General features: G+C 37.4%; 4 protein-coding genes across 4 annotated transcripts in view; 3 read left to right on the forward strand and 1 right to left on the reverse strand.

Annotated features, from left to right (window-relative positions):
* The first annotated feature begins 1,761 nt into the window (after window positions 1–1,761).
* On the forward strand, window positions 1,762–19,198 carry ncaldb (neurocalcin delta b). Its single transcript, XM_084130767.1, has 4 exons — window positions 1,762–1,928; window positions 13,765–14,161; window positions 15,933–16,038; window positions 16,905–19,198. The coding sequence occupies exons 2-4, from the start codon at window positions 13,784–13,786 to the stop codon at window positions 16,997–16,999; spliced, it is 579 nt and encodes a 192-aa protein (XP_083986893.1). The 5' UTR covers window positions 1,762–1,928; window positions 13,765–13,783; the 3' UTR covers window positions 17,000–19,198.
* A 143-nt stretch (window positions 19,199–19,341) lies between these two features.
* Window positions 19,342–37,032, reverse strand: grhl2b (grainyhead-like transcription factor 2b). The gene is made up of 16 exons (XM_084130765.1): window positions 36,706–37,032; window positions 34,673–34,859; window positions 32,868–32,935; window positions 32,126–32,477; window positions 31,974–32,032; window positions 31,716–31,872; window positions 30,872–30,983; window positions 27,048–27,142; window positions 24,639–24,797; window positions 23,653–23,710; window positions 23,190–23,329; window positions 22,729–22,766; window positions 21,689–21,780; window positions 21,088–21,173; window positions 20,648–20,712; window positions 19,342–20,535 (listed from the first exon to the last, which is right to left on the reverse strand). The coding sequence occupies exons 1-16, from the start codon at window positions 36,723–36,725 to the stop codon at window positions 20,421–20,423; spliced, it is 1,803 nt and encodes a 600-aa protein (XP_083986891.1). The 5' UTR covers window positions 36,726–37,032; the 3' UTR covers window positions 19,342–20,420.
* An 8,641-nt stretch (window positions 37,033–45,673) lies between these two features.
* Window positions 45,674–51,422, forward strand: znf706 (zinc finger protein 706). The gene is made up of 3 exons (XM_084130425.1): window positions 45,674–45,792; window positions 46,653–46,788; window positions 50,586–51,422. The coding sequence occupies exons 2-3, from the start codon at window positions 46,654–46,656 to the stop codon at window positions 50,679–50,681; spliced, it is 231 nt and encodes a 76-aa protein (XP_083986551.1). The 5' UTR covers window positions 45,674–45,792; window position 46,653; the 3' UTR covers window positions 50,682–51,422.
* Window positions 51,423–52,332: 910 nt separating this feature from the next.
* ywhaz (tyrosine 3-monooxygenase/tryptophan 5-monooxygenase activation protein, zeta polypeptide) overlaps window positions 52,333–72,089 on the forward strand; it is a 21,210-nt gene continuing 1,453 nt past the window's right edge. Inside the window, exons 1-6 of the mRNA XM_084130424.1 lie at window positions 52,333–52,764; window positions 55,061–55,299; window positions 58,720–59,022; window positions 62,353–62,476; window positions 70,016–70,179; window positions 70,301–70,396. Of these exons, the coding sequence (XP_083986550.1) occupies window positions 58,732–59,022; window positions 62,353–62,476; window positions 70,016–70,179; window positions 70,301–70,396 (675 nt within the window). The 5' untranslated portion in view covers window positions 52,333–52,764; window positions 55,061–55,299; window positions 58,720–58,731. The remainder of the gene's footprint in view (window positions 52,765–55,060; window positions 55,300–58,719; window positions 59,023–62,352; window positions 62,477–70,015; window positions 70,180–70,300; window positions 70,397–72,089) is intronic.

Raw genomic sequence — 72,089 nt, forward strand, 5'->3', positions numbered from 1 at the left:
AGACGTCTAGGCTGTGTTTGGACGGCTATTAAACGTCTTTTACACACAAAATTGCTTGCTTCTCTGTTTTTACTCCTGAAAAAAGACCTCTATAATTTAACATGTTTTCATTCGAGATCTCAACAATGTCTCAAATGGGGCTCAGATTTGTCAAGACACCAAAGTCTGCAATGATGTGCAATCAAATTTCAGAGATCTCAATTTGAACAATATGTATATAAATATTTCTCGTCAATTTCTTCTAAGACCTAAAGAGTTGTTAAACACATATAAAAGCAAAAATCACAAATGCGTTCTCTATATCTCAGTTGTTTCTCCTAGACAGCAATGAGATGCAATGGAAATCAAATAGAGACATACAGTAAGCCTCTGCTTCTCTGATTTTTCTTCAGAGAAAGTGACTCTCTCCTCTCTTCTAGAGTTTCATAGAGATATCAACAATGTCTCAAACTGTGCTCAGACATTCCAAGAAAGTTTGCCATGCATAGAGATTTCAATATTAACTCATCAACATTTGACATCAAAGTTGATACTTAAATGAAACAAAACAGAACTCAATTAAGTCTCCTGAGCTATGTGACAGAGCAACCTCTAAGCAATATCAACACCAAGGTTCACCGTGATTTTCTAAGTCAGACGTGTTCCTGGATCAACATATTTTGATTCCCCATACCCCATATACTCCATAAACCTAACCCTTACCCATATCTAAAATCAGAAGGAAATGATGAAGTAGAAGCACCTAACCCTGGTTGTAAGCCTAAACTTGACATAAACTGTAAACTTCAAATCTAATTGGTTGATTGGAATGTTGTTCCAGGATCAACAATGACGTTGATCCAGGGACATGTTGTATTTGTTCTTGGTGAAATCAAGTTCACCCAACATTAAGACATGATCATGCAGATGAAGGTAAATACATCAGCAGCACTGGTTATAATAGTATTATGACATATTATGTTTCACGGATTGCGAATGCAAATCACACTGTGGATGTCTGCGTGAGATGCCATCGCCTGTATTTTGCATGTGCATCCGTGTTTTGTTGTCATGCATTCTGGGTTTGATTTGAGTGCCCGTGCAGACAGCAGCCCTGCAGATGACTGACTCAGCATGTATAGCCTTAAAATGTGTTTGTTCGTTAAGGCTAATGAAGGAGACTTTGACTTCCCTTTAATCTGCTTAAGTAAAGCATGGCCTCCAATGTGAGGGACGTCTGCTCTTAACGCTAACGCTCTCCACCTGTCCTGTGCTTCTCAATGTGATCATAACAACAAAGTCAGTGCAGAGCAAAGACTGTTTATTTCATGAAGAAAAAAACACACAAAACATCATATTGCAACAAGTGATGAGAAAGCTTTAAATTATTGTGTGCGTGCGTGCGTGCGTGTGTGTGTGTGTGTGTGTGTGTGTGTGTGTGTGTGTTTATTGTAACAATTATAGTCTACAAACGATTGTCTATGATTTTGAAATTTTCCACCACTAAATGTTACAATTAAATAGGCAAAATGTTCTGTAACTTTTAATAGAAAGACTGTAAGATTGAATGTATTTATATTTTATTTAACTAAGTTTGAAAAGTAATAGCTGTTTTTTCTGACATTAAGAAAAAATCAAGAAGTGACAAGGAGCAAGAGTCAATGCTGAGTTCCTGTTGCCAGGGCAACGGTGGCTCTCATAGGCTTTTCAGGCAGGTCATGTGACCAGCAGCTTTGACGTCACTGGGGGAGGCAGTTTGGTGCTCTGAACTAAGCTGCGGGTGAGTCTTGTGGAGTTTTTCGTTGGAGCTGCTGGTTGCATCAAAGCTTGTTCCTGATACCTGTAGCTGCATATCACCACTGAGGCCACACAACGCCTCTTCCCTGCAGAGGTCCCCGGGTTATGGCAATCTAAAATCTCACGGCACAGCAACAGAACAACCACCTGAGGTGAGTTCTGTCCTTTTTCTCCATGCTTTGCTCTTTTTCTTGCAGGTGAAGTCTCAGTGCAGTTATATGGTGGCCATGCACTGATGCACAAGAGGATGAGAACATGAAATTGAAAAGAGACAGCTGAGATGTATCAGTATCTCATGAGGTTTGGATGACTGGAAGCAAACTGTTTGATACAACAGTTTGAACTATTAGGATGAGGACATCTCTATCTGGAGAATGAAGGTCACCTGATCTCTCCTTCTTCCACTGAGAAACCTGGAACTGACAACATGCTGGAAGGCGACCGACCTGAGTGAATGTCAGATCATTTGGCTTTGGATAAATCCTGGAACATAAGGCTTAGAGGAGGGAACACTGCATGACGCTATATCTAAGCTATGCATTTTGAAGTGCCATGTAGATACTAGAGTTTTTTGAATATCCGTATATGTCTGAACAACATGCTGGGTTAATTTATATATACATGTATAAAGGAAAGTCTAACTGGTCACCAAGTTCTTCACAATTTTGAATAACCCTTCAGCTTTTATACGCATGTATGAATTTAAAAAAATGCAAATAGTCCATGTAATTAATACGAGCCCATAAATTGTCATTTAAAAAGTCAGACTATGTCTGTGCAAACATTTTTAAAGCATATGCAAAGGTTTTTAAGTTACAATGCAGTTATAACAGCTCACCTATTGATTCAGTCACATGTATCATGTGACAGAGGAAATAAGCCTTTTGCTCCAAATGACTAATAACTCTCATTATTGAGTGGTTGATCACAAGTACACTGAAAAATAGAGAAATATTATATAGTCATTTGTGAAGTATCACTGGGAACTCTGGTTAAGTGACAAACATGTTCTGAGAACACTTAACAAAACATCTCAGGTTGCAGGAAGTATTTGAGACGCTCTTTTTTTCCCTTTTGTATTGTTGAGGCATTTTGCTTGTTTTTTATCTGACTGGCTGTTCAGAAAGCATTCTGCTCAGACAGAGTTTTAACCCACAATCTGCCTAAAAAGACGCAAGTGGGCGCTTGGAAAAATGTGACGGTCTGTAGGGATGTGGAAACAGAGACGCACGGCTTTGTGGGAGAGTTTAGTAAAGCCCCAGAGAGCCGAGAGAGAGAGGGGGAGAAAAATAAAGAGACAAGGAAATTTAGAAAAGGAGAGGGGAGTGTGTGTTTAAAGAGCTTCCTGTGAAGAGCTGCCGACTCAGAGATGGTATAGAAAGGGAAGAAAGGAGGAAAGAAAGCTGGCGACATCGTAGGTCCAACAGGTGGAACTGAAATCGCATCATTTACATCAAGGTGAACCATTCTGGGTTCCTCAAAGAACAATTAAGTGAACTTAAGAACCATTTTCCACTTTAAAAACCTTTTATGCAATGGAAAGGCTCCATGGATGTTAAAGTTTCTTCATGGAATTATAGATGCCATTAAAGAACAGCTGTGTAACAGCAGTGTCCTGTTGTTTGACTTGCTTTAAAACTATTTTAAACAAAACGTTGCAAATTCTAGTAGAATTATTTCAAATATTAACTGAGCTTATATTAAATGAGTGACTACACAGAATACTTGTATTGTAAAACATAAATAAATATTGAAGTGAACAGCGAAAAGAGTCTTTAAAAATGCTGAAAAACAAAGGACATATTATTTGTGTGTAAGATGTGTAGTATACGCTTGAAGGCAAACATGGATAATAAAAGTTTAATCTCTAGCATATAGACTGACTGTATAGATTAACATGGTATCAGAGCATTATGACCAGTGCTGTGCATTAATGTCTTCTGTTTAGTTGTGCACTTTATGGCAGTGCAAATATAGACCTGGTGGCTACAGAGTCCATCTTCTCTGAGTTTCAGCTTCAGTATAATCATGGTAAAAGCACTGTGACTTGTCTCTCTTATAAAGTGCTTCATCTCCTTAACATCTCTAAGAGCTTTTGAGTCGCAGTGGACTGTGATGCCCAGTGCAATGTGTTGCCCATGGTGTTTAGATTGACTCGTGAGATTTGTGTGTATTTTTAATGAGGCTGAGGCTAGTTATTATTGTTATGTAAGTGACAGCAGCTGAGAATAGTAATAGCACATTGTAATGAGAAGTGGAGTTGAGCCATAGTGATTTCACACTTGAGTTAATCTACATTCAATTTGTAAGCACTGAGGCTGTGATATAAAAGCATTTCCAGTTTGTTGACATGTCCTGTCACAATTGCTGTAATGGACCATGATTTAAAACTGCAAATGGTATGAAAAAAATGTTTCCAAAAATAGGCACTTTGCAAATATTTACGTTAAGAGCATGTGCTGGAATTGTCGAGCATGTCTCACGATGGCGGTAAGGGCCGTTCTCACAGATGGATGGAGGATTGTGTCGAGGTCAAGCAAGGATAGTTTACAAGCAGTTAAAACTTTTAGATTGATTGTTGAACGTTTACATTTGAAATGGACAAACATGCTTAACGTCAAAAGTCTGGATATTAATCTAAATTTGCTGTGTCTTCTGACAGGAAATATGGACCTTAACGACCTCGGCACTGGTATAAAAAAAAATGTCAGCCTAGGGTGTGTGATATTTATAACTACTTTCAAGTACATTCACTGAATTTTTCTCAGGCAAGCGAGACATTTAGATGGTAATTTTACTCTAGCTTTCAACTGCTTGTACTTTTATACGCAACCATTATTGGAATGGAATGGTTTATACGCAACCATTATTCCAAATGCCACACTCTTATTTCATAGTGTTTTAAAACCAATTTGTGAAGGCAAAGATCTCAGCAGAGGTCACGACTTGATAGAGAAAGTCACCATTTTTAACCTATCCCTGCAAATCCTCATATTACGGTCACTGACTTTCTACATCCATGCAGAATCCCATCTTATTTTAGAAAGTTTTACTCATTGAATTGTGATGGATTTATTTCATATTGAATATTTTATTTCATATTTAATATTGGGCGATCCTGAGGTTGCAGATTAATGCAGATTCAGCAGTGAAAAATGTCTTGATGTATGCATGACTCAAAATTTGATTTTGACTTAGAAAAGCACATTGTTGTGTTTTACGCATTACCAGTGGATTCCATAACGTATACATGCTGTGGTATAAGATATTTAGTGGTCCTTACATAAGACTCACAGACATGAGTCTATATTTATATCCTACGGCTTCAGATTAGCCCAACAGAACCTTGAGTTAATCCTTCAGGTACAAGGAGAGAGAGAGAGAGAGAGAGAGAGAGAGAGAGAGAGAGAGAGAGAGAGAGAGAGAGAGAGAGAGAGAGAGAGAGAGAGAGAGAGAGAGATTTTGAAGCAGATTTGTTGGCTAGTTAGCTGAAGAAAATTAAACTATGTGTAGTTAAAGGAAAGTGTTTGATGTGTGTTCTTTGCAGTCAATGCAAAGACTCCTGCTAGCGAATTTCACATTTAATATCTCCAGAAACCCAATATTAGTATTTATAGACTGCATCACTTAATAATATGGCCAGATCTTGCTAAGTAATTCAAGTGACTGTTATTAGGAATGGGTCATTGAATCTTTCACTCAACCGATTTATTCAAAAATATGGATTCATTCAGAAATGAAACCACATTCTGCAATAATCGTATCTAACTTAACTTTAAAAACTAAAAACATATTTTTCTTGCTAATTCTATTTCTTTATACATTTTTTGTTTTATTTAACCTTTTTAACTATTCATCTTTATCATCTGGACCTAAATGTTACAGAATACTGGAACTTAAAGAAGTGAAAATGGAGACTGCCTCCATCAATGTAGCTTCGATGGGGAGCTCTAACAGACCCAACGAGGTCATGATTCAAGGAGGAAGGAACTTAGAGGAGTACGTGGAGAAGCCACCTCGCCGTCTGCAACAGCATCACTCTCATGGAGAGGTTTTGGATCAGACTCGATGACAAGATCCAGCTGGTGATGCCACGAGGAAACTCCTGCTGGGCGCTTCGCCCTGTGGGTCGACGGATCTTCTTTTGATGTAGGCGAAGAGAAAGAGGACTCCGTGGCCAGCGTCCAGCCACACTTTAGTCCGTCCCGGATGCAAAGACAGAGGTCCTGGCTGACCAGGTGTGTGAGCCTGCCACAACATGGAATATTGGTGGTGATGGATGAGGAAGAAGGGCTGGTCGACTGGAAGACTGAGGTAGTGTTTCCCACCCTGCCCACCCACAAAACTTCTCTGTCACTAGTCCTTTCCTACACTAATGTGTCTTCATCGCTGCTGGTCCTGTCCAGTCCAAATTCTTCATCTCCACCAATCTCAGTCGTCATAGTGTTCTTTGTCACCACCATCCCTGTCCATTACAGAGCCTTCATCCACACCCAATCTTCTCCTACACGCTCCACCGAAGCCAGCAATTCCCTTGGCTCCACTGGCTCCCTTCAGCCCCTCAGCTCCACCATCAGCCCGGCCACGCACCCCTGATCTGCCTTGTGGCTTCCGGTCCTCATCTCTGCCCTGGCATGAGGAGTCCTGGGCTCTGCCTCATCCCTCTGAGCCCTCAGTTCCACCTCGGCCTATCAACCAACCGGCTTAGCCTTGGCTCCTCACCCCCTCGGCTCCACTAGGAACGTTTACCTTCCGGCTCTACCGGGCTCCCTTGTCCCACTTGCTCTGACCTGGTTCAGCTTCCAGGCTTCCAGGCTGTCTGCCACAAGCCTCCGGCAACCTGGCTCGTCACCGGGACTCCGCCTTGGCCTCCCAGTCTCACCGGGTCTCTTGGTCCCACGGACTCAGCCTGGACCTCTATATCCTACCACCAACTACAACCTTGGCTCCTCCCTCCATCACTGCCGCCGTGGATCGCCTCATGGCCATCTCCTGGGTCGTTCTGAGGCCATCCATTCCTCCCTGGATCCTACCACCATCCACTCCTCCATGGGCCCTTCCACCGTCATCTCTTCCATGGCTCCTCCAACCATCAACTCCTCCATGGCTACTCTCTTTCTCTGCTCCACCCTGTTTCCTCCGATCTTCTCCCCTATTGGTTACCGGCACCTTGCTGGTCCCTCGTCCACCTCCAGAACCTCCACCCTTATTCCCTTGATCTATCCATGCGTTCTGTCATGCGTTCTTGATCTGGTGTTCTGTCACGATCTGTGTGTTTAGTTTCATTTTCATGGACATTTTATATGCCTCAGTTACCTGTTTCCTGTGTTTCCTTTTTTCCTAGTTTCCCGCCAGTAATTAGTTGTCATGGACACTCATTCAATAATCATACCTGTTTGTTATTTTGTCATCATCACTGTGTATTTATGTTCCTCTTTTTGCTCTATTTAGTGGTCCGTTATTGTTGTGTTCTACATGCTGTCACATTGCCTTTCTTCGTGTGGATTACTTGTTTGTTTTATTGAACCTTTTGGACTGTTCATCATCTTCTTCTGGACCAAAAACTTTACAATTAACAGCAAACATTATTTAATTTTTATTAAATTGAATGAATCAAACACGGCATTAGCATTTGACATGTTTTTCAGTAAAAATGCATATACACCATTTAAAAAAAGATTAAAAGCAACAAAAAAAAAAAGATATTTTGAGCTGATAGGCTGACATGTAAAGACTGTTTTAAAATTTAATTTTATATATTTGTTATTTATTATTTTGTGAATTATTTCCAAATTTATTCTTAAGTTTACATTTTGAAATCTCTAATACATATCCTAACATGAGGAAACACAGGTGAAACCTGGGCTAAATGGTTATAAATGAGACAAACTGAAACTGATGTGGCATGAATTTGGTTATAAAATGGCACAGATGTAAAGTGCAGATTGAGGAGCCACAGAAACCAACAGTCTTGCAAGGGTTTGGCATAAAATTAATAACTATATGTGAGATACATGAGATCCGTGAATAAAACATTAATCGATCCAGATACATTTTCATATTGAGCATGCTGGCTATCATTATGTTAATGCTCACTTGATTTTTCCCATGATTTTAATTTGAGCATACACCGAACCTAGCCATGTAAATGCAGCACTGTAGATGACTGCTGATATGTGAAGGAAATTTCCACATTGACTAATGTCACTAGATGTACCCATGATAACTCATAAACAGAAATGCTGTAAATACAGTTAACACAGTGGTGTATTTTGGTGAGCATGGGAAAGAACAAGGAAACTATGAGAGCATTTGATGAATTCATTTCATAGAACCCTCACAAAGATGAATAGTGCTGACATTTTCCACAGTCATACTTCAGTTTCGGAGCTTGTGATTTTATTCGGTCTCTGTGGTTTTGAGGGGTGGAGGGGAAATAGCAACTTTTCTATCAAACAACACACACCTTCCTGTATCTTGTTCTGTCATTGAATGCCCACTGTTGAGAGAATGTTCATTTCTATCTCTTTGATAGCTCATGCTTTTGTAAGGCTGTCAACACAAGTCAGATGTCACAAATCAGTTTGGTTTGAACGTCAAACTGGATGTTCTACGTGTTTCTCTGGTGATCAAAGATGAGAAGGAAAATAGTTGAATTAAATGTTTGGCTCTGAGTTCATTCATATATTCTTTCTTTCTTTCATTCATTCATTTATTGATTCACACACACACACACACACACCGCTGCCCTTTGAATGAATGAATGAATGAATGAATCAGTACTTTTGTCTAGTAAAATATCTAAATATCTTTAAAAGTATTTATTTAAAACTAGGATACTATGTTCTGTAAAATGTGAAAAGCTTTGAATAAAATATATATACGTAAAAAGAAACTAGGATACTATATTATAGGGTAGGCCTATATATACATGAAATAAGTTTTTATCCCAATGGCAAACACTGTTATTTTAGTATTATTTCAGTTTGAGTCATTTTGTTTTTGTCATTTTCATTTGTTTTTTTATATTTCTACTTTAGTTTTAATGTATTTTTATTTCCATTTTAGTTAGTTATTTTAGTACTTAAATTTAAATTTATTTCAGTTAGATGCCAATGCAACATTTCTTTACGTTTTTTATCTAATATTAATATTCTCTTTAACAATGATTTTTAAGTTTTAGTTTTAGTACACAATATTCATATATAGGCTATATATGTGTATATATGTATGCATATAAACTGCATATATTTAGTTTGGTGGGTGTGACATGTTCTTGAGTAACTAGACACCTGTCCTCAGGTCATTGAAGGGACATCTGTGCCTTGTGTCCACCTGTAGCACCACATGGCCAAGCTGTCTGTGGACCTGCGTTATGTAAGCGTGACGTCACCAAAGTGCTATTGGAGGCTCTAAGAGTCTTAGGGTTAATTTGAGACAGAGATCTTTGAGCTGTTGGCCAAGAACATCAGTGATCCCACGAGCCATTCGGGCTAAGCTCAGGTTCTCAAGAACATGGCTTGTCCTGAGAGGTGATGTCATCAATGATCGAAAAGGCCAAGAGATACCAGACAATAATAGACATGCTATTCTATCTATGTTTCAGAGAATCTAGTTTACTTACATTCTATTGTTTTATTTATCCATAAATACCATTGTTGAATACGGGCACATTTTTGATACAAAGCCAAATGTTGTGTTTCACTAACAGTAAGATTAGACTGTCTGTTACCATGACAACGGGTGGAATGTAATATAAATGCCGCATATCCATTAAGCAATTACACTTTGATTGATCACAATGCTTTTATCCATCTGCTCCATCCACAGAAGCGGCATGAAAGTCTGTTGTGGACAAATGGGTCTGTTGAGCTTTGTGTGCTCAGACTGGATGGGTGGAGGTAGTATGTGTGTGTGGTTGAAGGCTGTGGTTTGTAGAGAGAGGTGAGGATGGAGTGTTCAGTTTGGTCAGGCCTTTGAAGATCATGGGAGAATACAGAAATTGTTCAGAAAACAGTTATAGATGTCCGTAAATGGTCTAATGGTACAGTCATGTGTAAGCAGACAAAAAAAAAATGTAGATGGTGAACACATAAGTCAAAGTTGATTTTCCAAATTGTCAACTTTGATGAAAAAAAAACTTTGACAACGCAATACTATTTTCCTCTAGGTTTCCATGGGCACATAATTCAAAGTTAAAATAAAAATAAAATAACCATTTAAAAGTTTGGGGTCAGTAAGATTTTTGGTTTCACTTTATTTTGATGGTCCCTTTAACACATTCTGTTGACTATAAGTAGCGTCGCACCTACACGTCTACTAACTCTCATTAGAGTGTTAGTAGAGTATTAGTAGACTGGTAGGGTTAGGGTTAGAATAAGTTGACATGTAGTTGCAAAGTTACTTATAGTCAGTAGAATGTCTGTTGGATAGTTAGTAGATATTAAGCAGACACTCTACTAATACTCTAATGAAAGTTAGTTGACATGTAGTTGCAAAGCTACTTATAGTCAACAGAATGTTCAAAAGGGACCATCAAAATAAAGTGTTACCAGATTTTTTTAATGCTCACTAAGGCTGCATTTGATCAAAAAATGCTGTAAAAAGAACAGTAATACTGTAAAATATTATTACAATTTAAAATATAACTGTTTTCTATTTTAATATATCTTAAAATGTAATGTATTCCTGTGATGGCAAAGCTGAATTTTCAGCATAATTTCCCAGTCTTCAGTGCCAAGTGATCCTTCAGAAATCATTTTCATAGATTTGCTGTCCAAGAAACAGTTTTAATTATTTTCAATGTTGAAAACAGTTGTGCTGCTTCATATTTTTGTAGAAACTGTGATCATTTTTGTTATCCAGGATTCTTTGATGAATAGAAAGTTCAAAAGACCAGCATTTCTTTGAAATAGAAATCTTTTGTAACATTATGAATGTATTTACTGTCACTTTTGATCAATTCAGTATTTCTTTCCTGAATTAGAAGCATTAATTTCTTCAAAAACAAAAATCTTACTTACACCACACATTTGAACAGTAGTGTATTATAAGGGGCCAAGGAAAATGATATGAAAATGATAAAAATGATATGAAAAATGAAAATGAAAATGAAAAATAATGATATGCTAATATCATTATTTTTTCACAGAAATGACCAAAACTGAAAAGAAAACTTTTTGACTGGTATGATTAATATCTTTAAAACTATTTCTTGACATTCATTTGACTAATTCATTTCAACTTCAAAGATATTTCACCATTTATGACTGACAGTTTCCCACAAGCACATACTGTAAGCGAGAGAGAAACAGATGTGGGACAGATAAATGTGCACTAAAGTTCAAAGAGTACATTTTTATATTTTTCATTATTTTTTCTCTCACTTTTTTCATATCATTTTGTTAAATAAAAGATAAATAAACACTATATATAGTGTCGGGCAGGACGGTTACATGCGCTACGTGAGGAGCAGTGAAAGGCAAACTGATGGACTGCTTCCTGTTTACAAGAGGAGTTTCAGTTTCTCAATCTTATAATCTCCCTAGTGTTATTTTTTGTCCCCCATCACTCTCCATCCACTCTCATCTCAGTGGACGTTGATGAGAATAAAGAGTCATTGTACATGCCTGACATAAATATTATGCATATAAAAATGACTTTTATTGTGATTACTTAATGCATTGTTAATAGACATTATTTTAATGTTTTTTTTCCTTACATCATTAGGATTAGGATGCTTGCAGCTTCTCCTTGCTGTATTAAAATGAACCAGGAAAAAGCAGTGATTTCATAGAATTACCCTGATATGTGCTCTCGAGATCATATGTATGTAAGATGGCAGGCACGTGGGTTTTTATAAGAGATTTGCATCAGGAAATGATTTTGGTGCAGCTGCACACACACATAGACACACACTGCAGAAGGTGAAAGCATGCACTGCGGTCTACCAGTGGAAAGTTCAGTTGACGGATGGGAAAAGGAAGAGAAATTTTCGATATGTGACAGATATGTGTGCTTTGCATACATACTAGTACAATTACAACAAGGGGCTCGTACCGGCAGGGTTTAGGCAATGCAACATTGCTGTTTTCTGCTGTGTATGTTTATTGCAGAGCTCATGAGACTAAAACTGAGAATCTTATATTTGTCTCTAAAAAAGGAGAAATAGACACTTATGAGAAAATTGTTAAGCTATATGCGAATAGAAAGTCAAATCAGTGATCTGGAAAAATGATAAAAATCTGAGATACTGCTGATGTAAGAAAAATTTGTTTAGGTAAGCCTTTCTCTGCAAGCATGTCAAAAACTAAGCCAATCAGATTTCGCTCCCCTTCTGATGTAGGAAGGGGATATTATTATAATATTACCACCCCTTGATCTGCACGTTTCCACCCAAGACGCCGCCATTTTGGTTTTCGCAAGCGACAACAGTGTAACCATAGCAAAAGTTCAAGCAAAGCATGCAGACTGTTCTGTCGTTGGCTGCACAAACGAGCACAGAACACTATTTGACCAAAAAATATCACAGCTGTCTTAAAGACCTCAGGGAACTGTCAACATGTGTAAAAGTTAAACATACAAGTCATGAGATGTGCAAAACAAGTGCCTTTTTACAAATGGCAAGAAATCTCCACAACAACTACCCTACATAAATGTATCCACTAACTATTCAGAAAAGTCCAGGTGCTGTCTAAAGGTTGCAACTTCTTCCTGAATCTTCTCTTTGTATGGCTGCACTACACTGGTTATATTTCTGAGATTTTAGATGAGTGAGATTATTCGCGTGTTTTGTTATTGTATCCGAAGCTCGTGTAAAGGATCGGCCATCTTCTAAACAGAGGCGGGGAGCAGCAGCACATTTGCATTTAAAGGGACACACCCAAAAAGTGTCCGTTTTAGCATGCTATAAAAAATGATCTGTGGGGTAATATTTTTTTAGCTGAAATTTCAGAGACACATTCTGGGGACACCATAGATTTATATTATATCTTGTGAAAAGGGGCATGATATGTCACCTTTAAGATAAGACAAAACAATTATTAAAGGGTTAGTTCACCCAAAAAATGTAATTCTGTCAGTAATTACTAGCTAAGTTTCCATCCACTTGTCAATCGAATTATCTGAAGTTCGGTAAAAAAAACTCATGCGAATAAAGCTGGTGAAAGTGTGTTTCCATCCAACGGCTTTAAAGCGAATAAAAACCTGTGCGTAATGACGTCACATGCTGTTTTGCGATCAAATTGGTATATCAAATTGATTTGAGACATTTTAAGGTGTTCCCATTCATTTTCGCACTGAATCGCACAACATTCAAGCAAACATTTGCGAACAATGTTTTGCTAGACAAAATGGATTTATACAAATAACGTTTCCATCAGCGTTTATCACATAAGCCGTATATCGATCAAGATAAAATCCGATGAGACCGAACGTATTTCATTTGAGTCGATATTCATGAAATTCAATCGAATTTTACTCTTTCCATAAGGCATTTTTCATTCGATATCACTTAATTCGGATAAAAACGTGTGGATGGAAACATAGCTACTCACCATCATGTTGTCCAACTCCGTAAGACTTTCGTTCATCTTCGAAACACAAATTAAGATATTTTGATCTGAAGATAAATCTGAGAGCTGGCTCACTCCTTCATAGGCTGCTAGGTAATCGATATCTGCCATCCCAGAAAAGTTAGTAAAGACATAAATAGTCCAAGTGACTACAGTGGCTCAACCTTAAGTTTATCAAGCGACGAGAATACTTTTTGTGTGCAAAAAAACCCCCAAAATAACTATTTTTTAACTATATAAATAAAACTATTCATTTTCTTCTGTGTGGGCCTCTGAGTGAGTTCACGCAGTGTAACAGTGCGGCGCTTCTGGGTTGTAGCCTATGTCAGAATGTAGGCTGAGATAAGCATATTTACTTTAGAGTAACTTACTGTTAGACATTTAAAAAACAGTTATTCTCTTTTTTCTCTTCTAGTTGAAACCAGACTATCAACATGGGAAAGCAGAACAGCAAACTCCGTCCCGAGGTGATACAGGACCTGCTGGATAACACAGACTTCACCGAGCATGAGATCCAGGAGTGGTACAAGGGCTTCCTGCGGGACTGCCCCAGTGGTGCGCTCAGCATGGAAGAATTTAAGAAGATCTACGGCAACTTTTTCCCCTACGGAGATGCGTCAAAGTTTGCGGAGCACGTCTTCAGAACCTTCGACGCCAACGGAGATGGAACAATAGATTTCAGAGAGTTTATCATTGCCCTGAGCGTCACGTCACGCGGCCGTTTGGATCAGAAGCTAAAGTGGGCCTTCAGTATGTACGATCTGGATGGCAATGGATACATAAGCAAGGCGGAAATGCTCGAGATTGTACAGGTGTGTGTGAGTTTATGAGTGTGATTCTGTATCACTCTCGGTTGAAACATTACAGACATCTCCTGACAAAGTGAGAAAACCCATTTCCTCCATGTTAAGGTACTTTCTTACTAAAAAAAAAAAAAAAAAAACTAGCTAAAACCAGCATATGGTTGGCTGGTCTTCCAGCTGTTCAGCTGGTTTAGCAGGCTCATTTAATAGGACTTCTTAAGATGGTCAGGCTGGTTTTAGCTGGGAGACCAGCTTGACCAGTTTAAACCAGCTAAGACCAGCCAACCAGCTTGAGCTGGTTTTAGCTGTTTTTTTGTTTTGTTTTTTCAGCAGGGAAACAAAAAAGAAAAGACATTTATTTTTACGTTTAGGCTATCATTTGTGGAGATATAAGTGACTGTTTATGGTAACACTTTATTTTGATGGTCCCTTTTAAACATTCTGTTGACTATAAGTAACTTTACAACTACATATCAACTAACTCTAGATAGAGTATTAGTAGACTGTCTGCTTAATATCTGCTAACACTTTATTGTGATGCTCCTCCAACAGACAATTTACTAACTATATGTAACTTTGCAGCTACATGTCAGCTTATTCTAGCCCTAACCTTACGTTTACCAATCCTCTACTAACACTCTAATGAAAGTTAGTAGACATGTAGGTGCAACGTTACTTGTAGTCAACAGAATGTGTTAAAAGAACCATCCAAATAAAGTGAAACCGAAATGATTAGTAGTGACCATTTAGAGTGTTTGTCTGAGTTTTTGTCCAAACTATATAGACCCAAGGCAAGTTGATTGTCACTCCACTTACAATAAAATCTGATTGGTTTAAAATTCAACTCTCTGATTGGATCAAAACTTTACACTGAAAACTAGCACTTTATGCCTGGTTAGGGCACATTTCAGAAACTGTAGTGTGTCTTTTGAACATAAATGTAGATTGTGCTGGTTTCAATTAATTAGCTGTCAATTTAGCCTCTTTTTTATCACAAACTTATTAAAGTAGTGCCTATATTATGAGAAGCTTCCATTACATTATCAATCAACCATTGTGTACAAAAACACGTTTCCTTTGGTTTTTAATACTTACAGAAGATATATTTTCTAACCTTATTGTGTATATTAATTTATATTTCAGCTATTCCCATTCAGTGAATAAACATAGCAAATGGATTTGGCTTGTGCCTTATTACTTTGTTTTTTATATCACAAAAAGTAGGTTACTTCATATAGCAATATTCATTTGTGCATGATGTTTTGCTCAGATAGGGAGAGTTGAGTGCAGCAGGCAATTATTTTTGCCCGTATTTAGGTAAATTTCACGCCATTGTAGCAGTTGGTGAGATGTGTCAACTTCCTAAGTGCACTCCCTGAATCCGACAGCTGAGTGCACACAAATGGCTGTAATTTCCTTTTCAATTCATTCAATTACCTGAGAAAAACAGTCGCTATGGTTACTTTGAAATAGTTACGAAGTGATGGCTCCAATTCCAAATCATACCCAGAGATCTCTAATTTTCTCTAATAAGATTTACAAAAGGCACCTTTTAGTGCCTGCTTCGCCTGTAACAGCATCATAGGTGCACTCCTAAACCAAAAGCTAGCAAATCCTAACGCAGCATTGCATGTCTCTTTCCCAGATAAGACAATCCCATTATGCATTGCATTGCAATCCCATAATGCATCACAATGCATTGCAACGGGTTCAGAATCTTAATATAGATATGCTTGTTAGAGTGCTTAGCTAACTGAAATCCTTTGTGTGTCTTCTTCAGGCCATCTATAGGATGGTATCTGCAGTGATGAAGATGCCAGAGGACGAGTCCACGCCTGAGAAACGCACAGAGAAGATCTTCCGCCAGATGGACACAAATCGTGATGGTGAGCTTTCTATCCCCTTGTAAACCAATCGTATTAATGAAATAAAAGGCAACATACTGTAAGTGTACTTTCATGACTGTTTCTTAACACACTGAAGTACACTTAGAATTAAAAAGTGCACTTAGTAATAATGCCAGATTAAAATTTTACTTTAAAGTAGATTTTCATTGAAGATGGATTTCATTCACATGAAGTACAAATCATTGTTTTAATAATATTTTGTCATGATTTAACAAAGTACACTTGTTTTGATGTGACTAACATGTTTTACTGCACATGTAAAGTACTTAATTTAAACTATATTGTTCAATATAACATTTAAAGTTAACATATTCTGAAAAAATATATATACTGCGTGTGTGTGTGTGTGTGTGTGTGTAGAGAGAGATAGATAGATAGATAGATAGATAGATAGATAGATAGATAGATAGATAGATAGATAGATAGATAGATAGATAGATAGATAGATAGATAGATATTACTCATTTGAAACTTCATAACAAATGTGTAATTACAAATACACCATAGTATATATTATGTATATTATTATGTAGGCCTATATTATGTATATTATTATATTTTGTATATAATTATAGTATATTATTATGTATAAATAGTATACTCATTATAGTATAGTCATAAATTCTTGTCAGTACATTTGAAAGTACACTAACCATATTTCAAAGTAATTATGAAAACATCACATTTAAAGTGGTACTTAAGTCTGGTATTTTTGAGATTCAGATCTTGTTCAAAAAAATAAATAGCTTTGTCTAAATACATAAGTGCTTTCGAATGGCTAAATTAATCATGCTAACCAGGCAAACACTGGTTATTTTTAACCTTTGACCTTTGTCCTCCCTCAGGTAAGCTGTCACTCGAAGAGTTTGTAGAGGGAGCAAAGAGCGACCCATCCATCGTGCGACTGTTGCAGTGCGATCCCAGCAGTGCCGGCCAGTGAATCAACAGCGTCTCGCTACTGTCATGACCTCTCTTACACAAGTCTTTTTGTTCGGTCAGAGCCTGGACTCCAAAACTACACCCCTATCTGAGTGTCTGTGGGTTTCCCACTGAACACCAAGCATGGAAACATGCAACTATTTTTTTCCCCACAGACACACATCAGGTAACGTTCAGAAACTCATATACAGAGGCCATGCACACTAAGAAGCTGGTGTACATGTGTCTCTCTGTGAATTCCTCACATAAGGCTTTTTAGGCAGTGATGCAAGTGACATCGCATCCTGTTGTAAAATTTTGGTACTGAAATAAACCCCCTCAAAAGAGCTTTAAAAATTAACAGAGGTTTGAGAGGGAGCTGAAGCAACATTTTCTAAGCATGGGATAATATGACACTTCGTCAAAAATCCCAGATTGCATATGCTTTCTAAACACCAAACTATAGTTTTTTTAATAATTATTTTTAAGAATTTACTCAATTAAATCATTTCACACACACACAATAACTATTGTCATTCCTAGTGTTCCTAGTACTTCAATTCCATTCAGCACACACTGTACATCTATTTATGAGAGGCGCTTGGGGCGACAGAGTTTTTTTACTTGAAGTTTTTTTTTTTTTTTTTTCAACATTATGATGACAGAGCCTGTGATAGAAATTCTTAAAAGGGATGGTTGGGATCTAATTTTGTCATGATGGTGCTCCTTTTATGAGCACCAGTATAATGTATAAAAATAAAAATAAAAAAATAATAATTATTACAAATATTTTTTAAACATTAATACTTGATGCATAGGACTGTCAATAATAGTTGGAAAAATTAATTTTACAAAGTAATATTTTCATAGGGACGACAATAATATTGATTTTGCTGCTTCAAAAGAGGAAACATGAAAAAGTATTAGACAAAGAAATTGTAGATATGCAGTAATTTATGGTTTAACTTGGTGGGTGATAAAAATGTATCGCACCACGGAAAATCCTTTTCATTCTGAAACTGCTATTATTGAAATATGACATTTTCTTCTGTTTCAAATAATCATTTGTACAGTAAAAGCATATCTATGTATGACTGTGACAATGAGCAGTGAAGACCACACATTACTATGCACATACACAGCAGACCATGAACCCCTGCAGCATTTATAGCCAGCTAACAGATTCACATCAGCTTTCTAGCACACTTTCTGCTCTATCCAGACCTTGATTCAGTCAATGTTCTGCCCACACCATCAACAAAATACTACATGTTAGCATTAGCAACATGCTAACGCCAATTCAAACTTGACTGAATCTTGGCCATAGTATTTTATTTTTATATCCTGGGTAAAATAACAGCTCAAATCATTTTGCACATAATACATGTGGGTCAAACTGAATGTATTCTCTGCATTTTCATTCTGTACATTTTAAGATGAATATGTGCGTATGTGGTATGTATGTATGTGGTGCTTTTTGAGTACTCGTGTGTTTATCTAGTGTTTGTCTATGCATACATTTCGGTCAGGACTTGTGAGCATTCTGTCGGTGACATGACTATGGAGAGACAATTGGAGCGTATTGGACAGAATATTAATGTGTATGAATATGTCTGCACATCCTCAGGGTTAGAAGTGACTGTGTTTTAAAATTCAAGGGACTGTGTAAATGGATATGCTTTTTGTGTGATGCAAATCTACCGTCCATCTATAAATACACAAACACTCGCTCACAAGCAAACCACATCTTATTTGAGGCCATGTGTATGACGGATAGCCATCAGAAACTCTCTGTGGTTTCCACTGAATTTGCTTGAAGTCAAGGTTGTAATGATCAAAAGTTCTTCAGCCGCATGCTGATCAGAACGATTCGTGAAGGAGCTTGAATTTAAAATGAATAACAAAAGGAAAAAAATGTTGTTGTTTTTTCATGTTTGTAGATTCTCCTTCATTAAAAAAAAATGTATTTAGCATCTGGCATTCTAAACCGCACAAGACAGCAACATGTGGTCAAGTGCCAAACACAGATATATATATATATGGCAAAACAAACAGTGTTCTATCACTTTATGCTGTACAACTGTTATCTGTCAAACTAAATGTTTGTCATTATCATTTTGTAGATTTTATATGGTAACCTGTACATTGTGTGAGTGTAGATATTATAAACACAGGCGTCTGTTTTGGTTATATCATAAATAAAAATATTAAAGAAAGAAAATGTTTCGGTGTCTTGCATGAACATCACTTTTAAACCCTAGTTTAACAAACTTCTAGTGTGAAATTCTCATTAACATAGGGTTAAAAGTTGCCATAACATCAGGGTTAAGTGTAGTATGAAAAATATTTGGTCAAAACTTGATTAAAAAAAAAAAAAAAAGCATTTATTTACATACAAATGATTATTTTCCAAAGTGCCCTTTTACATCATTTGCTTTTGGAAGACAATGATATTCAAACATTACAACATAAACAGCTCATCATGGCACTGGTCGACTGAATCTGGACTACAAAGTTAATATGCACCTGTCATACACAAACACTAGAAGACTGAATAGTTCGAGAAAGACCTTGGCTGTTTCAAACTTCCTCAAAAGTCATGAAATCTCTTGCATTTGAAATAAATGGAACCTCAAAAAAATTATTTCCACATTAAAACATGAGTGCAACACGTAAAACATGGCTGAAATGTATCTGAGCAACACATTTGAAAAAAATTCTGATAATGCAGTATTGTACAGTTATTATACTTTAGACATTATTCATTCATATTTCCTGTTAAGCATATAAAAATGTGTGGCAGAGTAAAAAAAAAGAAAAAAACTTTCTTTGTGCATCAGAAAATATGTTTGTGAATATTCAGACCTAAATGATATCTACCATGCTAAAAAAATATATAATAATATTAGTGACAACATAATAAACACATTAAAAATTAATATTTACAGTAATGGACAATTTTCACAGATCAATAGCTCTGCAGAGTCTCAAATTCCACAGAAAAGTCCTAAAATCATATTTTTGCTGCATGCAAATGTGTTTTAGCATTGTAATTTCAATGGACACTTATGATGATTTATGATGAAGGTGTTTCGTATTTCATTTCCACTCCAGTTAAAACCTTCTGTGAAATAGTCTGTACTTTGGTCATTTAAATGAAAGGCAATAATCACCGATGATGAATCCTGTGGACAAATTCAACTAGCAAAAGTCTTTACATCCACACTAGAACAGTGAAATCCTGGACATGTTTGGGATGCACTGAAACTCCTATTGACCCTTTAAAAATCATACTTGAGGTCTCTTAAAAATGAGGTATGTCAGCTTTTGCCGATGTCAATTCAATGTGTGGACAGCTGACGATGAATTTGACCAGGTTGGAGTCCAAGTAACAAGTCTTTTAGCTTAAACACACTGAATGTTAGAAACACGTGAGAAGGTGTTCATATTTCCGTTAATGTGATTTTGTATGCATCTGCGTAGTTCTCGATACTCAGGATAAACGTGTCCTCGTTAGAGTAGTGCTCGATGATATTGTCATCCATGTTCACCAGGATCCTGCAATGGAGAGAATAAACAAAGTCAAAATGGGTTTATTAGTTGTCATGTGAATTTTACTGTACATACGTACTCTTATGATGTAGTTTTTTTTCCTCAATCAATTACTTACCCTTTCTTGCTCTTCTTGTAAATCTTGACCATTCTGTCAATGGGAACACCATACTTCTCAGAAATCTGTCGATATGAAAGAAATCATCAGTAAATCGTTTATCAGAGCTTCACACGATTACGATTTGATTTTGATTATTTATAATAAATCATAAAATGTGTATTTTTTTTATTGATCTGGATAGTTTGGTGATACATTTTTTTTTTAAATATGCTAAAGACACATAACTTGAGGGACAATTTTCACCAGGAAGTAGATTGGGATCTGGCTTTGGATTTATGCTATTGAAAATTGATTTTGATTTTACTTTGAATAATTTTTTTAAATGAAATCTTTCCACTGAAATGTAATTTTCAAATCAATGAACTGTTGCATTTGACAACCAGCACAATGCTTGGGTAATTTAGAGTAGAGCGCCCCCTATAGCAACAGATACTCACTGCATCCATGAGTCCTCTGAGAGTGGGTGTCCGCAGCATTAGAGCATCAAACACCTCATCTGACTCTTTCCTCACATACAAGAGCACTGTAAAAACATACAGTCATGGAAATAGTATAGTTAAGTACAACCACCTTACATCTTTCTTTAAAACAGACATAACATAAATTTGAAATATGAAATTTCTGTGCTACTATTAACACCAAATATATAAAAAAGTTACTATTTTTCCCCTACATACAGAATCCTATAAAGGCTTCAGGAGATTCAGAGAATTTTTGGGTACTGTTTATGGCCTTTGTGGGCGTTTGGAAACTATTTTTATTTTTCAATTCTGAAAATTTGTACAGTAGAAAATACCAACACAATCTCAGCAATTCGTATCCATTTTACGTTTTGCCAAATTGGTGACTAATTCGTATGAATTTGTACATTTCTCAATTTTAAAGTGACGATTATGTTTAGGAGTGGGTTTATGGGGTCATGATAAAATTGTGATTCACATCGCACAAATTCATACGAAATCGCCACCTTGTAAAATAGTTATGCTTTTTGGAAAAATACACACTTCAGCTATAAATGTGTATATGTATAGCTCTGACCTCTCTTCTGTGTCTCCACTCTTAGCTGTTTATGAGGCGGTGGGCAGAAGTCATCCTCAGATGAACGGAACATCCTCTTTACCAGCACACTTCTAACACAAACACACAAACAAATACAGTGACTTCAGATTTACACAACACTGTTTTCAACTAAAAACGGAAAACTTTTTATGCGTTTTGGCTGTTCATTAACACGACAACAGCGTTTTGAGGGCCTGCAAACTGTTGAAAATGGGTTTCAAAATTGCAAGTTCTTGCAACGATTCCGTAATTGTCTTCATGTAAACTACAAAACGTGAATTTGTGAAAATGGTGATGTCATGCGCATGCATATGACATGTTCAGTCTATAGGTGCGTAGTGTTTCTTAACAAAGTGACATTGCCTACTACTGGCCTGGCAGAATAATACAGTGTTTTTAATCGTTTCCACAGATCTGTGTGAACGGGGATCGTTTTGACAATGTTGTCGTCTCTGTACGTGCAAAATGCAAAGGAAAAACGTTTCTGTTTTTTGTTCATCATTGTCGTGTAAAAGTACCCTAAATTTCAAATTTCAATATTGATATCCAAAGAAATGTACAGCGAACACAGAAATGTCACAAAATACACAATTTATTTCTCCCTTTCAAGTGCAGTTGTGCGCTATGAGACTATTTTAAGATTTAAGGTAGGCTACAATTTAAAATATTTTTATACATATTTAATATATTTTTAAAGTGTATGTGAATTATATTGCTTATACTCTAAATAATATGAACTAAACATACAATTAAATCATTAATTATAATTAGATGAAGGATTTTTTTCCCAGCAAAAAAATAAACAAATCATAAGCCATTAATAATAAGCCAAAGATGTTATAATTAAAGGGTTAGTTCACCCAATAATGAAAATTATCCCATAATTATCCTATAATCTACTATTGTGTCAATGTTCCAAGTAAATCTGAGGTGATGTGATGTGATGTTCATTCAGTTCTGATACAAGAATATCTTTTTCTGGTTTGCAGCTGAAATATTGAGAAAAAGATCAAACTCACCCTTCTCGTTCAATTTCCTCAGTGTTAAATGCAAATACCTGCAAAGAGTACAAAGTTTGTAGTTTTATCTCCTTTGAACATTTATATACTCAAACATCTCTGTAACATTCAGAACAAGCCTCAAAACAGACACTACAATGACCAGTTCAGCAGATGTCATTCCTAATAAACAAATGTCACCTAAGTATCCAAGATACTCGCATGCTTCATGTCAGGTTTTGAAAGGTCAGTCACTCTCTAATAAGTCTCAGTCTCATTAGACACACAATGGAACGCTAAGGTCTTCAGGACAGTTCTGTAATGAGCCTCTACAACCTTTTTGAGATTTCAGGAAGCAAACGCTGAGGGTAGACTAGGAGACTGCAATTATGGTCGTCTGCAAAATGGCAGAGGAAGCTTAACGCAAAAGAGAGTGTGATCTGGTCATTGAGTGTGTTTTCCGTTTTCAGACTGACTCATACCTGGCCTGCCCTCTGTAAGTTTCCAAAGTGCACATCCGGGATAAAGAGAACTGGCTGAGCATCCAAATCAGTCATCATTTTAAAGAAGATGGCGTCACTCTTTTTCGGGAGATTAACCGCCCCAACGCCTCCATCCTTTCCTAATGAGATGATGTCATTTGAACATGTAAGAATAACTGTTATTGATAATTAAAGTTGTGACTCTTCCCACACTACACACAGGTTTCTGTCCAATCAAACGCTCTCCAATACCAAATGCCACGGATTAGAAAGTGATGTAACTAAAGCCTCTTGATTATTTAAAAACAAATGGACAAACTTCATATTTCAATAGAAAATATATCAATACACAAGAAGAAGAAATAATCAAGAAACAAAGAAATTTGTTATAAAATCATTTCTTGTGTTCTTTAAAGCTTATTTTTATGAATTGGAGATATTTTTAACTTTCAGTGCTTCAGACCTTTTGTCTTCTTGCGGTTCTGTTTCCTCTCCTCATCTCTGATCTTCCTCTCCGCCCCCTGTGCCGCACAAAGACAGACCGAAAGACATGCAGAGGAAATTAGATGACTGCAAGGGCTGTGAAAAGTAACATTAATGAACAACCACAAGGTGGCGCTACAGTTACTGAGTTTGAAGACCAAGAACAGCATAAATGATGTCAGAATTCAACTTAAGCTGTAGGTAAAAACAAATTCACTGCTTATTAGAATAAGTGATCATGCATGCAAAATAAAGGAACGAGATAGCATTTTTAGCGTCCTGAAGTTTTTTTAATGGGTTTTTCATTAAATGCCTGAAGGCGATTTATTGGGATTATTTTCACATTTTATTTAATGACATACTGTAAATACATCAGTAATACCCGCTTGTGATTTTTTTTTAAAAGCTTTTACTTGTCTTGAAAATGGCGGTTACTAACAAGTTTCTAAATGAGACTACAGCGGCTGTCTGGAATTAAGCGTTATCGCAACAAACAAATAAACTTATCTGATCACTATAGTCTCCTTTCACAGCTTCACTGTCTTTATAATTGCGCTCTTGCAAACTATTTTAACTCAGGGAACTTTCAGGGAAAATGTTTCTAAATAAAGACTGAAAGAGCTGTCGAAGTTTAATGGTGTGTATTTAGGTCGCAATTGTATTTAGGCTGCAAAATTCATAAGTTTATTTTTGAATATTAACATGATTAACAAAACGTGTAAGAATCATAAACTTTAGTTGGTCGCAGAGCTTATTTTCTGCAATAATCCAAAAGCCAATGGAAAAATCCTATTGTGTTTTTGGGAACTTAATTTGTGAACTTATTTTCGAGCTACAAAAATACGTCATCACTGCAGCGCTCTATTACTGCCGTCTTTACAGTTCTCCATGACTGCTTCCACAGATACAGCATATGTTGGAATACTAATATAAAAACAGATTCAAAGGTTAAAGGTCAAGGTTCACCTTATCACAGAAGACCTTGATCTGGCAGTAGGCTCTATGCAGTGGTTTGTTACTGTGGTTGTTGTAGCTGTAGGTGTCTATTTGTATCATCAGAGGAAGACCCTTCACCCCCTTCTGAGAGGAGAAATCTGTGCTCAGACAGTTCACCGTGATGAAGATCTAACAATCAGAGAAAAAAGACAAAAACAGTTCAGTTCTCCATGAAAATTTATGTTTGCAAAATAAGCAAATAAACTACATTTTTAGAAGTGTCTGTCTCTGCCACTACACTAGCGTGTTGTGGGAGGTTGGTATATGTAATGCATGTTCAACGCTTTGCATCCAAATGCACATGTAACAGACAGTTGCATAAGAACTTCCATATTCATATTTTCGAACAGCTTTGACCTACACAATCCTGACCGTTGAAAGAGCACCTTGTTTTTCACCCACCAGCCACCTACACACGCAAAACAGGCGCCTGCCTCGACACGTCTATCTGTACCACTGACTGCTACAGAAAGCAACGTTCAGACTACACACTAAAAACTATGCCGTTTCATCTGAACAGAATACTAAATGCTCCGATTGAAGTAAATATTAATTTTATATTAATGTAAGACCAAATTTTAATCTTAAATGTCATATTTACATGCAGTTTTAGCCTCTGCTCCTCAAAGGTTTGGAACGGAGTCTTGCTCACTAAATATTTATGTGGTTAGTTATTAACAGTTTCATATAATCAACCATTACCAATGCCAGAGGACAAGAAAGAGGCCATCGTTAGGTGAAGCATGCTACAACTCAGCATGGTAAGAAAACTGTATTGGAAAACTGTACACTTGTACGGCGTAGGAAAATCAATGATTGATCATGAAAACGGTAATTGCATGATTTAAGTTTTTGTCCAAAACATTTCACACTGATCGAAATCTAACTGGGCACATTCTGAATTAGAATTGGGACAGCGATTTGGATTAACACAACAGACATTCAAAAATTTGTGGTCAGAAAGATTTTTTTAAAGAAATTAAGATTTTTATTCAGCAAAGATGCATTAAACTGATGTCAAAGGTGACAGTAAAGACATTTATAATGTTACTAATGTTAAATTTCTACTTCAAATTATTTTTTTTGATTTTTTCCAGAATTCTTTTCATTTTTATTCACAAAAGAATCTTGAAAAAAATTATCTTGATTTCATTAAAAATATTAAGCCGCACAACTGTTTTCAACTTAAATGTTTCTTGAGCAGCAAATCACCATATTAGGATGATTTCTGAAGGATCATGTGACACTGAAGACTGGAGTAATGATGCTGAAAATCCAGCTTTTCCATCAGAGGAATGCATTACATTTGAAAATATATTATAATAAAAATCAGTTATTTTAAAGTACTACTGTGGACCACTTGTAAAAGGAACTGAGCCTTTCCACGCTGCAACAAGGACATCATTTCCACCTCACAGATCAATGGCTCATGGAGAAACTCAGTTTATGGCTTCCTCCATTCCAGCCTGCCATGATGAGAAGAGCTTTGAAGGGACTTGTAATAAAAGTTAAGAGTATGTTAGGTCAGAGTATGAGATGCTTATCAGGTCGAACTGAGAGCATTTCACACCCCACTGCATGCACACCCCATTTTACATGAGCTTGGACTCAAAAAAAACAAAAAGACAAAAAAACGAATACACTTATATATGTCCAAGGGCGGCTACACTAAGACATCATACAGTCCATATTAATAGGTATTACCAGTGTGAGTTGGCCCAATAAAAAGCAAATGTTTGCGTAGAGAGCTTTAGTTGAATATAGGCGAGTGTTTGAACTGAGCTGTATTGCAACAGAAGAGCCATAATGGGAGGGCAGGACTCTACCTGTGAGGCAGGGAGGATCTGGACTCAGGTTTGTGTGCATTTGGCCGTGTACACAGACCTGGTTCATTTCCTACTGTCAGTAGCATACAGGTGAAACCTGAGACCATGTACAGGAGAAAATAGAGGTTTAAATTAATAGACAGAACTGGGGAAGATGCAGCAGGGTATTGTGAATCCCAAACGTCACGCTATACAGGGCTCTTGGGGAGGATTCAACAACCGGGGAGAGAGACTAATGCGTTTAAAATACACATATCATATGTCGTAACACTCCACCCTGTGTCTCAATAACATTTTGTGTATCACACACAATGGTGGTAATAAGACTGAATAAGAGTTTGTGACAAAACATAGATGTGCTGATGTAGACAGACTGAAACTGAACCTTCGGTTGAGCTAAACAACTACACCTGCCAATTCATCATTCATGATGACCATTTAATGCAAGCAGGATGTCCATAAAACCAAAACACACACTGGAGAACGTATTCATTGTAAATTTGCTGTGCCACATCTGAATCAAAGAGTAAAGTCTTGGTGCTAGATGACTTACCTTGGCCTCCTCATTCACATCCCAGGTAAAGGACACAGCATTGTACGCGATTTCTTCAATATTTCCAATTGTGTTGAAGCTCTCTTTGTAGTCAGCTGTAGATAGAACAGGAAAAGTCAGTTTTCATCCTTGCTGGAAAGAAAAACAAAACACAACCAGGATATGTTGTGTTTTGGATACAGGTTTACCAGGTATGGTAACAGCTATGCACCACAACACCAAAACTAACCTGCATAAACCAGTCAAAACCAGCATGCAATTCACTCACAGGCTGATACTTGCATGGGGGAGGCATGTACATTATCAGACAATTTGTTTGGTATATGATTAAGTTTAGGGAGAGATGTAATAATTGTAAGAACTGGGTATATGAACAGCTCTGACGAGTGTTGAACAATTGGCTAAATTAAAACAATGTCTGCCAAGCTTGATAAGCTGAGTGTATATGAAACAGCACCCGTCCACGCAAGATAACTCTTATCTGTTTATGTACACAAACACTTGCTTTTTTAGTAGCCGCTTGATAGGCTATTTATGACCACTCACTTTAAACATGTCTGTGATTCAGTCTACACGTCATTACTTTATAGATTTACAAAAAGGACAGGTGATCTCATAACTGTTTCAATGGCTGGAGTCAGCCTGTCTATGCCAGCTTAGCTAGGGCAGTTAACTTTACATTCTTGACTGGTACTTCCTAAGTGCCTGTTTTATTGTCCACCAGGCTAAAAATTTTAGTCAAATTGCTTAGAAAACAAATAGTACCCATTTGTCAACAAACAGCATAATTTAAGGCAGGGATGGGCAACTTCGATCCTGGAAGGCTACTGTCCAGTAGAGTTTAGCTCCAACCCTAATCAAACACACCTGAGCAAGCTGATCAATGTCTTCAGGATTACTAGAAAGCTACAGGCATGTTAGTTTTTAACAGGGTTGGAGCTAAACTCTGCATGAGAGTGGCCCTCCAGGAACAAAGTTGCCCATCCCTGGTTTGAGGTATCATTCATTGCCATACAACAGGGTTACACACATTCTCATTATAAAAAAAGCTGTACTAAAGTCATTGCATGTACAGTATGAACTGCATTGCCTACATAAAATCTATGTTTTTATTAAATTAACAATTAAGGGGGGATTGTTATGACTCTTGAAACAAAATTTGTTTAAATACCTAACCCTTAGTACGATTGGTAGTAATAGAGGTGATTTCCTATGCTAATTAGACATTCTTTCTTCAGTTATGGAGCACTTTGTAATTTAATAAGCTGTCATTACAGGGGCGTTTATATCCATGTTAAGTAAACCCAACAGCTGTCTTACTTTGGGGTAACTTGGGGATTAAGAAGGGCAAAACTCTTCCCAATGGACTGCCTTTGGGTGGTTTACCAAGCACACCCGTTGATGCCCGTAAGTGAGCTCCCCCCGTTAAATAGCCCCATTCAAATCCCAGCTCTAGTGACATGGCCCCAAGCTTGAGGAACAATCCCGCCTCAACTGCTATTCAAATCCCAACTGTGCAGGTGTCAGGTTTCAGTCACTGTCTCCCCTACTTGGCTTCTACTGCCGTATACCATGTGCCCAAAGGTCTGTCCACCTCACCAATCCACCAACATTTACTTTCCATCCCGTAGCACAATGTTCAGCTTAAAGTGTCTCACCAAAACATTCCTCTATTTTTGCCTCACGTAAGAGGGCAGGGTTTAAAACAAGGATGGCTGCTATCATGGCTCAGATATTCCCTCAGGGTGCTCCCAGGATTTTAAAGTCTTGGGGCCAAATCTTGACAAAGGACATAGCAGAGCGTCTGATTACTGGAGATGAGGGAAGGACAAGAAGCAACAGGCTCAGGATGACTGTTCTTTCAAGGTGTGACAAGACCGAGAATAAGATGTGAATTGTTTGAGCTCATAGCTGCCCCACACCAGGTGGACTCTAACAAATTTGGGCCTGTATGTTGTTTTTTTTTTTTTTTTCTCTCATTTAACTTGAATCAGAAGCTGGGCTAGTGATCTGAAGGTCACAAGTTCAAAGCCCAGGTGGGGTGACTCATGAAGCTGGAGAATAATTAGGATATTCTAACACCATAGTTGCTCCAACAGTACTATCCCTGTAATAAAATGTGCAGCTGTGGATTAGAACCCATAATTATTTGACTAATAACTAATCAAAACCACAGATTTAGTAAGAAAGGAAATTTGTCCAGTATCTATCTATAGTATAATAATCTCTATAGTAATCTGTGTATAGTAGGGATGTGACCGAAGCCTAAATCCGAATTCGGAGAGGCACGGAAAATAAATAACACATTCTATGGAACGCCTAATGGGACATGGTTAGGCTTGCTGCGGTAGTCGGTTACATTACAGTACATCAGATTTCACTTATCATGTGAAGATAGTAAGGAGAGATGACTAACAGGATGATGGCAGAGGATTTGGTGCGCAACAGATCCTGAGCATCATTGACAAATATCTTGTCTTGTAAAATGTGTGGTCTGTACTGCAGCTCCCCATACACAGAGAACAAACTAGAAAGCGAAAGTAAAAAGAGAGCATGCATTTAAAAGTGATTTTTAATACCTTGCAAATTGATAGTGGCTCCCTGATGCCAGCAAATTATATACAATAAATTACCCAACTATATAATAGCAAGAGAATGCAAGAGCATTTTTTTTTCCATCACCATGTCCTTTTAGGGGCTCCGTAGAATGCGGAATTTTTTTTTTTATAGGTATTCGGCTTCGGGCACATCTGTAGTGCATAGCCATTTAGCAACCTAGTACCCTTCAGCTGAGATGGGGAAAACCAAGAGGAACCAATCTTCCGAAAGCCCTGAGGGCTTATGGGATGTGAGGCACCATCAGTCTTCAAATTAGTGGTGAATGCACAATGAACCATTTTTAAGGCAATGAGTACTTCGTTCATAGGGCGATTCAGACCAAAGAGTGTTGAGTGGTACTGTGGTTAATGACATTTGGAAAAATATGATACATAATCCACACAAGTACAAGTTATACAGTCTGAATCTCATGCGTCACTGCATTCAAAAATGTTTACTCTTTCACGCCAACTACTGCCCTGGTGGAGCAACAGTTTGAAGAGAAACTTACTGCTGACATACTTATAGCTTGCTACCTGTTCTATTCTGTTTAATGAGGGGTATCCAGTCCTTCTCCTGGGCCACCAGTGTCCTGCAGAATTTAGCTCCAACCCTTATTAAACACACCTGAATCAAGTTTCAAGTGATCAAGGTCTTCAGAATCACTAGAAACTTCCAGGCAAGTGTGTTGGAGCAGGTTGAAGCTAAACTCTGCAATACGTTGGTCCTCCAGGAGCAGGACTGGACACCCCTGGTTCAATGGCACAGAATAGAAGTAAATCTATTGCCCCCTTAAGTATGCTGTACACCAAAGAATATACAACACATTATATACAACCAGATTGCGCTTTTGCAAGATATTGGCCAAAGCACATATGCCTGCATTTGCATACTTGTGTAGAGCAGTGGTTCCCAACCCTTGTCCTGTAGTATCCCCAATTCTCCATAATCAAAAACACCTAATTCAACTCATCAACTCGTTTGTACAGTGTCTCTCAACCCCGGTGCTCAAGGACCCACAACACTACACATTTTGTATGGCTCCCCAATCAAACACATCTGATTCAGATCATTAGCTCTTTAGTAGAAACTACAAGACCTGAAATGGTTGTGTCAGACAAAGGACACATTCAAAATGTGCAAATATTTGAGCTGGAGTAAGTCGGCAATTCCTGATTCAAGATCAAGATTAAACATTAAGCACAACAATGGAGAGGAAGCCTCACCGATGTCTAGAACCCTCTGCTTTGCAGTGTGCTGGCGAGAGTGCCAATACTTCCAGTATTTCAGCTGCTCATCACGGTTCTTATCTTCACTGAATACAACCATGATGACACTCTGAGAAAGGAGGTTAACAGAGGTTATCACAATCCACTCAATTACTTCATGTCTATTCCGAATGATCAAGAGCTGACTAGCATGTTGATAAACTATTACCATAACAAGAACGGACGATATAGTCATACACTACCAATCCAAAGTTTGGGATTTTTTAATGTTTTTGAAAGAAGTGTCTAATGCTCTCCAAGGCTGCATTTATTTGATCAATAATACAGTAAAAGCAGTAATATTGTGAAATGTTATTATAATTTAAAATGACTCTTTTCTCTTTAAATTATATTTAACAATATAATTTGTTCCTGGTGAGAAGGCTGAATTTTCAACAGCAATCTCTCCAGCCTTCGGTTATCACAGCTGAAAACAGTTGTGCTTTCAAAAAAAAAATTGGTGTAAACCCTGACACATTTTTGTCAGGATTCTTTAATGAATAGAAAGTTCAAAAGAACAGAAATGTTATGTTTTATAACATTTTAAATGTATTTACTGTCACTTTTGATCAATTGCTGAATGAAAGTATTAATTTATTTTAAAAAATCACACTGACCCCAAATTTTTGAAAGGTAGTATAGTTTTATCTACAAAAAAATCTACAAAAAAGAGCTGTCAATAAAATACATATGACAATTAAATCAAAGCTCCCAAGTTAATATAATTCAATGACATGACATTGTTACATTATACCTTCCTAGTTATTTCAAATATCTGGTTAGATAGAAGAACATCACTCACCCTCACTTTGCTGATGGGATGTCGGAGGCGTTTATTGGCACTTGTCTCATTCAGTGTAATAGCGTAGAACTGGCCCTTGTTCAGATAAGTCATAGGCCCCTCACCCTGTTTCTGTCGCAACGACCTGCTGGCCTCTAATGTGTACTGGAAAGTGTCTCTGTTGAAGAACATTACAACATGTTTTTTCAGTTATGTGAGAGCTGATTCACCATAATACTACAAGCCTATTGGGTTACATAAATTCTGTATAACACTTACAACATATCCGACTGGTCAAATATGAAGTCATCAGCTCCAAGTGACGATGGGGGGTACTTCTACATCAAAGAAATGATCACCCATTAATTTGCTTAATACATCCAGGTTTTATGACAAACAAATATTCCTTAAACACCAGATATTAATCTCACTTCATTGCTGTCTTCTTCATAGGTGCTATCTGGACTACTGCGATGGTCATCCTTCCTATATCCACTATGACATACAGTTGAGGTGTCGAACGAGTGGGCCTGTTCACAGATGACCCGCATCTGTTCCTCTCCTTCTGTCCTGTAGTGAATTCCCGTGAAAGCAGGAGTGTACACCTCAGCCTTTACCACAGCCGCGGCCACACTCTCTCCAGCCGCCACGCTGTACTGTTCCCGTTTGGTGTCCTGGTGATCCGTGTTGAGTGTCAGATTAACGGGAACTGATTTCAGTACCTGCACACGATTATCCACTGTCTCCGGCTCCATTTGACTGCTGTTTCCCACTGTAGTGTTTCTAAGACAGTATATGAAAGCATAAAAGATTTATTGTGTGCAATTTTTTTTGTGAAGACATGTGAAGGACAAGTACAGAATTGGTCCTCTGAATTTAACCCATCCAGGTTAGTGCACACACATTGGGAGCAGTGAGTAGTGAACACATACACACTGCAAACCATGGACACACACATCCGGAGCAATGGGCAGCAAATGGGGTTTATGTGCCTTGCTCAAAGGCACCTCAGTCATTTCCTGCTGGCATTGAGAATCAAACCCACAACCTTCGTTACCAGTCTGACTCTCTAACCATTAGGCCACAACGGTCCCTTTTATAGTTGAAATAAGTCACATTTTTAATCCATTTATTCAACTCCATATTCACCATTGTTTTAATAATTTCACTGACCTCTTTTCCGGTTCCTCTGAAATTTCAACCGCTTTGCTGATTGGTAAAACTCTCTTTTCTTTGGGCACCTGCAGAGGATAAAACATCAATATACAGTAGTGCTGATAGTATCATAGGCACTGTTTCACTAAAATTGCTTTATTGGAGATTTATCACTTCATAGAGATAAGGTTTTTGAGACCATCCTAAAATCTAGAGCTCCCTCCACGAGGAAACTGTACACCTTAAAGTGGAATGTGTTCACTTCATGGTGCAGAGAGCATCAGTTGGACCCAGTTAACTGCCCAGTGGCTTCAGTACTGGAGTTTCTTCAGGATCGTTTCTCTGGGGGTCTTTCCCCGTCCACATTTAAGGTCTATGTGGCAGCCATAGCTGCCTTCTACGCACCATTAAGTGATAGACCTTTATTGTTACCACTTGGTTGTACTTTTCCTTCCTGCATCTCATGTCAGCGATCCAGCTTGGGACCTGGCTGAGGTTTTAGAAGGGTTATCCCTGGCAACCTTCGAACCCATTGAGTCTGTGTTGGAGAAGTTTTTAACTTTCAAGATGGTTTTCTTTCTGGCATTACATCCCTAAAAAGGGTGGGGGACTTATAGGCCCTTTCTGTCTCTCCCTCCTGTCCGAAGTTCGCTCCTGGGAGAGTGAAAGCCATTTTCTACCCTAGACTGGGCTACGTACCTAAGGTGCGTACTAATGTGGCTCGCTCTATAGTCTTGCAGGCCTTCCATCCTCCACCTGTGTCAGTGGACTAAGATAAGCCTCACTTGTTGTGCCCTTTTAGGGCTCTAGAGGTGCATAGGTCCTCTCGTTGAAGGAAGTTGGACCAGTTACTATGCTTTGGGTCGCCTAGGAAGGGTTCCCCATCCTCAAAGCTGTCTATTACAAATTGATTTTTGAGGCAATCTCGTTGACTTATTCTGCAAATTCTGCAAGGCGCGGTCTGCCTTCGCCTCTGCTAATCAGGGCTTATTCTTCTAGAAGTATGGCATCTTCTAAAGCCCTGTCTTTGGGGGTTTCCCTTCAGGAACTCTGTGATGCAGCAGGCTGAGCCTCCCTGCACACTTTCATAAGATTTTACAGTCTGGATCTTCTGACCATTCTTCTGAATAAGTCCATTGAGTTGTCTGAGTTGTCTCTCGTCCTGAGTTGTATCTGGATAGCTTCACACCAGGGCAGGCAGACATTAGTCAGCATGGCGCAGTGGGTATTCACTACCCATAGTGTCGTCTTCGATGCAGCACTAGTTCCCTCGAAAGGGAACGTCTCGATTTACGACTGTTTAACCCTTGTTCCCTGAGAAGGGAACCTTCTGTAACCCTTGTTCCCTGAGAAGGGAATGAGACGCTGCGTCACTTTGCCACACCTCCTGAATGCCTGAGAGCAGCTTGCTTCAGCCTACCATAAGCTAACGCTGTTGTGTTTCCGGCATGCCTTTGTAAGCTTCCATGTACACCATCACACGTTACTTCAAGATGTAGCACCAAACAGTATTTGTTTAGTTTCACACATGCTTCAGACGCTATCACGCAGAGAATGGGAACAAGGGTTATAGTCCAGTTTTAAACCAGAGACGTTTACATATTATAAATTGGATTTATTGATAATAAATGTATAAACCTGGTAATTGTGCATTGAAAATAGGCCCAGTAATTTAAATGGGCCCAGTTACTATTCACTTTCATTGTATGAAAAGAGCAGAGTGAGCATTCTGCTGAACTTTGTGTTTCACCAAAGAGAGAGAGGTTATTATGAAAAGTATTATTATTATTATGAAAGTAAGAGTCTTAGCTGATGACACGGACCTTGTAGTAGTCATAGAGGAGCCCCAGGGCGGCAGCACTGTCTTCATCTCCATTTATGCTCATCATGGCCTTTGTGGCCGCAGTAAGCGGATTCTCCAGGTAAGACCTCCAGGCCTCATCCTCACTGGTGTAGGCCCGACGCTGGTGGAAGGACGTCTCATTGGGCACCACTACAACCAGCCTCTTACTGGGACACACACACACACGCACACACATAAAACACTATATCAGCACACTAGCAGAAACACAAACATAAATGATCCAACTGATAAAGCTTCATGTAAAAGCTCTATTTTGCATACTGATGAAAACAATCCTGCACACTGCGGCTTTTGTGAGAGTGTGATGTACAGTGCATTGATGACAGAGAACATCTAACCAAACAAATACTGACCACAGACTTCAAACGTCCTTCTGCATTTTACTGCCTGACAGACAACTGGAGCTAAAATGTATGACACATGGCATGAGGAAGTACTGCTGGCTTTAGAGTATTTTGATGTGTGAGTCTCCCTATTTGATGTCCCAACTTGATATTATATTATATTAAATCTATATCTGGGTGCTTTCATTCTTCAGTATGAACAAGATATTCAGTAACATACAGAGGCCCCAAAATATATAGCTAAATAACTATATTTAAATAAATAATAATTATTATAATAGTCAAATGTTTTCATTTATTCCCCTAATTATATATATATATATATATATATATATATATATATATATATACATACATACATATTGATACATCATCATCCTCTGCTGAACTCAGAAGTACACACAAGCAGTAAGAACAGAGTGTACTCCCGTGGGGTCTTTTACTGGAAAATGCATGGTATAGAATAAGGTAAAGTGGGACACTTAATCTAATTCATCTTTATCATTATGTGTTTATTCTTCCATTTTCAAAAACAAAAAATATCAGCATATGGAATGACAAAATAGGTTACGTTCCTATTGACAACTTCAGAGGATTAGGACAACAGTGTAAAATGAGGCAAGTATGTTCATGCAAATCAAGCTATGACCACGTGAGGTTATATAAAAAAATATATTAAAAAAAATAGTGTGACATATTTTGATGATACATTGACTTTACCTTGTATTTACTTTTTATCTGTAGTGTGGGTGATTTAGCTATCTAATATGGATTTGTGTGAGGAGCTAAACCACCTGAAACATATTTTTATGTACAAATTATCACAAAGTTTCCCACTTTAGATGTATTCACCCAGTAAAAGTGGAATAGCTCAAAAATTACGTTGTCTAATTATTTGACACACCTAGAGATTAATTAGCTACCACACTCTGAGAAATTTAAGACCTGTATTACAACCAACAACCCTAAAGAGAAACCAATAGTTCATTTACGTAGTCTCTTTAATAAACAAAAATGTGTTTTAGTCACCACAAACAAACATACATAAACGGGTTTTTATTGTGGAATAGCCATAGATATGAACACTGTAGCCTATAGATTAAAACAATCAAAACAACCGACTTAACACAATCTTTTCAAACTTCACATTAAACAAAAAATCTTGAATTAAAACAAAAACAAAAACGTTGTGATAAACACTTGTACATTAAGATGATCCTCAATGAGCGAAATAAACGAAATAAAACAGAACACAAATGCTGAAAAAAATGAATCTTTATTTTTCGTTAAAAAAAATACTATCGCGAATAAACCTTCCTCTTTAAATAGAAAATAAAAGAAAATGAATCTCAGGTAACTTATATTCAAGGTGTTTCCTCCGTGAAAAATGGCGTTTTGACCGCAAAAAAAAAAAAACTTTCCCTCTGCGGTGGTTTTTATCTATAAAAATAACAGTAAACCAGACAAAATCTGTATAATTGAATGCGCCGTTAACGTAGCTAATGCGACTATAAAATAAAGTTTTTTAGAGTTTAGAGAGAATATTTAACTTTTATGAAAGTAAAGAAAACATGCAGAATGGCACTCGTTGACGTTCCGATACTTGTGTAGAGGTAATGGAAGATTGTGTCGCAGTCATGACTCTTACCTGTCTGTCTCCTGTGACATATTTCTCTTCCTCCGCGGTTCTTCCTTGTGAAACTGGACTTTCAAGTCGGTGCAGGTAACAGAAGACAGAGCGCGAGTGAGAGATGCCAGAACCCGGGCTACAGGTAAATCGACTTTTCCCTCTCTGATTAGCCTATTTCTCAAGGGCTGAAGGAGCAGGTAGGAAGCACCTGAGCACCCTGTCCCGTCGTTCTCGGAGATTTTAACGTGTAGCCTAATTCTGAGTTTCAAAAATATATTTTAAATCTTTATAACATGTTAAATCCACGTTTAATGTTCGAATTGTTTGCTTATAGACCTAGCCTATAGGTAAACTTTGATGATTTTTTTCCCCTGTGTAAAGTATTTGGGTTCGAGTAGGGGCTGGTCAGCGCTCTGATTGGTCGAAGTGAGGAAAGGACGCTCGCTGATTGGCTGGCGCGTCAGAAGACAGGTTAGAAGGCCCACCTCACCTGTAACCATAGGTTTGTGTAGCCTGCTAAGAAATGAAGGGCAGGATGGATAAAGCCTTTGTGTGATTTCGGGGAACAAGTTGTCTGTTATTTATCCGTTTTCCTTCCTTAGTGAAGTGTAACATCTTTTAATGTAATTGGTACAATGACTTTAACCAAATATTTAAGACTGAAGGAGACCAAATGTAAAAGTATGGTGGAAGAAAATCCTATATTCTAAATATTAGAGGGATGTGTCTCAATGTCTACAGTGGTTATTTCTTATCCACAAAATGCTGGATTAGTTTAGCAGGTGCAATGAAGATGGACTAACCATGGAAATCCAAAAGGTTTTCGATACACAATTGCATCATAAAATTAATTTAACTATGTTAATATTAGAAACACAGTGTACAGTTCCGCAATAAATAACAGACATCCTATTTTGAATCTTAAGAATTCAAATCATCAAGACCTGGCACACCCTGAAGACAAATAGTAGTCAGTCAGTATTAAGAGGTAAGTGCAATTTTGTGTGAGAAAAATTCAAGTGACATTTCCCACACTTTCAGGCCCTGGAAAATCTTGTTTTGTTCCCAGTGTCAGGTGTGAACATGTAGGCTACATAGTGACATCACTCGATGACAAAACATGGGAAATAAGACACTACTCATACAACTTGAAAATACAACAATACCTAGCCTATTACATGTAAAGTTAGCAACATGAATACCAAACATGATGTGAAGAATGATATATTACTCAAATATTATTAGTGCTGTTTTCTAAGTTAAATTTCACCAATGCTTATACATTTATTATACTGTTATTAAATGTTCTGCTTTAAAACTTTGGCACATAATGTAGTACTATGCCACACATTTGCGCTAAGGACATGAATAATATATCAAATTATGCAGATTGTTGAGGAAAGTAGTGATTTTACTTTTCTAAACAGTTGGGTTTATTTAACCTGGATGAAAACACCATCCTGTGGACTTAAATTGAAAATTGAGATAGAGATTTTAAAGACTTGAGATGGTTACACAACTCACATTTTCTGAATGTGAATCTGTAAATTATAGAAAATTATTTTTCTTAATTGAAATGCACAATATAGCCTACTCAATGTTTCTACCACTACCATGGAGAGCTTTATAAGTTGTTTACCCAATGATATTGTCTTCTTAATGAACCCATTGTGATAGAATGTAATGTTTGCCATTACCCCTTCTAAACAAACCAATTTGCGGCAGCTTTGGTAAACCTAGGTCATTGGAGTGTAAACACTGGGCATCCATTGTGAGGGAGTTTGAGGACTGACACCTTGGGCAAGCAAACACAGGCCTTTGTTTTGAGCATAGCCCAGTCATTCAAGAGAAGCAATAAAAAGCCTGGCCCAGAGACAATGGGTTCCAGCTTTAGGTCAGGTAAGGGTACTGGAGCAGTGGGGCCAGAATGAGTCTGATAACATCTCCAGGTCTGCCTTCTCCTTGAGACCCCTGGCCTGACCTCATGCTCTCTGGATGCTCACAAAAGACCACTGAGACTCCTAACAGTACCAGAACAATGAAGCAAAGTTCTGACTTCTTTGTCATTTAAATGCAAGATTCTTTCAAAGAGATGTGATGATATTCTTGACCTGTTATTAGACTGAACTCTATGAAAGTAAACAGGAGGCACATTTACAGTAGTGTTACTTTAGTGTTATTAATACTATTTTGAATTAGCTATTTTTTCAAATTTTCATTTGAAAATTTGCTTAGGTTTTAGTAAATTTTGTTATTTTGTCATTTTTGTTCGTTTTAGTTTTTATAAGCTCTAATATGTTTTTATTTCAGTTTTAGTAATTTTAGTACTTAAACTATTTATTTTAAGGTTTCCTTGTTACAGTGCATTTATACATTTACTGAGTAATAATAATTGAGTTAGGATTAGGTTTAAGGTTAGTTGCATGTAATTATGCATAACTTCCTGTTATTACTATAGTAAGTACACATAACATAACAAGAACACTAAAATAAAGTGTTACCTTAGTTTTTTAGTTAATAATAACTGGTGTATAAACCAGATTCCAGATTCAAAAGTTGCCAGGGCTTTCCCATGCTAAATGCTACTTTTTAGCATAATTTGTGGTATTCATGTCCATAGCCCAAATGGTGAGAGATGAATTATGTGCCAAAGTTTAATATATATTTTTAGTGGTTTAAATCACTAACCTTAGTGCAATAGTAAGTAATACTGATGCTTGGCAAACACCACTAATAAAATCGTTGTCAGCAACATCGCTAAAATGTCAGATCAAGCATTATAATAGATCCACTTAGACCATCTTTTTGATGTTGATATGACTTCGCATGTCTTCATAATTGTAACCCATCTTTTCTAATCTCACATTGGGAGCACCTGGTGTTTTCACTACTGTGTGCAAATGAAGTTGCTAAATAAATACAGGTGGGGTCTCAAAACGGTATTCTTCAGGCTTTACCTGAAGGCTTATGGCTAATGCAGGAAAACCGCAACATTGCTATAAGCCTGTCTCACCCTGCCCGGACTGCCCACAGTAAAAGGACAGGATGTACAGAAAGCCAGAAAGCAACAAAAGGAGTGGATTACGCACTGTATGTACACACAAGCAAAACCTATAGCAGCCAGGGCTTCTTTAAGACTAGTTAAACAAACTTTTGTAACCCATAACAAAAGTCAAGGCCCACTATTGAATGAATTAATTGTATTAATTAGTTTTGTGCCTAAAATTTAAAACGTCCCCAGTTTGACAGCTGAAGTAGTAACCTGACAAGTGGCGGACAGGCACAGGCATGAAGTGTGCGGGGTGTCACGATTTTTTCTATCCATCGCATTCCTATGAAAACACAGGCAGGGCCGGCTATGAGAAAAAGAGGGAGGTATTCCGCATGCCATGGATTTCTGAGATGGGAATAGGATGCCTGTTAGGACCTGCCTGACTACTGCCGCGCATTCACCCGTTTGGCAGGTAAAGCCCCAGCATGCAGTGGGAGTGTGGGCTAGTGGCTGGAATGCAGTAGGAGGAGGCCCCGGACAGCAATCGCATCTCCAGCTACTGCACAGGTGTGCAATCGGGACTCAGATGGTTTTTTGGGGGGTGGTGGAGGGGTACACTTGCATTCCAGTGGCCCTTAAAGGGACAGCACCGCTTTCTCTACACATGCCAGGTTGTCTTCAGTCCAAACCAGTCCAGTGTGAAGCTGCTGAACAGGTTGGGTGAAGACGATCATTTTCTTTGCATCAGCACCATAAACCTGTCTCTGTGGCTCTGCAGTCAACAATGATGAATTTGTATGGCAGTGCCGTTCGTATGCATTTGCATTGGCAGCTGTGTCACGCTTCAACTGTACTTCATAGGAAGCTCTCAGAAGAATTAAAATATACGTTGATAATGCTAATAACAGACCTTGTGAAAAAGAAGTATAGGCCTATACTTTTGCATACTCTTAAAAATAATACTTATTATGAAAATAATATACTTTATAATAATACAATTTAGTGTGAACTGAATGTAATGTTTTCAGACACTTAATTGCATGTTAATTGCAATTTAATGAAAATGTATTATAGTTTAAATTGATAACAAATGCAAGCTGAACTTTAGAGTGCTGTTTTGACTCCCTTAATTAGACTTAATCTTAATTTCATAAAAACTTTTTTTTTTTCATTTCAGCATTTATGGTACACTAAAATATATTTAATGTAATTTCTGTTGAAACGTGTATGATATGTATTTTAAAAAATCGTTGCACATTTTTAATGATGAACTTTAAATCTAATATTGAAAAACACACTACAGTTAAAATTATAGCCTACTCAATTACTTTACATGTGCTTTAGTTAGTCAACACATTAAAAAAAAGTGCACTTCTGTAAAGCATGACAAAAGATTATTAAAACATTGATTTAAAATGTACTTTAAAGTCAAATGTTTAATTTGACATTATTACAAAGTACACTATTTAAAAGAGTAGAAGTCATGAAAGTGCACCTGTTAAGTACACAAATGACCTTTTTCATTGATATTATATTATGTGCAAGTACAGTTTTTTTAAATATACTTTTAAGATGACTACAAGTGCACATTCAATACAATTATTTTACAAAGGAGCACTGGTACATTTGTCGGTACTTCTGCCATTGTGGTGAACTTGATGTATTGTTTTTAATATGGTTGGATGTCAATGGAAAACAGAGGAAGTGACTGTAACTGGACTGATCAGAACAACTTCCTCTTGTGTCAAGCTTGGGTTCCTCCCCCACATCTGAGAATATTGAGAGACGCAATTAGTGCGCATTAAAATACATTTACACGCAATAATTTTACCACAGCTTTGTCGAGACTTGATCAAAGTTCTTAAAAGCTGAGAAAAAATGATAGCTACTCATTACAGTTAATTTTACGCCCACGTTCGAGTAATGAAACGAGCATGCAAGGAATGATAGGATAATCTTTTCTATTTCTTTAACGCTATTAAAAGGAAAGTCCACTCAAAAATGAAAATTCTGTCATCATTTACTCACCCTCATATAGCTCCAAACCTGTATGCTGAACACAAAGAGATTTTGAAGAATGTTAATGACGAAACAATTTTGGTTCCCATTGACTTCCATTGTATTTTTTGTCCAATTGTTTAGTTACTACATTCTTCAAAATATATTCTTTTGCATTCGTTTTTGACAATCCCTTTAATTTAATAACATTTTAAATTAATACAAATTTGTGTTGTTTGCTAGGAAGTAATTATTTTACTATTGCTCATATTTAGAGTATAGGGATATTAATAAACCCCTAACCTTATATTAAACTTTAACATGTACAAACATGAATGATTGCTCAAATCATGCACCTTTACAGTTCTGAGGGACCAAACTTGCCATTTTTGCCTGGTGGAAGATATAATAGGCCAACAACAACAAAAAAAGAACCTTTTGCGATGGAAATGATTTATTAAATGCAGGGTAAGGTGATTTGTTCCAGAAAATGTTTTTGTTATGCTGGTTGAAAGTCTCTTCACAACCTGATAGCAATCACTAAGTTAAGTGGTCTGTGTCTGTGGAAAGCGTATAGGACCATAAAATGTTCGTCCAATCATTGCATTCGGTCCGAATGTATTGATACGATTTCCTATCTGCCTGTCAACGTATTTATTTTCATACCTCCGCGCACCCTGCTACCTAAACAGAAGCCCCTTTTTACAGTTCCTCCTTAACCAAAATGCATTCACGCCATAACTACTGTAATTTGGAAGAGATGGAAACCCGTGACGTTATACTCGGAGCGGTTCGTGACTCGAATTTATGCGTTTCAATGGCAACACTATCAACACTGATATGAATCTGCAGCAGTCAGGTGGTACAAGTAGAGCTCTTTAAGTTGTTTATGCTCATTATTATTGTAATATTATGTGCTTTGAGACATGAGGTATTTCATGCTGCCTCTCGTGACTCTTTTGTTTGCTCCTGTACGCATTCATGTGTTTGGAGGAAGCTTGGTAGGCAATTTTCAGAGAGTCTAGTAATAGCTTTGAAAGCATGAGATCCCACCCTCCCTTTAGAGCGCCTCCAAAGCTATTACTAGACTCTCTGAAAATTGCCTACCCTACCTTTAATGTTAAAGGTTATTCATGGAATCATAAATGCCAATTTAGAACCTTTACTTTTGGGATTGTAAAGTTGTAGAGAAAGTATTATAATAGATGTAATAGCAACCGCACAAAACAACCTAGCAACCACCCACAGCATATAAATATTGTGGTAGCAAATTTTGCAAGCTATCACTATCACAATAAATAGTTTGGTAATGGTATATGGTTGCTTTGTGATATGAATCACGCAGTTTTCCCCCCCAGAAGGTCCTAAAAAAAAAAAACAGAGTCCGAAATGGAAAATCTCAGGGATGTCTGTTGAGAATCCTTCATTTTAGCGGAACAAAGGACAGACTGATATAATTCTCGTGTTGCTATTGAGGGTCTGATACCCGGGAGATTTCCTTTCAGAAACCCTCAGGCAGGACATCTCCACCCAAGCACGGTCGAAACTTCACCCAGCATTCATAGAAAATTATGATACATTGTGTAAGATACAAATGATAAAAAAAACAGCTGGCTTGATTTAGAACATTATTTCCTCATTGTATATGAGGAAATTACAGACATTTTCCTTTTGTCCTCATAAGGAATGATACTGGTCAGAATCTCTATTCTTTTCTTATGACGTGAATAGAAAAGAAACATAACACCATTGACAAGAAACGTTTCTCACAATGATAAAGTTTCCCTCTTGAAAGAATAAAACATGTCATATACATATGTTTACTAACATTTTAAACTAATAGCCTCAAGCTAGTCGAGTGAGGGTGTTTTGCATATTCAGACATGTCATCGCACGGAAGGCTAACGAATTTCCTTCTGTTTTCAGATCAGCAGAATATTTTCTATCTTTGAACTGGAACTGAAAAAGTTCACATTTATCCATTGGTTGATGCAGATAAACACATTATATTTGTATAATATGTTATTGATTGGTTTGTTTCATCAAATCTAAGTGGTAATGTATCTTTTTTTTTTGTCAACAGTTGATTCATGTACATGGAGAGAGTTAAAACAGAGGAAAATATAGAGAAATAGTTAACCCAAAAAGTGAAGATTGTGTTATTATCTACATGCATGCCATTCAAAACTATGGAGTTTTAAGATTGAATTGCTTTTCCATGAAATTACAGTGAAAGGGAACTGTGGAGCCAGAGATTGAAATATCACACGAACTTGTGGATTTGTTTATGATTGAAAGCTTTAGTCCCCATTCTTTGTAACTGCATGGGTAAACAAACAACCAGCACAAACTTTAGAATTTTACTTCATTAATTCATTTTATGCATAAACATTAACATTTTACTTAAAACTGTACTACAAAATATTACCTTGTTAGTCTCAAAATATTAATAAATGAGGCTAAATTAAGCTAAAACTGAGTTTTTAATTTTTAATTATGGTTAACCTGGCATTACAGAGGTAAGAGAGGCCAACAGGGGGTTTAAAGATTAATACCGCCACCTACTGGTAGAGTGTGAAAATGCACTTCGTGTGTGTGTGTGTGTGTGTGTGTGTGTGTGTGTGTGTGTGTGTGTGTGTGTGTGTGTGTGTGTGTGTGTGTGTGTGTTTTATCATTCTTTAATTTTATTTTTTTAACTTTTTGAAAGAATTTGTATTAGCCTACATATAAATAAATAATAATGTAGCCTATATATTTTAATATAAATGTGTTTTATTATGTTCTAAAAAGTCTTTCAAAATAATAATACTGCAATCATTTGTAAATAATATGTCGAATAAAACATGAAAAGCTTCTTAGTTCATGCATGTTTTGTTCCTTCTTTGTTATGGACTGAACGGTTGCATTTTTTAGATGTTGGACGATTTCTTAATAGATCGGGTAAGAATTATAAAGAGTGCAATAATTATACATTCTAGTGCGTGGCAGAATAGATCACAAGTGATTGCTTTCATGCTGGAATATACGGTAACGACATGACGTATGAGATTCAGTGTCAATAAAATGTCAATAAATAATCAGGTAGAATGGGTTTACATAATAATTCTTCTATTTGAACTAACTCTTAAACTGAGTATTAGTTCGATAGCTAGTGTATTTACTTAGAAATTTAGTAAATTTAGTTAACTGTAATTTATTGTGCTGACTGTAGACGGCGTTGTTACGTGTTATTTTTTTCTCAGCCCAGGTCAGCGACCATTAGAGCATAGACTGTAAAAAGAGTAGTCTGCTACATAGTTTTTATTAAAATAAATATTTGTATAGGTTGTTTGAAATAAAAATACTTTTAAAGTTTTGATTTAAAACATAAAAAATGATTAAATACTAGATAGCGTTTCTGATAATAAATAAATAAATAAATAAATAAATAAAAAATGGTGGGCTGCTCGCCCGCTCCCCCAATGTTTTGTTGTTGTTGTTGTTTTGTTTGTTAGTTGTCACAGAGCCACATGCCTGTCACAAAAGATAGATGTGATTTCTCAGCACCGTTATTTTAGTGATATCTTTCAGGTAGTTCCATGTGAGGTAGATTTATCTCCAGACACGTCGGCGCGCCCACCATCTTGGAACGGTCAGCCACAACATTTTGATTGTGAAACCATCGAGATTTCCCAAAGAAATGGGATAACCTTTCACTGGTGAGAATGTGTTTGTCTGTGTTTTTTATGAACTCAATATTTTTTTTACTATGGTACTTTTTAATGTTTTTATTTTATTGTGGTAACACTTAATGCCGTGTTAGCTGACGCCTTCGTCTTGCTGTATCGTGTTAGTTTAGCAAAATCATCTGCTGAAGTCTTCTGCATATATAGATATTCATACATCATGCGTCTTACTAGCAGACGCTCTTACGGCTTTGACCGTTCCAATATGGCGTACGGCTTACAGGCAAATGTCCCTCCAGTCCCTCAGCGCGCATGTCGCTCTCTAGCGCTCAGTGTCGTTGTGGTCAGTGCAGGAATTACATGAGAGTAGCTCTCTGGGAAGAGCACAGCTGTCATAAGCGTGCGGGAGTACAAGCCTGTAGCTGCCTACGGATCTTATCTGTTCGCCAGGTATGCTCATAGTATTTAGTTATGGATAGAAAATAATATATAGTAGTATTTTAAGAACCCGTATGCACGTGGTTTGCGTGAGTATTCGTATGTAGCTGTGTCGAAAGATTTGGTTTTGTTAGTCTGTTTAGCATGCTAGCTGGCTAACCATATGGTGTCGTTAACCAAGCCCAGTATCTCCGCTCACTAATCTACCTCAACTCTTACGGTATGCGAGGTTTTACATCTAATATTTAGTTTTTAGCCCCTGAATGTCCTTTTAAAGTCTGGATAATCGACGGTGTTGTATGAAATAGGGCTAAATGTCAAGCTAATGGGCTATCGAGCCTCAATTGCATTGACAGCTAGCTCATAAACTGCTAACTTTGAACTGTAAAACTCTCCATTATTGTGTATTGACATATTATTTGTGATTTAAAAAATGCTGTAATAGTTGTTAATTAGAGATATTATTCTCCTTTAATATGTAATATCTCCTGTAACCTTGTTCACTGTGTGATTTTTGTTTCAAACAGCAACATTAGCTGCCTCCTGACATTGTTATTGGTTTAAACTGAGCCAAAGGCAGAACATGGTGTACACTAACTTAGTAAAATCTCTTTAATCATATGCCCTATAAGGACACAGTCTTGGAGGAGTTTTATCAGACAGCATTTTAATTAGCACAATAAATTGTGGAATTTGGATTGTTTACAGAAAACTAGCACATGAACACTCAGATAATATAATGTTTTGCAATTGTTTCGGTTTCTTGTTTATTCTTGATAGCTGCATATGTAAATCTTTTGACTTTGTCTGTTTGACTGATACCGTTTCAGTCTCTGCATGTTGTTGATGTCATTTTGTCATCAATCCAATAGCATGGCGCGTGGACACCAGAAAATCCAGTCTCAGCAGAAAAACGCCAAGAAGCAGGCTGAGATCAAGAAATCCAAAGGCCACGACCAGAAGACCGCGGCGAAAGCGGCACTGGTGTTCACATGTGGCGTCTGCAGGGTCAGTGGCAATTAAAGCAGGTTATTTTTACCCCACAGATCATCTTTGGAGGGTCTTTTCATCCAAATTTCAATGCCAGCTTGTATAAATTCTATTGTTTTAATGCTTTTTGAATCAAACTTCATGCACTTTTACTGAACATAGCTCAAGGAATGGACCCATGTTTGCCCTGCATAAAGATATGTTGTCTATATAAAGCTGATTTTAAATATGGGTGTATACAGAGAATGGATGTGCTGGAAAATTTTGTCATCAAGTTGGAACTTGTCTGTGACTGTGAAAGTTATTCACTGTAGGTATCAAATCAGACTTGTCAGTACACCTACTAATTACCAGTAACTGAAAATCACACATGGGCATAAAACTGCTTAAAGTCAAAATGAAATGGCGTTCGCAACCATGTTCAGAGTGACCGTGGAGAATTACCAAAATAACTGTTGAAATACAGTTTAGGGGTGCATGTTAATGGTTAAACAACTGATAAATACAATTATTTTGCTCAAAAACCATAATTGTGATTTTTAGTCATATTTGTTCTCATTTGAGGGTTTTGTTAAACATTTAATCGGAATTCTTGCACTTTTACATAAGCTTAATTCAAGATAACATCAACTCATGTGCAGGGTTTATTTACCATATACATCAGCAAGCTCTCAACATTGTGAAAACTGGCAAAACCTTAAGAAGCTTCTCTCAAAAGAGAAAACTGAAATTCCTAAAATCAATTCCAAGTGATGTTAACATTTTTATATTCTACGACATTGTATTGTAGCACAAGCATCCACGTGAAGGAACACAGACTGTAATACACTTTCATTTGAGCAGAATTTGGCAATGGAAATCACTAAAGCTCAACATGTATGTTTGTCTGTGGTTTCAGATCACTAGCACTTGCACACATGCACATGGTTGCCAAGTTGGGAAGATTTGTTTTCTTCACTACTGTCACTTAATGGAGTTTGGGATCCATTCAACTGTCGCCTTTGTCTTTGACATTAGCTATGTTTCCATAGAAAGTTGACAGTTTGCTCAAAATATCACATAAAACATTTGCGAATAAAGCAGCGTTTCCATCCCATGTGTTCAAGAGAACAAAATCGCCACTTCATGGCAAATTGGTGTAAAATATCTGTAATAAATATGGAAGTTGCTGCAATTGGGAATGCCACTGTGGCTCTTTTTTCCTACATCATAAAACATTTGCGAATAAAGCAGCGCTTCTATCCCATGTGTTCAAGAGAGCACTGTGACTCTTTTTTATTACATCATAGATGACTTGCATTTTAGAACATGCAGACGAAACTTAATTAAAAGCTGTCGTGTTATCTTGCGTTTGGGTGCCTGGGCCCATATTCATAAAAAATCTTAATGCAAAGAGTAGCTCCTAGTGACAAAATTCGATGAAAATTCTTAGAAATGTGGCCGTTTACTAGTAAAGAAAAAAGTAATTCAGAAAGCATCTTAACCCTTAAGGTCAAAATTGTTAGGAGTACGGACGAGGACTTTTAAGAGGCTTAAGAGTTTCTTTAGCAGAGGAGAAAATGGCAGAAAGACGAAGGAGAAGAAATGTGTCGCAGACAAAGGATGACAGTGAGATCGTGCAGGGATCATGTTTGTGACAGATCTTAGTAGAGACACGCTAACATCTCCGACACAGCGCAGAAATGCCATAGCGCCAGAAATTAAAGTAATCACTACATTAAGATATTTGGCCACTGGGAAAATGCAACAATGCAGTATTGATGATCTGGGTCTGTCACAACTTTCTGTAAGCAGAGTGATCACACAAACAATTACAGCACTTTCAGAACCTCTTGTGTCGCAGTTCATTTTGTTTCCACTGGACATTCCCATCTTGCAGGCTCAAAAAACTGCATTTATGAATATAGCAGGCTTTCCTGGTGCGCACAATCAGGGGGAATGAACCGTTAATAATTTGCGCTATAAGCGCCCACGTCTGCTTCTTGCCCCGTGCTGTGACACCCGGCCCGAATTTTCCTTTACGGATGGCCTTGTGTTCATCCACTAACTGGGCTAACAGTAAACACTGTTCCTCTGTCCAGTCGGGCTTTCTCGTCCTTCTTGTTTTTGATTCCATGTTTGCTACATTAAAACCAACATTCAAACCACCACTTAAATAGACATGCCAGCAATCAGTGTAATTGGAAAGAGTGGAACAATTTTTATCATTATAAGCCAACCTTATAGGAAATGAACAGCATGGTAAATAAAAAAAAGGATTTATATACATATATACATGTGTGTGTGTGAGTAGACCCTATACTTAAAATCGCTCTTTTTTTTCCTTCTTGGACAACCAACCAATCACAGTCTTCAAAAGATTGTGTCATGCGTAGCAACGGGGTCAGCCCCGCCTCCTCACTAAGATGAAAGTTCTTGTCTTTTCCTTGCTCAGAGTTGCTCTCAGATCGGTCCCGAATCGCTCTTAAGCTAAGACTCCTACGTAGAAGTTTTTAGGCTAAATTAGGAGTTTTCTGAGATAATTCTTAGACGCTTTAAAGGGATACTCCACTTTAAAATGAAAATTCTGTCATCATATACTCACCCTCATGTTGTTTCAAACCTGTATGAATTTCTTTCTTCTGCTGAAAAGAAAGGAAGATATTTAGAAGAATGTCAGTAACCAGACAGTTTCTGGTCTCATTGACTTCCATAGTATATTTTTTTCCTACTATGGAAGTCAATGAGACCAGAAACTGTCTGGTTACTGACATTCTTCTAAATATCTTCCTTTCTTTTCAGCAGAAGAAAGAAGTTCATAAAGGATTGAAACAACATGAGGGTGAGTATATGATGACAGAATTTTCATTTTAAAGTGGAGTATCCCTTTAAGAATACGGGCCCTGGTGTTTGGGAACGCAATCATGTTAGACACTTCTTGGAGGTTATTATATTAAATCATTCTGATGACAGAGGCTTAGGCATTTCAGAAAAATCTAACCAACTTGGAGATCCTGTGCAATAAAATTGGTCTGCTGGTTAGCCCAGTTATCCAATCATATCCACTGTTGTCACGTGAGTTTTTTGTTGCGCATTGAGGGATTTATTCGGTAGATGTGTTTTCATCTTAGCTTATATGCATATCTTATGGAATAAAAATATATCTGCCTTAATTGAGCGCATACGTTTTTTATGAGCATCTTGGCATTTCCATCCAGCATGTTTTTTTGTTTTTTTTATGTTTTAGTGTTTTTAAAGCGATATTCTAAAATTTGCATAAAAATAGGTATATGGAAACAAAGCTACTTTTGGATGAGAACAAATCAAAATCGAGCTTAATAATGACACTTGTCTTCTGTAGAGCTGAATTGAGAAATTAACTTGTTTCATAATTGATTAATTTTACAACATTAACACTGTTATTTCCCTGTTTTTTTTAATGTGAAGCTGCTTGGAAACAATTTGTAATGAATAAAACAGTAAATAAATTAAAATAGAATAAATAAAGTAAAAGCTCTGATTGTGGGATTTAACATCTGGCAACCTCAATAATGAAAACATTACCAATGCAAAAGTTAAATGAAAGAATAAAAAAAAAAATCAGGATAAAATTGGCTGGTCAATATCACAGATGGTTAATTAATTAAAATACAATTAATCATGCAGCCCTAATACATTTAATGTGATTTTTTTGGTCAAACCGCTCACCCTTATCCTTCAGGAATTGATTGGATAATGAAGTTGTGAAAAGTGTTATTCTCATACCAGAATGAACCCAGTAAATTCCTTTAGACATAATGTGATGAACTAAACCATGAAACCTCTTTGTTTTGCAGTCACAAATGCCAGATCCCAAGACCTTCAAGCAACATTTTGAGAGCAAGCACCCCAAGAGCCCCCTTCCCCCAGAGCTGGAGGGCGTTGAGGCATGAACGGCCCAGAGACCCGAGGCTGGTTGTATAAAACCTCACAATAAGAGTCCTGATCTCAAATTTTGTTCAGCAGGACACGATCAGTGCTCTTACCTGAGTTTTATACATGCATCCTCCCCTTCACCGCAGACATGAATCCCGTGGATCAAAGACTGATGATGTTTAGCTTCTCGACACTGTTTCAGAGCACTTGCCTTGGCTACGATCAGATCGGTGCATTACCTCAGCCTGCGCTCACATGCTTTTTTTTCTCATCTTACTTGCGTAATTTAACAGATCGAGAGAAGTTAGCAGAACACTACCAGTGATTAAGTCAGTTTCATCCATTGATTATAAATGTGGTAGTCACAGACATATTTGCTTTTTGCTTGTTAGATAAGATGAGTGCAAATGGATATGGGAGCAGTTTCCCACTACTTGACGTCTAGCTTGGGCAAAAACATTTTTTGATTTTTACTTTAATTTTCTCATTTACTAACTTTGCTCTCCACTGAAACTCTTGTAGTCCAAAACAAATATGGTTCTGTACACTGAAAACTGGAATCTAATGCGTTTCTGTAAAATCACTGGATGTGCCCGAGGTAACTGTATTTTTAATTTAATGTTGCTGCAGAATTTCTTATTTCTCTTTGGAATTATCTCAAACAATATCGCCTCAATGTTTGATATTCCTGCTCAAGCCACCTGGTTTCCACACCAATGTAATATATCTCTTTAATAAAATTTAACTTTGTTTAAGAAGTTGTGAGGCATGTCTTCAACACAGCTGCTGAAGTCATTGTTGACCATTCTGAGAGTGGTGTTGCTGGTTTCAAAAACCTTGATCTAAATTAGTGTATGAATGAAAAAAAAAAGTTTATAGTGGCAACAATGAGAAATGTTTCTAGGGCAGTTATTATGCATCATTACCTTGGCAACAACACGACAGGTTATTAATCACAACAGAATCAGACTAAATTCTTTTTGACCTATTACATGCATTTATACAATTAAACCTATTAAAAACAATTAAACCTATTAATTACTCACCCTCATGTCGTTCAAAAGCCCTAAGACCTTCGTTCATATTCGGAACACAAATGAAGATATTTTTGATGAAATCCGGGAGCTTTCTGACCCCTATAGACTGCAATGTTATTACCACTTTCAAGGCCCAGAAAGGTAGTAAAGACATCGTTAAAATAGTCCATGTGACTACAGTGGTTCAACCTTAATGTTATGAAGCGACGAGAATACTTTTTGTGTGCAAAAAAACAACATAAATAATGACAATTCAACAATTTCTTCTCTTCCGTGTCAGTCTCTGACGCTGTTCACGTTGTGTAACCAGTGCAGTGTTTCCGGGTTCTACATCAGAACGTTGGCTCAGTATTGGCTGGCTCCTGCGTCAGCATCACACGCACAGCATCACACGTGGTGCTCACGTGGACAACGTTTTGATGTAGAACCCGGAAACACTGCACTGTTTACACAACGTGAACAGTGTAGGAGACTATTTTAACAATGTCTTTACTACCTTTCTGGGCCTTGAAAGTGGTCATAACGTTGCAGTCTATAGGGGTCAGAAAGCTCTCGGATTTCATCAAAAATATCTTCATTTGTGTTCCGAATATGAACGAAGGACAGAATTTTCATTTTTGGGTGAACTAACCCTTTAATTGCATTTGCTTGATTAAATAACGCATTTGCAACTTAAATAAAATAAAATAAATAACTAAATAGTTCAGAGTTAAAAGAATGTTGTTCGATCAATAGAGGAATTTATTCTCTAAAGATCATTTTGGTAATCACTTTGTCATAATTAATTGTGCAAGATACCTCAGGAATTTAACTGCAGGGTACTTTTATCACATTCAGGGAACAATAATACTTTCCCCTTAGTAAATCCCTATTTGTCCCACTCTCACTCAGGAGAATGCAGGTAGTCGATGATTATGTGGAAGAACAGGAAGTTGCCCTGCAGGTTGAGACGAGTCGGGCTGCTCTTCTCGTACAGGGCACACCCTCCAATAAATCATTCTGATGGGAAGGCTAGTTACAAGGACTAGGTGAAATACAGCAGGACTCTCACCGGAAATGATTGGTATATATATGATTTTTTTATATGGAATATTGCAGTATTCATGATAAATGACTTATCTGTGCACTTCTTTTGTTTTTAAATTTATTTTCCCTTCTTTAATCTTTAATCAAAATGACTTCCCCTCACTTGCAATGCCATCTCTTTTCTGATGGCGTGTTCACTGGCGCAAGGGCGGGTCAAACTGTCACTCACAATAGCAAACCACAGCCATCCGATCAATTCACCATGGACAAAATCAAGTCCCGCCCTACATTACATAACATGATGAATTACAGTAGTTAAGATTGAAAATAGATTTATACAACACTGAATTGAATATCAGTTTGACCTTTGAGGTATGGCACGCCAAAATCACCATTTTAAAGGTGGAACAATTATTATTTTTTTAATCAAGTTACTTCTCATGGTAGGTTAATTTGATGTTAAGTAATAGTTTATCAAGCATTATATAGCTATGTCACACAAACATTTTGGGATTTGTGCCTCTAGTGTATAATCATGGAAATTGGGAGATTAATCTTAGTTTCTTTGTTGGCAATGCACAACTGTGTATTATAACCAATTGTCCCTGGATTGAGCTGATTTGTGTAAATGACCTCAGATAAATCTCTAGTCTGTGTCATCAATGACTCACCAGTGACAACGATGGTTTATCGCTGCTGAACATGTTGAGGTAGGTGTGGCTGTGGGTGGGGTAAAAATCCCTTATGAGTCAAAATCTTACATTTGAGAAAGTATAGCTTATTTTGAGCAACAGTAATCATCTGTAGATAGTCACAATATAACTATTACACCACTGATTTAACATTGAAAACCATGCCAACAGGATTGAGATCTTACAAACCTGGCGTGCCTACACTCATAAATTGGGTTGTAATATCTTAACACGACTTTCCAATGAGAAAATGTGACCCTATTAAAAATTAGAACATGTTCTCTTTATGGACCTCGATGGAAGATAATTGAGATTCTGCTTTTATTAATATCTCGTTCCTCTGCTCCAGTTTAGAGGGCGAGCTGCTCTAACAGTGTGTTCAGACCATGTATCAGATCAGACAATGTTGTCTTCCTTCCTCTGTCAGACTCTGTGCTTAATGGTTTTTATACCAGACAGTGTCTAGCATAGTCTAGCAAGCATGATGTCTGACACATCAATGTCCTCTGAGTCAACTATTGTGCTGCATTATGACTAACCCAAGTACTGCGAAACAGAAGTTGTATATGCAAGACAATTAAGCAATACATGCCATGTATTGTAGTCAAATAAATCTAAACAGAGTAATACACCATTTGATGCGTGAAATGATTTTTTTTATTTAGATTTTTTTTTGGGGGGGGGGGGGGGGATTCTTATATTTAAATTTTTTTGGGAGGAGTAAATAATTATATTAATATATTTTGTTGTAAATATTAATAATAATATATTCATATTTATATATTAATATTTTCTTGTGATTAATTAATGTGTTGAAGGCATAAATTACATATTCACCCTATAAACCCTATATCATATTTGATACATGAAGGCCTCTAAATTATCATCATAATCAAAACTTTGCTCAAAAACCTGTTGTACACAATACACTGCCGTCTGTCGTCTGATTGATAATTTAGCATTTTTATCAAAAAAATGTATCAGGTTGTGATACACGTGTCTCTTCACTTGTCACATATCTTTATACATTTTTATGAACTAAACAACTAGTAATATTTCAACATGAACATTTGCTGGACTGAAGGTTTACTTGCATGATTATCCATACATTTTTAAAGAAAAATATTGTTAAAATGAATCAAATATAGCCTATGATACATCAGGCTTTTGGGGAACATTTATTTGTTCATCTCTCAATCATCAATTGTATTTCTTTAAATTATAGACTAATGTTTTGCCCCCTACAATAAAAACTACAAAGGTTTGATCATAAAACTAAGCATTTAAATATCATTTTACTAAGCCGTATTATTGGGAGATAGACATTTATATGCATTTAGAGTACATGTTTTAAAACATTTATTACATTAGCTTTCAGAATTTCAATTTTATATGCATATTTTTGCTCAGTTTGGGCCTCTGTTTTTTTCCTTCTCAAGTATGAGCTTCATTTTATTTTTATTCTCATTATATCATACTATATGGGCCATAAAAGCCAAACAATTTAGATAGCCTACACAAAAGCCTGATATAAAACACAATGCAAATTTTTTTTTTTTTTTTGTGAACTATTTAATTTCAAAAAGACTATTTCATATATCAGGTATATAGGGTTAATTTAAAATCATTCTCCTCATTTAGATTCATCTCAGAATCAAACGCGCTCCAGGTTCTCCTTGCAGCCATAGCAGCGCACGCCAATCAAAAATCCGGTTGCCTTGGCAGCGGTTGACGTCATGGCCCCTGCCCAGTCCCTGCTCCAGCAGTGCATGAGTGGGACGGAAACCCCGTGGATCGCACGGGAACGCTGTGCTGCGCGCCACAGTCAGTCAGTGAGTGGCAGCTGAACTGTACAGCCGGAGACGGACTCTCATTCACAGGTTGGCTTACTTTCGTTTCATTCAACTCTTCAGTGTATCGTTGTATAAATAAGAACTGTATTTCTTTGTTCCGCGTCTGCAAATTTTAATCGAGCAATTTATATCATTCGGAGCGAAGCAAATGTTTTAAAATAGCTACTTGCCACAGGGATGCTTCAAAGCTTTTGCTTTAGAAACAACTCGTGATTCAGTACGGATCCTACCAGAATTAAAAGTTCGCTGTGAATTACTTATTTTAACGCAGCCATGGCTGTTGTGTCACTTAACCGCTGTTTTCCGCATATCCCTCTAGTGCTTCAAGCCGTTTCAGATTTCCAGACAACGGAAGGATGAGTCTTCCTCCTCCGCACAGAAATCTCACTTCATCTGTTATCATTCATATGTTATGGACTCAGAATATAAGTGTAAAATTGTGATTTATCGCATTCAAACGTAGTCCTAGAGGACATCTGGCAAGCTAGATCTTGTCGGGCACATTGGGCAAAAAGTAGGGCGTTTACCTCATTGCTTTACTACTGGAGTTCCTGTCAGTTGAAGGTATCGACCGTGTGCATTTGCTTATGGAAATGATAGCTGCTAGGTGTTTTTCTCTTTGTCTGCACGATTTAATATATTCTCATAATCTAAAAGGCCATTCGAAGATAAAATGTGGCAAACAAAACCCCAGTTTAGCATTGGTTTCGTATTGAGACAAAGCGGATACTAGAAAGGTAACGTAATGTCAGGTAAAGAGCGGAACGCACTCGGTTGGACACGCGCGCGCGCTGGGCGGGAGTAGTTCGCACGCATAAATCCCCGGATGGACCGTGATCAGACTGGATATCAGCCCTATGGATAGATAGAGGTGTCTTGTTTAAACATTGTGCGCTTCTTGCTGTTGGGCTGGTGTGTGTGCACTGGGCGTGGTCGCCGAAGTCATGTCCGCATTTTTCGTCATTTTTCACTCTTTTCTCACATATCCCATGCAAAATAAATGGGGTTTTGTATGGAATATTGCAGTATTTTCTATAAATGATTTTTCTGTGCACATTATTATTATTATTATTATTATTTTAAATCATGGAACTTCCTCTCCCACTTGAAACAACTCTTCTCTGATGACGTGTACAACGGCGCGTGGGCTGCACAACCTGTCACTCACATGAGATCACAGCAATAGCGAACCACAACAATCCAATCAATTACAGATGGACAAAATCAAGTTCCACCCCACATTTCTTGTTCGAGAAGACTTTTTACTCGGACATATGTCACAAACAATAGAGAAGAAAAGACTATCACAACTTCTGTTTTGTGCTGACTTTAAAGGGATAGTCGTCTATTTACTCTCACTCAAGTTGATCCACATCTTTATGAATTTCTTTGTCCTGCTGAACACGAAATAAGATATTTTGAAGAATATGGGTTGCCAAATAGTTGATGGATCCCATTGATTTCCATAGTATGGAAAAAAAAACACTATGGAAGTCAATGAGGTACATCAACTGTTTGGTTACCCATTTTCTTCAAAATATATTATTTTGTGCTCAGCAGAAAGAAGTTCATACAGTTTTGGAACAACTTGAGGGTGAGTAAATGATGCCATAATTTTCATTTTTGGGTGAACTATCCCTTTAAGGCCCTTTAATTTCTCTGGCAGTTTTCAGTCTTGCATGATAATAGCTCAACATTTCAGCAGTGGCTTATAACCATGCCTACTTTGATTCACTTAATTCATAAAAGTGATGCTCACAGAAGTGAACTCTTCCCTGTGTCAGTGCTAGTAATAGATTGATTTTTACCTTATATGGGCATTTTTACCTTTATGAAGCCATTTTTAACCTAATGTATCATCTTCTGTCAAATTCTTACATTTAATCAACAAGTTTAATTAGAATAATAAGACACAGCATGGCTGTTACCAATCAAATTAAATCAGTATTAACAAAATTAATCTTTGCAATATGCATACATAATGTTTTGATTAGGGCTGTCACTAACAGTTATTTTGGTAATCGAGTAATCGGTCGATTATTTTGACGATTAATCGAATAATCGGACGATAAACAATAGCCTTTAAAATGACTTAAATACATATATAATAACAATGAGGCAATAATATTTGGTTCAAATAAAGTATCAAAAGCAAGTAATCATATGGTTTTATAGAACACTTTTAAAATGCAGTATAATATATTGACGATTATCTTATGTAGGCTACATTATGTATTATAACAAATGCTTGCAAAGGGCAGCAAAGGCCTGCAAACGCCTGATGTTATTGTTGTCCCACTTTAGAACAGATCAAATCCTTGTTTAATATTGGCCAAATTACATATAATTCAAATGTTCACTTAAGCTTTAATATTTGGCCGCTTCTTACTGATGGAAATGCTGCAGCCACTGTCATAATGGTATCATAAACTGTCATAAAGTAAATAATGGTAACTTAAATAATATAATAAAGTTAAATATTAAAAAAACTAAAACAAAATACTTTCACACAAAGACGCGGGATATAGCCTAAGCCTACCGCTCTGCGCTTTTAGGGGGATATGGGACACGAGCAGGAAAGAGACCATCTCTTTTCTAATATCTACATGTTTTCTAGTTGTTGTAGAAGGTCTGAAGAACGAATTTTATCTTCCACAAGGGCAAGACATATGTTTGATTTTGCGCTGCCAGAGAAAGCGAAACTAAAATCACCTGCGTGTGTGAAACGCGCTTTACAAATAAACTTGACGTGCCTTACCAAATCTAACAAGCACAAACTGTTAAAAAGAATTTTACGTGCAAGTAAAAAGTTAGGCTATCCGTCCTACAGCGTTTTTTCTACTTTACCACAGTAAAGACTGTGAATATAACCGGTTAGGGCTTTTTGGCTCACGTCTGAAACCGGGTGAGACGTGAGTGAAGATTTGGGAAAAGAAACGAGATACCATGTCCAGTGGAATAACTAATGAAATATTGTTAAATTCGCTGATAAAACAGCATTCAAATACAATGAATTTTGTAATAACACTATTGTGCAAATTATTAAAATTATGCCCAATACCCGCAATCCTGCGCCGAAATTCGAACCCTGATGAATGATGTTGGTGATGCAACAAAGTTGAGAAGAGTTTCCCTTTATTCAGATGAATAGTAAGACATTGTGGCTCCTGCCAATGGAATTTGAAAATGTGGAGCCATTTTACCATTCAGATCAGAATAATCCTTAATTAATCTCTTACCTCTTTAGTTCAAAAACCACCAAAGATTGAACATGATAGAGTTTGATCTGTATTCAGGACATTTCTGTTCCTTTTTTATTGAAAGTAAGCTAGGTTTAATTGTTCAATCAAGATGTCCAATTAACAAACAATTTAGTTCCCTAACTATATCATCACTAATGTACATATTAATTGATCTTTTAATTGAACTTTGTTTTTTTCCCTATAGAACCAAGCAGCCATGGACAAGAGCCAACAAGTGCAGAGAGCCAAACTGGCGGAGCAGGCCGAACGCTACGATGACATGGCCGAGTCCATGAAGCAAGTAACCGAACTTGGAGAGGAACTGACCGACGAGGAGAGAAACCTGCTCTCTGTGGCCTACAAGAATGTTGTGGGCGCTCGCCGGTCCGCCTGGAGGGTAGTGTCCAGCATCGAGCAGAAAACCGAGGGCAGTGACAAACAGCAGATGGCTAAAGAGTACCGTGAGAAGATTGAGACAGAGCTGAAGGCCATCTGCAAAGACGTTCTGGTAAGCTTTGAAAGGGAAAGAACCAATGATAGGATCATAACAGGTACAGAGATTGACTTTTTAAATGGAATAATGTCTTGTCAGCAAGGTTTATTTTTGATATTAACCAGAACTAGGGTTGGAAATAAAGAACTGATTCTCATTCTGTTCATTTTGTGAAAAGAAAAAAAAATTACAACTCTGGAACCGAATAGGGTTGTCACGGTACCAAAATTTCAGTCAAATACCAGTCAAATTTCATGGTTCTCTGTACTCGTTGCGGTACCTTAGCAAAAACTATTGTAATTTAGTTTTTTATTTAACTATCTGAAAATTAATAAGTAAATAATCCATAAATAATCAGCATTAACATGCAGTCTTCAAATGTTGTTCAGTTAAATAAACATTGCATTAGGCTTGCTGCAATAGTCGGTGTTACCAGTGTTACATGGTGTTTAGCCGCACACCGATTACATCAACTGAACGGGTCTCCCCAATGAAGCGTGAGCCAAACGAGAGTCGCAGCACAGAACAGCAGCAGGAGTCCAATTTAATTTATCATGTGACGAGATTGAGGAGCTGACTAGAGTTGTCCAAAGTACCGACTTCGTTACCAAGTCGGTACTGAAATTTAAAAAATGTGACTCTTTGAGCGCTGTTGAGCAGAATCGTAAACACCTCTGATTGCCCATTGTGCTCACACGCAAATTCATGTTTGTGATTGGCTACAATGATCAGCGCTTCAAAAACATGTTGTAAATATGCATCAATGACGCTCTTCACCGAACGCTTACAGAGATACACACGGGAGCGTTTGAAAGCAGGCGTCTATCGGCGGACCGGACCGGCTGCTTGTGATAGACGGCTGCTTGTGCTTTCAAAAGCTCCCGCTCCCGTTTAAAAAAACAAACAAACTTTCAAACACTTCCGTGTGCTCTCAAACGCTCCCATTCGTTGATCATTGTAGCCAATCACAGACATATCCGATGAGCACGCGTGAACACAATGGGCAATCGGAGGTGTTAGGAAGCGTCACATTTTTAAATTTCAGTACCGACTTGGTACTGAAGTCTGTACTTTTTGGCAATATTTTGTCATTGTACTGTTTTTTTTTGTTTTTGTGTTTTTCATTAAGAATAATAATGAACCCACCATTCAAGCAATCGCCACACCAGAATTGCTGCTAATTCGCATGTAAAATGTGTACGGCCACATGGGCATTCATAAGCAATTGAAAAGCGAGGTGGAAAGGAGGGAGCAAAGTCTAAACTTTGCAGCATGAAAAGTAAAACTTTCATTTAAATTATGAATTGGTTATATACCATTTATATCTTCAGTTCAGCTGCAGCGCAATCTCACTGACTGAGAGAAAATCTGTCTATTCTGCCCAATAAATCACTTATTTACATTATTTGTATACTTTGTTGGTTATAATGAAATAATTTGCGAGCATGCAGAGCTCACGCTGAACAAACTTTTTTTGATATTGTCCCAGGTTTTCAGTCAGTCAGTGGCAAGAGGTCATTGGTTTTGCCCAAAACTGTATCCAGAAAAGCAAAACAATAAGCATTTTCTTTGAATGATCACCAAATCAGCTCTTGGTTGCAAGAGTTGTTTCCTCTCTCAGGAAACTGAAAGTGAAAATTACTCTGTGCAACTGGATAAGGCTTTAATGGATCAGACAGGACCATGCCCTCTCCGGCCTGTTTTAGTTGGATTTTTGCCTGAGGCGTCTTAAACGGTGACACATGGAATGTTATGCTTTGCATTTATGACATTCCTTCCCTTTTCCAGATGTTATTTAGACTGCATCCACAAGAATGTGATGTTTAATCTGGCAGTAGGAGGGTAATGGGTTGAAATTGGCTTTTACAAAGGGAGAACCTGCTGGACATTACATCTTGTATCCTCTAAACAACCTTACATTTTTGATTCTTCTAAATATTACAAGCCCTATTAGATAGTGAGATAAAGTGCCATCTTGAAGTTATGAGGTGCTTGTGCCTTCGCTGGTAGTCTCAGCCTCTGACGTCACGCCCACGGACCATTTGCTGAACACCTGATGCAAAATACAAAATTGGAAACACTTCAGGGATTTCGAAGTCGTCTTATGATTGGTTGAATTCTACAGGATTTCTGGTAGACGTATGTCACGTTTTTTAACGTCCACCTGGAAACAAAGATGCCGTGACGCCAAACCCGTTTGTGGAAGAAGAAAGCCATTCTGTTTACAACTGTGACAATGAGCGCTTATCAGGACCAAATAAATGCTGGATTTTCAAAAGTATGTGAAGTTCACGGCACAGACTCTTTAAAATACGTCCAAGAGTTTTACACACCGGTATGTCATTGTAGGGACATCAACGTTACATTTTCATGCCCCTTAGCATGACGCGGAACAAAACGAACTGTGATTGTTTGCTTTACATGTCAGCCAGACGGCTTCTGGGCGGTCCTTGGCCAGTGAAAGCTGCTAAAGAGTCCAGACCTTCTGCTGTCAGTCTGAAGGTCTGGCTACGCGAGACTACCTCGCTGGTGGTCCCAGTGTTCTTCCCAAAATTGAGTTGGAAAGAAAGAATAATTTTAAATGATGATTCACAACAAGAACAAAATGAAAATGTAAAGTGTATTGCAAAATTAATAGCTATTCACACCAAGTGTGAAAATATCTGTTGGGCTGAGTGGTGCTGTAAGTCTCGCGGTGATACACCATCTGCAAAGAATGAGAAAGTTCAACATTTAGATACTGCAAACAGCCATAAACAAGGACAACTGAGTAAAGTTGTACATAAATGTTTATGGAACAACTTATAAAACAAAGAATACGACGGTGCGCTCCAGAGTTTTGCAGTCAGGTATTTTGAGCAGCTATGAATCTTGATGTGTTTCCATAAAAATGGAAATCCCTATAAGAAAATTATGGGCATTCATTGGGCAGAAAGTGTGGGAATTTGGAACCCTTGTACTTGTTCACTGACAAGGAGTGTGTGAGTTCAGCATCATATTAGTTCTGCTGTTTTTCAAGCTCAATATTACGTTGTTACTATTTTGCTGTGATAATCCTGATATGTTATGGGTATTCATTGGTTGGACTGTGAAAACTCATCATATCTTGTGCCTAGGATACACAGTTTTCAGTTTAGTTTCGCCATCTTTGTTTATCCTGGGTGATGGTGAATGATGCAAGTCTTTCTGAAGTCCCTTTTGAAATGACCTGTTTTCTCATACTTTGTGTTCAGTCAATTATGCAATATGACTTTGCTACTAGAAAATGTTCGCTGGAAAAGTAGACTGTTAGAAACGTTACTGTCTTGGACTGCGTGTTCAGGTTCATGTGTCTCTCATCCACAGCATCTCCTGGACAAGTTTCTGATCCGCAACACTTCTCCAGCAGAGAGCCAGGTGTTCTACCTGAAGATGAAGGGAGACTATTACCGCTACCTGGCAGAGGTCGCCACAGGAGACGAGAAAGCCAGTGAGTTTCTCTCAAACAACATTTATATAAGATTTATACAAGATGCACATTTGTCTTTTCTTAGTATAATTTATTTTAATTTGAGAAACAGATCCAAATATTAGATGGTCTTTGATGTTCAACATGGTCTGTGAACGTGAGAGTTGTGCAGCCACACTTCAATCACACACATGCAGATTTTTGGGGGTTTTGTTAACTACCAGTGGAACAGGTCTTTACTTGTGCTTCCACACCCTGAATGGCTGATTATTGAGGGAATGTTGCACAAAATCTTTTAAAACAGAAATGGTTTATGGCTCAGAATGGAAGCCACACTTACAATACTTACAGGTATACAATATTAAGCAAACACAATGCAACAAGAAATACATGGCACATACCAGGGTTGAATAAATTACTCAATACTTTTCAGTACTGAATGAAATATGTTTAGAATTAACTTTTGGTCAGCTCATTTTATTTTACAGTTTATAAATCCATATGTCTTTAGATTTTAGATAAATGAGATATCTTAGAAAATGGCATAATGTTAATTAGGGCTGGGCATTGATACAAATTATTCGATTTTGATTCACAAGTTTTTGATTCGATTTAATATCGATTCATTTGGATATATATCTGGGACGGTACATGGCAGATTTTCTCTGGGAAAAAAAAATCCCATAGAAAAAAATTGGGACTATATTACTATAATATTGAAGATTAAAATTAACTGATTAAACTCTTAAATTACACACAAGAGAGTTTTTATAATAATGTTATAATGCTAACTTTATAATTACATAATTATGTTTCTACTCCAATAAAACAGTTTTTTAGAAAATGAAAAAAAAAAATCCAGAAAATGGCTTTTCTGAGGTAAGTGTAACATTGTGACATTGTTTACAAGCTGTTTTATTGATGTCTTCCTGTGGTTGAAACACTGATTGAGCGATTACATGAGAGGATACGGATTTCGATAAGTTGTACGGTATTTTTTAACACACCTTCTGATGTGGATTCATGTTTATTTCGTGCTGTAACTAGTAGTAAAACGGAAGAGATGATCAGTTCACAAGCGATTCGCTTGATCTGAGGCGGCAACAGCGATCTGTCACGCCACATTAAAGTGTGCCAAAACTGTATTTATTGTTTGATTTTCATAATGAAATGGACAGAATTTGATACATTTTCATATAACAGTCTTTTCATATCAAAAGTAACAAAGCACAAAGCTTTTTTTGGGGGGATGGGAAGCACGTTACAATGTTCTGTTCATTTATCAACTGGAAACAGCATAGACTAAAACATCGATTCTTGGGATTTAAGAATCTATATTGGTTCCTAAAAATGAGAATCAATTAAAATATATTTTTTAGGGGGGGTTTTAAGAGCCTTTTATCAGGGACGAGCCAATGATGCCTTAAAATGCTGTCCATATTGACAGCCCACTAGGTTTTGGAAACAGACCTGTAGTGTCCCCATGAAGAGTCTTGCATAACTGCCAATATAACTCTTGTAGTGAATTTAATACCTTGTTTTACTCATTTGTTTGTCCTTGAGCTAATATACTGGCTCTGCTCCAAACTCTCCAGCTGCCTACCTAGAGAAATCATAGGCACGCCAACACGAAGGCTGCTTCTAACACTATGCAGCAAAATGATGCAGCTTATACCCAATACCTTGTTTTAGCCAACATCTATTGCAGCATCTCATGAACTGTCTCATGAAGACAATCTAAGAATGCATTACTTTAAAGGGATCACATTATGCTTTTTAATGTTTTCCTTTTTCTTTGGTGTGTAATGTATCTGTTTGTTCACGATATACAAAGTTACAAAGCTCATAGTCTCCCACAAAGAGACCTGCCTAAAATTCCTCAATTGAAGTCCAGATATTACTTCCTCAAACGTCCATGTCACAATGTGAAATATTAGCATAATGCCCACTCAAAGAAAGAAGACAAGGTTTCTGTGAATTCAAGTGTTGTCGTTATGTCGCTGTGTGTTTGGATGCGAAAGCAAAACCACTTTTGCTTTCTGAGGCTAAGAGTTATTTATAAAGCTGTTCCTGAGCAGTACAACCCAAAAGTTTGCTTGTGCACAACGCATTTTACAGAGGACAGCTTCCTGATCCTGGGAGAGTACAACACAGGCTACTTAACACTGTGTAATGTCCTGCTCAAGTCGTGCTTGCAAAGTTGGTTCCAATCGATCGGCTTGATCATCCACATTTTCAGAATCGGACTTGGGCTCGAACTGCTAATGGAAAACTGACAACATTATTATTAACTGTGTGTTTACAAATGCATTAGAAGTAGTGGTGCACAGTTCTTGCGTTTTGGATAAATAAATAAAATAAAAATAAAAATAAAAATGGGGGGGGGGGGTAAAATGTAACTTTGCTTCCCATTTATCACTTAAAGAATACTTTAAATGCTTTGATACCACAGCAAAAACTCCTAATAAAGTTCAAACATTATTAAAGACAAATTAACAGACAATAGAATAGAAAATTTACAAATAGTTAGTTACAAATATATTAGTAGTATTCAGGTAGAGAAATTTAATGTGAATCAAAATCTCTTTTGCCTCTTCTTGCATTTGAATGGTTTAAAAATGGTTTAAATTGGCAAGACTTAGAAACACATGCAAATAATAAACTTTCACTATATAATGGTTAAATGCAATTAATATGCAAATCACATGTGTTCTGTACCTTGCGGCCTGGTTCGTATGGATCAACTACGATCCGTTGCACCCAGGGCCGGCGCGTCCATATAGGCGAACTAGGCGATTGCCTAGAGCGGCACTTTTGTAAGGGCGGCAAAATGGGAATGAACAATTCACAAAATAGGCTATATGATTTGCTGAGCTGCCGCTGCCCCGCCCCCTGCTCTCACGAGTCATGACTGAGTGATGGGAAGTTCGGATCATTTTACCGACTCTCTTGTTCGATCTCGTTCATCAAAATGAACGAATCTTTATTTGAGTCATTTCGTTAATTTAAGTGGCTTTAAATGTTATACTTTTAACAGCCAAATTCCTCGATCACATCCACCTACGCATATATATAGTATATATGTATATATATTTGCTTCCTCTTGGCCTACTAAAGTGTTCCTGCAACGGGAGTGTTCTCTGGTTAGAGCGCAGAACAGTGGAGTTTGTATGGACAGATTGGATTGCTTTAGTTAACAGACCTGTGTGTGTGCATTTAATATCACTTAGTGCAGTGTCCGTTCTCGGAGCATATAAGCCCTGCCCGCGTGAGGTGCGCCGCTTCCCGCTCGCGCTGTTCTGTAGTTTACTAAGTGTATTAATTCTGAATGTGTCGCGTCTCGCGCGTCTATCTATATTGCACCAAATGCGACACTGCACTCCCTTGTGAAGTCGATTGGTTGAACGGTTCTCGAAATAATCAAAATGCAAACGGACAGACAGACACATAGAAATTCCTGCCTTTATTAGAGAGAAGAATATGTTCAGCACCCTCTCTCCGAAGCTTCGAATATTCGATGTTCATTACTACCAGCTTCGAAGCTCAAAAAATGGTATTTGGACCAGCCCTAGGGGCGGCACAATTGTTTTTCGCCTAGAGCGGCAGAAGTGCACTCGCCAGTCCTGGTTGCACCCCTAATTAGAAGCCTTGGAAGCTGAAGCTCGCGAATGTTGCGATTATGGTAAGGGGCGTTACATTTCCGACACGCTTGAGGTGTTTGGCCAATCACAACGCACTAGGTAACCTAGCCAATCAGAGGAGGGGCTTTCTATAAATCAGTGCGTTTCAGACTGGGAATAAAGGAGCTCCAATAATGTACAGTATGTGAAAAATGATGTGCTTTGAACATTAAAGCTTGTTAACCTATTCTGTTACACCTAATAATCAAAATAATGAACTTTTAAAAAAGCATAATTTGACCCCTTTAAGCCAAGTATCTCAAGTATAAATAACTTATTAGATACGAATTGATTGAAAATAACCCCATCTTATTAAAAATGCTCTTTATCCAAATATATATGCATTTTTGTGCTTAGAAGAGTGAGCTGTTAGCTTAGCAACAGTTTGGAAGAGAGTGTGAGGTTTCCTTAAAACCACTACCTGATCATGTTTGATGCTTTTGAACTCAAGGGGTCAGTCAGTTAACACTCTTCATAGAGTTAGAATCACATGAAGTAGCCACAGACTCAGAGTTTTCATTAATTATATATTTGGAAATGAAGGATGGAGGTTTAGATCTGAAGGTCTTGTGTCCTAGTTCATAAAGCTCTCGAGACACAAGCTGCTTGCAGATTAATTTGAGAACGTCCAGTGTGACGTTTTCTGCCTCCTGTGCCTATCCTCGCTGTAGCTAATATCTCTACTTTATTACAAAGAACTAGCCCAATCTAGTGATTTGGTTGTGAATTGGGCAGCAAGTTGCAGCAAGGACCGTGCAAATGTTTATTGTTACTGCAGCTGCAGATTCAGGAGCGCTGCAGTGCCTTTCCTCAGTATTGTTGCAGGAAACACTGCAGCACAATCCTGCTCCACCTTCTTTCATTTCATTAATGAGGCTATTGAGTGATTTCTCTTCACATGTGGTCTTTGGCTGAGTATGTCTTCGGAAGTAATAATTCACTCTTTCCGATAGATGCACGAGGTTATTAGAGCTGCTTCTTCTCCCTGCAGGGTTTGATGAATTTTTAAGAGCCTGGTGTGTTTCTATGGCAGCACAGGAGTGAATGATCTGACTGAAGCTGCCATCTGTGGAAACGACAGGACCAGACTGTGCAGCAGATCCTAGATCAGTCTATGTTTATGTAGTATTACAGTTAAGCTGCAGGTTTTTTATGGATTCTTACGAGAGAGGAAAGAATATCGCTGATCTATTTGAGCTTAAGCATCCGCTGACCTACTACTGTCAGTATGATGGGCTGCATAATCATCGTCATGGCAACAGCATCTGGCTTATGTGTGTTGTCCAGCTGGGTGTCGGCAGTAGGCAGAACCTCCTGCGGGTGGGTTTAATATATGCACCGCTTGGTCACTGTCTCCTAAAGCTCTTCAAATGAACAATTACTACTGCTTATCAGGCACAGTGCGTGAAACACTTTTACAGAGCTGCCTATCTTCAAATATTTATGCATTTCTCTCTGAGCACAGATCAATACAGGCAACCGCAAGTGAACTATATTGACTATATGAACAAAATGTTAAAACGTCTGTTTTAATGGTCTCATACACAAGGCAAGGAGAGGGCGTGAAACTGTCTTTAGGACACTGGCTAAATAAAAAGCACATTTAAATCCGCTTAAGCAAATCCTTAAGAATAAATTGTAAATATTTGACATGCACTACTCTTATGATCACCAAGGATGTATTTTATTTGATATTGTGAAATATTACAATTTAAAATGACTTGTGTGTTTTAATATATTTTAATGTAATGCATTCCTGTGATGTCAACTGAATTTTCAGCATTATCACTCCTGTTTTCAGTGTCACATGATCCTTCAGAAATCATTCTAATTTGCTGTTCAAGAAACATTTCTTATTATTATCAATGTTGTAAATTGTCGGGCTGCTCAATATTTTTGTGGAAACTGTGATAATTTTTTTTAGGATTCTTTTGATGAATAGAAAGTTTAAAAGAACAGCATTTATTTGAAATAGAAATCTATTGTAATATTATAAATGTCTTTACCGTCTTTGACCTAATTGAAACAATAATTGAAAAATATATTTTAAAAACTCCAAACTTTTGAGTGGTAGTGTATATTGTTGGCCTTAATTTGTTCTGTTTTGTAGGAAAGTATGAAATGATTCTTGTAGGGATGGGGCCGATCCGATCCAGTATCGGTATCGGGACCCGATACCAGCGTAATTCACGTATCGGATTTTCCCGATCCAACCTGCGGAGATATCCGATATCCATGAGTCATGTCTGCGCTTTAATGTTGTCTGCTGAAATGACTCCTAAAGTCATTCCCGCCGGCGAGTCTGCTAGCTGGCAGCAAACTGCGGAATGGATTTCCTGAACGGAGGCGCGGCTCAATGAGACACAGAGTCATGAGAGAAATCCGTTCCGCAGTTTGCGGCTAGCCACATGTCCGCTTTGTGTAAATACTTCACACTGGAAACGCCGCAGAGCAAGACAGCTAACGTTAAATGCAATGTTTGCAAAGCCGTGATTCATGGTGCCTTCACGTGCTATGGTAATTATGGTAAATACCAAAAGCCAACATGGAAAATGCACATGAACACCCCCTCATGTGGTATTTTCCACTGGGCAACTCGTAGAATATTTTGATGCACGAGTTGCCGAGATGAGATAACCTTTGACCTTTTCAAAATGGCGGAGAGCAACACAAGAGTCGTGAATAAGCATTGCACACACCTAAACGTTTTTTGCTACTGTTAGCGGATAGTTTTGTAGCCTATACAATGTTCTGTCATTAACAATTGTAATATAATGTGTTAAAAATACAGTTATGGTTTGGTGTTACCTACCCAGAGCAGATGCTAGCTAGCAGTCAATAGGAGCCTCCTAGTAATGAGCGGTCAGGCAATTTACTCACGTGAATGTATTTTGTCTGTAGTGTACGCCAGCGACACCATGATTTACTGACTTAAGCAATCTAAAATTGTTTTAGCCAAATAACAGGTCTGGATCTGTGAGTCCAATTTTTTTTACCTACATTACGACAACAAAAGCACTTGAACACAACACACTGGTAAATACCAGTTCACAAGTGGAAAATATCATCTTTTCCATAGCACGTGAAGGCACCATCAGAGCTCTTTAAAGCTCCCTCGCGTCGTACAACACAGCGAACGCAATCAAACATTTAAAAAAGCACCACGTTACTGTGCGTTCACACCAAACGCGAATAGCGCGTCAAATTCGCGTCTAGTTGGACGCTTGAATATTTTGAATCCATTCGCGCGTCCAGTGCGAAATTGACGCGCGTCTGAGGTGAAATCCGTCTGTTCGCAAGATGCTGATGTTGATCGAGCATTCATCGAGAGAGTTACTGCATCGGAGCGAGGATCACCCTTCAGATAGTGTGTGTGTGTGTGTGTGTGTGTGTGTGTGTGTGTGTGTGTGTGTGTGTAAGCTGTTTACACTTGCACTTTTCTTATATTTCAAGACTCTAGTATTTGACATTTTGTGAATGTAATAAATATTGACATTACAATCAATTTGAAACCCTTAAAGTTGCATATTTGTTTTCAGAATGGGATTTTTCCTGTTAACAGTATTTTCTGTTTTTTTACTTCCTTTTCTGACCTTATAATTTACCTCAAGTTGCCTTTTGGGACATACATGCATACATACATACATACATAGCCTACATACATATCATACTTGCATGTTGAGAGAAGTTTATTTCAGCATCATATAAAATAAACAATAATGATAACAAAAATATTAAAGCAAACACAGCTCTGGTATCGGAATAGTATCGGTATCGGCCGATATCTAAATTCAGGTATCGGGATCGGATCGGAAGTGAAAAAATGTGGATCGGTGCATCCCTAGATTCTTGCATAAATAATTTTTGTGTTTGTTTGCAGACATCATCCAGAAGTCTCAGGAAGGGTACCAGGCCGCCTTTGACATCAGCAAAGACAACATGCAGCCCACTCATCCCATCCGCCTGGGCCTGGCTCTCAATTTTTCAGTCTTTTATTATGAGATCCTGAACTCTCCAGAGCAGGCCTGTGAACTGGCCAAGAAGGTTAGAATGGATGCTCATGAAACTCAAAGCTCATACACAGAATAATGCCCCTTGAGCTTTTGTGTTTAATGAATGTAATGCTTAGTATTATTTATTTATCCATGTATCTGTTTTTATGTAGGCTTTCGATGATGCCATTGCTGAGCTGGACCAGTTAACTGAAGATTCGTATAAAGACAGCACACTCATCATGCAGCTACTTAGAGACAATCTGACAGTGAGTTCTTGTTTTGTGATATTAACCCCGTGAAGGATATATGTGAAGAACTGAGAATTTCTTGACTTGATAATAATGCAGATAACTGATTTTGCTAGCATTTAACCCTCACCTAATTAAAAACGACATATTATAATATCATTGTAATCATAATAGGAATCAGTAAAAAACTCATACAGATCGGGCATTCATTGGAAATGTCTCAATTAGTACAATACAGCAAGTTTATTTGTTTTACTTGTACAATCTTTGCAGGTATTCAAGTGTGAAAATCCTTAAATGCTTGTTCATATGTAAGATACTCTTGTATTCAAAAACCGCTAGATGGTGTTCAATGGAATGGAAAGCAGACATGTTTTTTAGAGTTGAACTACTTTTAAAGGACTAATGAAATGGAAAAACAAAATGTCCTTTATTTACACATATAAGGGGTTACTCTATCTTAAAGCTCCCCAGTGTAAAATACGATTTTCCACCCTCCTGAAATTGGTGCTATAAAGTTCGCCAATCACAGCAGTTCTTGCTTTCTAAAAGACGGACACACAAAGTGCTTGTCATATATCGCACTTATTCAGTGTTTTCAACCAGATAATCTTTATTTTAGGTTTCAGACATTTAAATACACATAAGTACTAGCAAATAATTCATTTATAGTTTGTAAAATACATACTGATGTCAATGGAAGCGGCAATAATAATCCTTTATATTACAATATGATGAAGTGTTTTATTCATATCAGATACACATTGTATAGGTAACTATATAGTGTACTATATTCTTCTCCCAGTTCACCGTCACTTACTTTCTTGTATTTCGGGAGAAGAGGGTGAATTTACCTGATGTAAATCTGACAGATCCGATTCTCTGAACTGCGGTGTAAACTAGCATGGCGGCGCCCATTGTGTGTTATGGGTCAACTAATATAATCATTATAAAGGTTTTTAAACGACGAAACACATTCAAGTACACATATTTGAGAATGTGAATATCAGATTAATCATGATATAAGTTAAGTTGGTGATTATTTTGAATAAAAAGGAAAAACGAAATTAAAGCAATGCATTTGTCATACTGCACTATTGTGGCTGGGGTGTGTCGTGTGACAAGCATGCCATGTCGCCATGGAAATAATAAGGTGAAACGTTTTAAAATAAGGGTCGCCTTAAAAACCTTTACGCTGTGGGGTCAGCTAGAATATTTTAAACTTGCGTGCGAAAGGGTTAAATAATCACGCAAGGTGATTTACTAAGGTTTGCGCTCGTTAATTTACTGTTATTTGCACCATTATTTACCACCTAAAAAAGCTTGTCTTAAACAAGACACTAATTTGCGCTGCTCTTGGTAGATTGTGTTGGTCATTATGGAAATCATCCGACTGCGTCTGTGTTTTTTAATTTGCACGTAGTTAGAAAAATACGCGCATAAATTTCCACTCCCATCGGCGCCTTTTTGGAATTGCACTCTCACGCTAATTTACCCCGTTTAGTAAATCTGGCCCTAAGTGTTTTGATGGTGAAAATGAGGAAGAAAAATTACAATTATACAAATATCTGAACTATCATCCAGAAATATAATATTAAGATCTGAATCTGAAAATGAATTTGACAAATTTTACTCAAATGCGGAGCTTATGATACGAGACCTAAAAATTTTTTTTTAAAATGCGACGTGGCACAACACAGCCTTAAATCAT

The sequence above is a fragment of the Abramis brama genome, assembly GCF_963993115.1.
Source record: "Abramis brama genome assembly, chromosome: 12".
In the NCBI taxonomy this organism is placed as follows: domain Eukaryota; kingdom Metazoa; phylum Chordata; class Actinopteri; order Cypriniformes; family Leuciscidae; genus Abramis; species Abramis brama.

Bases quoted from the DNA above. Each gene is read 5' to 3' on its own strand.
- znf706 (XM_084130425.1), top strand. From the start codon at position 46,654: ATGGCGCGTGGACACCAGAAAATCCAGTCTCAGCAGAAAAACGCCAAG. The intron at 46,789-50,585 runs GTCAGTGGCAAT...TTTGTTTTGCAG, and splicing joins TCACATGTGGCGTCTGCAGG to TCACAAATGCCAGATCCCAA.
- ncaldb (XM_084130767.1), top strand. From the start codon at position 13,784: ATGGGAAAGCAGAACAGCAAACTCCGTCCCGAGGTGATACAGGACCTG. The intron at 14,162-15,932 runs GTGTGTGTGAGT...TGTCTTCTTCAG, and splicing joins AAATGCTCGAGATTGTACAG to GCCATCTATAGGATGGTATC. The intron at 16,039-16,904 runs GTGAGCTTTCTA...GTCCTCCCTCAG, and splicing joins GATGGACACAAATCGTGATG to GTAAGCTGTCACTCGAAGAG.
- grhl2b (XM_084130765.1), bottom strand. From the start codon at position 36,725: ATGTCACAGGAGACAGACAG. The intron at 23,330-23,652 runs GTCTGAAGCACT...TCATCTCATTAG, and splicing joins GAACCGCAAGAAGACAAAAG to GAAAGGATGGAGGCGTTGGG. The intron at 22,767-23,189 runs GTATGAGTCAGT...TACTCTTTGCAG, and splicing joins ACTTACAGAGGGCAGGCCAG to GTATTTGCATTTAACACTGA.